Here is a 71,588-nt window from a genome sequence, read left to right as displayed (position 1 = left end):
TGATTTGAGATCTTCGAGTTCCCCTTCGAGTTTGGCGTTTCTTTCCTTTTGGTCCAGGGAAGAACTACGCGATTTTGCTAGGAAATCCCCACAGACGGCGCCAAATTGTTCGCTCAAAAGTTATCATATACCTTATGAGTGTAAACAATATAAATAAATCACGGGAAAATCATAGCAAACCGTAATAATCCATTAGACCAAATGAAAGATGCGCAAATAAGTACTCAGCGTTAGGAAGAGAGACATTAAAAGCTTTTATTGATAGTATTGCTTTGGTCTGCCTCTCCATGAAGAGGTTCAGAGCCTTACAATGATGTTCCACTTTCCCATAATATGTGTATCGTTGTCTCTTTCTCTCTCTCTCTTGAATAGTAAAGAAGAAGAAGCCCCCCTTTCTAGGGTTTCCTCTCTTGGTATTTATAGCCGTGAGCTTCGTGAGCTGGCAATAAGTGGCCGTGACCACGTTGGGGTTTCGCCTTTATGATGACGGACGGGCCGTGGCCTTGTTGATCGAATCAGATAAGGGTTGAATACCGTTAATTCTGAGTGGTCGTACCACTAATCAATCATGAATTAACTTAAGACGGGATTAATTATCGTGGGGTCGGATTCTGACCCATACATTAAACAATACTATATTTATGCTTAATTGAGTCTATTTTATGTGTCGGTACGTTGAAGACGAAATTGGGGGCAAAGTAAAGATTTTATGTGTATTTTATACACTACAAGAATGAATATGATTATTTAATTAGGGGATAAAAGAAATCAAAAGAAGACAAAAGAAATCAAAAGAAGACAAAATAAACAAATTGAAAAGAAAGGAAAAGAAAGAGACAAAAACGTGAAAGAGAGAGACAAGAAACAAGGATGAAAGCTGAAGAAAATGTTAGGCTACAGAAATTGAAAACGAAGCAGCAGTGTCTGGCGAGGCGAAGCAATTTTTTTGAGCACGCGACGCGCAGCCTGACGCGAGGTGCGTGGCGACGCATGTTCCGGGTTTCAAGCCTATTTTATCCCCTATTTAACACCAATTTTGAGAGGGGAGACCGACATTAGTCCGGGAAGTCGACCTAAGGAGGCAAGGACACACTAGGAACAAGGTAGAGAATTCTTCTACGAGTTTTCACTTCCCTCTCCCTATTTTCATTATTGGTTATGAATTCTAGTATTGTAGTTATGCGTACAACTTATCTCGCCTGCTGCATAGTATGTCTTTTAATTTTGCAGTATAGTAGGTTTCATGGGAGGTGCAGCTATCGTAATTGGTCTTCAACAATTAAAGGGTCTCATAGGAATCTAATTATTTTACTCAAAAACTGATGAGGCTTGACCGGAAAAATACCCCCCAACGACTCTTCCCTTTCTTGCTTCATCTATTTTTTTTTTCTCGAAGAACGGCAACAACCAAATATTTCCAGCAACTATTTTCTTCCACTCCAATTCTGACAGAATCCTTTGTTAACGAGTTAAACCTTCGGCCGATGACGAATATGAGGATTGACCACTCATTATCGTATTATTTTCTGATGGAAGCATGCCTGATGCCGTATTAGTCTTCATCAGCAACTAGAATAACTTTTGAAAGGGTAAATAGCTTTTCATCAAATTCTTAGAAATATCACTAGAAATTCCATGATGTTTGGCTCAAAAATTATCGATATACTTTGCAAGCTCAAGAACAATCAAAAGTAGGAAAGGGTAAATCGTAATCAAATATAATAGACCTAGAGATGAAAAATGAAGTTGTTGTTGTAGATCTAATAGTGTAAAATGATAATATGAACTCAAGAGAAAATATTCGTTAGAGATAGAGATAGAGAGAGAGTAGGAGAAAATGAGAGAGTTGTATTATTCCAGAATCAACCCCCTCCTTTACAATGTGAAGGTCTCCCTTATATAGTAGGAGACCTCCCTCGAAGTAATCAAAAAGATACAAAAATAGGTAACGTTTTCCTAGTGAAGACATTGAGTCTTAAACGATGTCGCTTTTGTCTCCACGTCCAAGTCGTACCCTTACGTTAGTTGACGTATACTCACTGGGCGTACCCATTGGCATAGAGACGTTGACGGTCAAATTTGACCCTATACACATGGCCCTTTTGAAAACCCAAATCCTTATATCTTCCGGAACTTACTTTATTATGGTGAGACTATGGAGAGTGGTTGATGTAGTGCAAAAACCTAATTTTGCTGAGAGAAACTGAACTTTTATTTTGGGAGCTCAAATTCAACTAAATTAAAAAAGGGTCGAGTTATGGGTACCTGGTGATAGGGTGGGTATGTTCTAATAGTAAGACGGTAGGGGTTCTTTTGAGCCAATCGTATAACGGAGGGTAATTATAAACAATTTTCAATAATAGAAGGGAAGGGTATATAAGACCCTTTTCCGTATTTGAGAAGTAACAAAACACTTTACAATAGTCTCGCGTGCTGTTGAATCAAAGCGCTATCCGCAACAAACTCTACAAACCAAAATGAGTACTATGCTCATCTCCCAAAACATCCATATTTACTATACTACTAGTATCTTTTACTAGCTTCCGACTGGTTAATGTGAAGTTTCCTAACAAGACAAACGAGGTCACATGAACAAATATTTTGATAAACCCGATTCTCATTGATGATATAATCTATAATAATGACATAGTATTAATTACACTATCAAAGGGAAATGCATAGACTCGGAACAGGGGAAAAGAATGTACACTAAAACGACCAGAACACAGATATTGCTGCTGGTTGTTTAGAAGAAAGCAATTTCAAACCAAATACCTTTCTGGAGTACAAAGGCAAACTCTGTGGGAACCGCGCTTGGCATGGCGGACGCTTGCTAAGCAAGGCCATTGGGCCAAAGGTCTCTGAAATACCATTCATCTTAGATAGCTCTATATATAGAATGGCAGCAGAGAACAGCACATGAGAACACGTAAACGAACAGGAAAATTTTCTCACGGAGGACTTTCACTTCTCTAAACACTCACTTCTATGCACCTTTACGAAGCTAACTTTTCCGAGAGCCTCTAACAGTTGGACTAGTCACCATCCTTGAACTCATACTTGCAGTTCTTAGAAGCCTACGAAATTCTGACAAGCTTATCTTCCCATCTTTGTCGATATCTGCTTCTTCTAGAAGTGGGTCTATGGAGCCCTTTAGGCCGGTATGCTGCGTGAACATAACCATCATGTAAGTAAATGTCAGATATGTCACAATTTGGGGCTAGCATATCCCAACAGAATATGCAAACTATCAATATGGAGGATCCACACTTTCAAAGATCAATGAAAGATTTATGTGCTTAATAAGTACAGTATAACCATGTAGCTTAGCAACTCTTATTTCTTTTCTTCTCGCCTTTTTCTTTTGGAAGAAGCATGTAAATACCACATTGTTAATCACTTGAAGTAGAAAATATGACATACTAACCATTCTAAGTTCTTCAGGAGTTATGAATCCATCTCTATCAACATCAAATTTCTCAAAAGCAGCTTGCGATCTTTCCTGCCATTTTGTAGAATTATGCTCCTCCAACTGATGGACATGTAGAGTGGCTGCGACAAACTCTGGGAAATCAACTAGCCCATCTGTGTTGCTATCAATCTGCCAATCAATGAATAAAATGCTTCAGGATTCTGAACTGTAGAAGAAACCATGTAGTTGGAAATGCAGAAATTTATATGCAGAAAATAAGAGCATGGACAATTGTTGAGTAACCCCTCAGATATCACATGGATTCATGAGCCGGAATCACAGTACTGCTATGTGACATCAATAAGAGCATTAACAATTTTTTTTCTTTATATCATTTTTTATGGCTGTTTGTGCATTTGTCCGATCCTTTCCCATCTCTTTTCAGAGAAGTAGGTACTAAATTGGTTGGTAACATATTCCAGCTTGAAGCCACATCAGGTATTACATAGCAATAACTTAACATTCATCACATGTCCTATTGCAGTGCTATACATCATTCTTAGATAAATGAGTTTACCGCTTGAAGAATCTCAAGAACCCGTGACTCTTTCATCTTCCAGGGAAGATCCTTAGCAAGGGCCTGCATTAGAATTGAATGTCATATGCCATAACATAGATGACAAAAGGAAAATAAACGTACACAATGCTTAGCAGAAAGACAGAAATCTAAGTGCTCGTGATTTTAGCCAGGTACTTAGAGAACTGTACAGGAAGAAACTAACTAGACCATGAAAGATTGGAAATACCTGTCTCATTTCTTCAAGGCTAATGACACCATTTTTATCCACGTCAATTGCAGAAAACTGATCCCGGACACCTGCCAGCTCCTCCTCATCAACTGTACTAGCCAATGCCTGCCAGGTAATGAAATTTCATGAAGTTAATATTTTGTACATTTTATTTTGACTTAGCCACAAAAAGGTCTAAGAAAATAAGAAGCTATGAGTTTACCCGTAAAGCAAACTGTTTTAATCGACTATACTTGACAAATTGTCGCATGTTTGATAAGACGGAAATGTCCAGTGGAATCTCAGATGCATCACCTCCTTCGCGGACCCATGGATGCGCTGAAATGTTTGAGCATATCAGTTTGAAACACGTAGTTTGTTGTATCAACAACTTAAGGCGATGAACACCAGTAACATCTAATTGAATAAAAAAACCTGTGAAAATAAGTATATCTGAAAGTTGTTCAATAAGTTATCAAACATGGAAGCTATTTAGCCAAACGTGACAGCTATAATGGACATCCAACACCGAACATTGCTGATGAAGAAGTAGGTTACTCAAAACTGACAAAATCAGTGTATGAATCTTTGGACCTTGAGCTACTTCTCTGATGAATCATGCTTTGTCATAGTAAAACTTAAATAGCACTAAAAAGTTGTACTAGATCAGAATACTATCACTTACATAGGGCCTGGGCAGCAGTAAGTCTAGCGCGAGGATCCTTCACCAGTAATTTCTTAACAAAATCTTTAGCACTGTTGCTTATAGTTGGCCACGGCTTGCGACAAAAATCAGGCTTGTTTCTTAGTACCTTAGCGTAGTAGAACCACAGTTAGGAACAACAGTAAATCAGGTAAAGCACAATTTACTAAACATGAGAAAGAACAAGTTAAACCTCTCAAAGGAATAAATAACACTTTTGAATAAGATTGTCTTTAAGGAGATAACAACCAAGCCAAATTAAACTTATTCAAAGAAATATCAATAGCTTCCGTGGACTCAAAAGAGAACAAGAAATTTCAGATTCTAGAAATTCTGGTACTCGCTATATATTGCAAAGCAGGATACTCAAGAACTAAACTAAATAAACCAATAAACTAACACCAGACACACTGCAAAATGCGAAAGAAATTCTGAAATTTCAAATGAAAAATTAGCTAATAAAAAAGAGACTGGAAATTTTAATCTTCCAAAGAAAGGCAGTAAAACATGAAACGTACTATGAAAAGGTCAACAAACAATGGTAAACATGCTGCTTCTACAGAATATACAGCTCATTTCTACTAAAGCGTAGAGATCATAATTCATTTCCAGAACTTAGCAAGAAAAGACACCCTTTGAAATGTTAACCAACCACAGAGATATCAGAATAAAAATGTTAGCAGCTCACCTCCTTGAATATGCCATCCTCTGTTTTATCCCAGAAGGGCCGACGGCCACAGAGCAAAATGTATGTAATAACACCAATGCTCCACACATCTGATTCAGGTCCTGATCTACGCTTTAATACCTCTGGCGCTACGTAATATGCACTGCCAACAATATCTTGGAACTTCTTCCCTGCATTTATTGATTTTCAGTTACAAGTTTTTACTATCTGAGGAAAAACGATAATACGCTACACCATTGATGACTATAACAGATTTATGAAGAAGATTACAGACCATAGCATTAATGAGCTTTTTTTTTTCTTTTTAATAAGCAAAATGAGTTTACATCAAAATTTACCACCAAGTAGATTTACGGACATCCAGTTACCTGGTCTTATGAAGTCTGAAAGACCAAAATCTGTGGCCTTCAATGGTGAATCCTCCTTTGGAGATTTAAAGAGAAAATTCTACAAGAAAGAAACATGTGTAAGAAAAGCAACATGTAGCAAGCACAAACAAGCCAACATAACTTCTTGCAGACCTCAGGTTTCATATCACGATGCACCAAACCATGTAAATGACATTGAGCGGCAACTTTTAGCATCTGGCGTACAACTATTGCTGCATCTTTCTCGGCATAACGGCTGTCCTTTCTGATAAAAGTAAATTATCGGTAGCTCATATAAGTATTCTTCTTAGCCAGATATAAAATATAGAGCAGGCACTACCACCCATGATTAACTAAACCTGGTTCATGCTACTTACTTGGCCAAAATACGGTCCAAGAGTTCTCCACCCTCACATAACCTAGAGGAAACAAATTTGAAATCTATTAACTCACCAGTGGATAGCGTGATCAATTATAGAGAAAGGAATTAGGACCCAAGGAATCAAAACAGAGGTCTAATAACAAAACTTACTCCATTACTATGTAGACATAGTTATCATCCTCAAATGCATTATTGAATTGAACCACATTCTCATGACCGGATAAGGCCTTCAATATCTTGACTTCTCGTTTTACATCCTCAACTGCAATCGTAGGAACCATCTGCAGTAATTCAGGAGTTATGGTATAGTTGAACTATAGTAGATTAGAACAACATGAAGTTCAAGGCAAGGTAACTGAATATGCAATTGTACTAAAACTTAACAAGTATCCAGAAAAGAAACATCAGCCCCATCATCACAGAAGGGTGATCACATCTTAACTGGTGTGAAGAGATTATAGGAGACAAAGCTGGAAGAACCTTTCACCAAATGAAAATTCCATAAAAGTCAACAAAGAAAAACATAGTTGTATCAGGCATTAATAACCAAGATTTTGTGCAGTCAGTCACAGACAAGTCCATACCAAAAGAAGCTACTGGTGCCTATTGACTAGAAACCAGCTCTTTTTAAACCAGGTCAAGGAAGCCATTTTCCGTCAAGTTGTACATAATACTAACTGCAGCATCATTCATGGAAGGCAAAGGTGCAGCGCAATAGATGTTTCTCAGCATTGTCAAACTCAGAACCACAACCACCATTATTAATCAAACAACTAACATACACCTATAGGTTTCGAGATATATGTCTATTTGCAGGCGCAGCTTTATCCTCTAACCATGAATAACAATTAACAACAGCTTAAGTTGGTATTTCAAAATTTGGCAGAAGATACTCTTCTGCACAAAAGCTAAGCAAAAAAAAAAGAAAAAAACAAGAAAAGATGCTAAAGCTTTTTACATTAGTGATTGATAGATATTCTGGTCTATGAACGTAAACCATTTTGAGCATCTCTGTTAGAATGCACAATAGAACTCAACTATCAGTCCATCAAGACATTTGAAAAAGAGATTCAAAAGAAAGTCTTGAACCCATAATTAGGATTTAACAGAAACGTCTCACAACTCTGACAAAAATTTCAGACGATATCCCAATTTGATGCACCGCATAATTCCACAATAACTTAAAATTCCAATAAAGTCGGAGACAAAAATCAGATTTTTGGTATAGAAGAGGACGGGCAAAATGGAGACAAAATAAAAAGGGGAGAACCTTGTTCTTCTCAATTCTCTTGACAGCGACGCGATCTCCATTAGACTTGTGGGTGGCAACGTAGGTGTAACCAAATTGGCCATGACCCAACAACTTGCCAATGGTAAACCTCTTATCAAAATCTTTATCATACCCAAAATCTGTTCTCTTCCCACAAGGAATAACCCCACTCTTCTGTCTCCTCCCATTCTTGTGCTTCTTAACATTTTGCTGAGAATTCCTAGGTTGTTGTTTTTGATGTTGGCTTCTGTGGTTATCTTTAACTTTCTGTTTATTGCAATGAGACCCTTCTTGTTTTGTTGATGTAATTGTGGATGTAGAAGGTGGATTGGCTGTGTTCCTCCGGACATTCACGGTGGTGGTGGTGGTGGTGGTGGAGGGGGTGTTGCTGTTAGAACCACTAACTTTTGAGCTGGAAAAACAGTTATTACCCATATTTAGGATATGAATATAAAACCTCAATGTTTTTGGAGAAAAACCCAAATCATCAGACAAAATGGAGAAAGATTATGGATATAAGGAGAGAATTATATGGGGGGGAGAATGTGAATGTGAGACAATAATAAAGAGATTTAAAAGGAAAGATATTAGAAGGAGAAAGGAGGAAAAAGGGAAGAAGGAGAGAGGAGGTGAAGATGGACCATGGTTCTCATGGTCAAAACAGAGACTTTTTGAAGAAGAACCATAAGCCCCACTTATTTTCAGTTTTATGGAGGGAGAAAAAAACTGATAATTTTACCCTTTTATATTCTTTTTTGTCCTTTTGATTTTCTGTATTTTCATTTCTATATTATGGCCTCTCTCAGATTAAGAAAATAGACATGAGGTTTTTGGTTTTTTCCTTCTGGAAATAATTAGGAGTCTGTACGAGGACTGCTAAAATCGGCAAGTTCAGACTGTGGATGTCGGGCTGAATAACATGGGAATATAGTAAGTACGTACAAATTTTACAATCACATACAAATTCACAATTTTGAATATTAATAAATGTGCTTCATTTAGATACATCTTTTAAATATAATAAGTCTAGCTGTCCATTTAGATACAAATTATCACAAATTTAGATTAAGTTCATAATGGATGTGCTGAAAAAAATCCAAATACAATGTTAGATGTGTGTGAATAAGTCTCACACGAAACGTTTTTTTTTTAAAAATAAATTAATTAATTACTCCCTCCGTTTCATATTAGATGAGGTACTTTCCTTTTCGGTCTGTTCCAAAACAAATGACATATTTTTAAATTTGAAAATAATTCAACTTTAAACTCTTTCATTTTACCCATTTACCCTTAATGAGAAACTTTTATAGCCACACAAATGTCATGACCCCAGAAACGTTTTACCCCTTAAAATTTAAGACCACAAGTTTCAAAAGTCTTCTTTTTTCTTAAACTTCGTGTCGAGTCAAACTACCTCATCTAATATGAAACAGAGGGAGTATAAGGTATTGGATAATCTTAATGCATGATATGTATCACACTATGTTAAGAATATTTTTGGGTCATTTTAACATAAAAATTGGTATTAAAAATAATAATTTGGCAAGATGAGTATGGAAATGGTGAAGTGACGCGTAAGGTCTTGTTTATTGTCCCTTATCTATAGTTTCAAAACGCATACACAATGTCTTTGGGTGACACGGTTAATCTCCAAAGCATTAAATTGTAAACATTCTCAAAGGTTGGCATTTAGACTGTTGAATGCTACAAACAAAAAAGGAATTTTTTTCTTATCTATACCATATATGAAATCTTATTACTAAAAATGTGCATAATTTCTAAATTACCCGTCCAGTCCATATTATTTCTACAGTTTTTGTACCAATCATTAAAAGCTAATTAATAGCAGTTGTATCTTCCTATTTATGCGAGCTAAATTTTAGGAGAAGAATATTCTGAACAGATTTGGCGTGAATATTCTGAACAGATTTAGGAGAAGAATATTGAAACAGAAAGGAGATTTCTGTTTTTCATCTTCATCTGTTCTTCCATATATTTTCCACCATTGATAGCCATTAAAAAGCTTGAAAGCTTTGAATTCAAATTTGGGTTCTCAAAAATCATTATTTGTTTGGATTGAGTGTTGTTGTAAATAATTCGGAATATGTTTAGGAGTTTATATCTCAATTTTGAGGGGTTTTGGTGAAGATTAGACTTGGTTTTGACTGAATTTCAGATTGAAACTCGAATAAGAAGAAGAAGAAGACATATTTCCAGAAATTGTAGATAAATTGTAGTTAAATTGTAGAATTGTAGATAAATTGTAGATAATTGTAGATAAATTGTAGATTGGGAAGACTAAAACTTCTACAAATCTTCTACAATTATGTCAAAAATGCCAATTATGCTACAATTGAAATGGGGATTGGGATATTAAAATTCAATGCATTCATTTTGTAGATATCTTGTAGATAAATTGTAGATTATTTGTATTCTGATTGTAGATGCATTGTTTTCTGTTTTCACAAATCCAAAACGACTAAAGCTTCTACAAAATCTTCTGCAAATAACAGTCTACACTTTATCTACAATTTTTCTAATTTTTCTACAATTTATCTACAATTTCTGGAAATATGTCTTCTTCTTCTTCGAGTTTCTATCGACTGTGTTAACCAGTAACCTTCAGCCACTGCCCAAAAAAAAAAAACACAAAAAAAGAGGTCAATGAAAATAACGATACATTAATGTTTTGTACGTGTAAATAGAGAATTGGTAAATAAGAACTAATCTGAAGATACGGTCGCTAAGTTAAGATTTTTGGGGAAGTAAATGAGAACTGAAGATTATTGATGCTACTGTCCATCTCCAAAAGGGGGGGGGGGGGGGGTTGGGGGAGAGACGGGTAAAGATAAATGTGGGAAGATACGGTCCTAAATTAGCGCCTAATATAAATGCACCTTTAATTATATCCCTAATTTGAATTATGGTATATAAATGGTAATTTGGTATGCTGAAATGTAATTAACACAAACCTTAAACATTGAGGGTAATAAAGTTTCTTATATGGCATAGGAAGGTAAAAATCCCAACAAAAAATTAACCACCACTAAAATGACTTGGGCCTCATCCATTTGACAGAAACTACAAGCATTTTTCGCATGTAAAACTCCTCTAACAAGATACATAGGGAGTGGAACAATTTATTTGTCTCAACACTTTTTTTAGACATTTGACTCCATTTGTGCTACTAACTAATTAATATTATTTATACATATATGTTGTTATCTTTACAAATTAACTACTCCGATTCGTCTAACTATTCATTCTTTTATATGGGGGGTTAATGTGGATGGATTATTTTATTAATTTCTCTCATTTTTCATAAGATTACACTATGCGTAGGTGTTGATTGTTGAATTTCATTAACGCAAGAAAGCTCTTAATGTAGTATCAAAGGGTTCTAAAAATATTTTAGGTCCTAGCATCCCTGATAGTTCCCTCAATGAACTCATAAATAGATTTTCTCCGTTAAATAAATAATAATGGGCATTATTAGTTGAGCGTAGCCATCAAATTACGTATATCTGAACATTTCAAAATGATATGCAAAAAGAAGTTTGCCCAACTAATGAAATTAAAGTGTTTAGTGTATTAGTCGACTAAACTATTTCAAACAAAAACACCATCTGTGTCATGGTGGGTAAACTAAAAACTCAAAACAAAAATGTGTAAATATAGTACTGTGGTGGGATTGTTGGAAAGCCTCTATCTTTAACCAAAATTTTTGGATTAGAACCTTGAGAATAAAAAACATTTAGATAAGAAATATCTATAGCTAATGTACCTACCATACAACACGTAAATCCGGATTAGTTTATTTAAAACTAAATCTGGATTAGCCAGGTCAAGAAATTTCAAATTCCGAATAATTTTTATAAAATTGTATGTAAGCTCAATCCTAGAGACTATCGACAAGAGGACGATAAAGAATATTGTAAGGTGATGAAATGTTAGCGATAAATGGGTGATTGAAGTGGTTTAACAACCACTTTGATTAATAGAAAAGGATATGTCCAGGGGTGTTCATAAAAATCCGAAAAACCGAACCAAACTGACTATAGGAGTAGCTATTTCAAATTTATTATTACACCTATATATATGTATATTTTTATGCAAAGTTTCAAAAAATTTATAGTAAATGTTAATAGTTTGCACGTTTAGTATAGTTCTTTACCTTTACATTCTAATTTGATTGGTATTTTTCTTTTGTTAAGCAAAAGAATTTATTTCGTGTTAAAAATAATACATTTTTAATTGAGTCCTTAAATTATTCATCACTATTTAATTCAATTATCATCAATATATCTTGGTAAATAATAGATTTCTCAAAGGGCAATTGATTTGATAGTGTTACGTTGAAATTGTGGTCGCCGGAATATGTGTTTGGTAGTATATGTCTTATATTTAAGAAAAAGCCGACAAATAACCGAAAAAACCAAAAAACCGACAAAACCCGACATAAACCGAATGGAGAAAAACCGACTTAGTTGATTTGGTTTGGTTCTAATATTTGAAAAACCGACTTACTTGGTTTGGTTTCTTTTTAGGTAAAAACCGATCCAAACCGAACCATGAACGCCCCTACATATGTCACTTACTAAACCAGAAAATTAAACAATTCTGGGATGGGATTCTTCTCTCTTATTCATCAAATTCTCAAGTTAGCTCTCTATTGTCGCCTAGTCGTCCAACATGCTAAAGAATTGAGAATTGTTTATTTAGGACTGGACGAGCATAATTGGGCTCTTTTAGGGTTGAATCAACAGAAATTTTCATAAAACACTATCTTTTAGTAGTAATTAGTCATTTATAGATACCATTTGCTATATTACGGATTATAGATACCTTTTCTGTGGTTATAAGATGTATTTGATGTATTTAAGCTATTGTATTCATGAATACAATAGCAAAAATAGGCGTGAATCAGGGAAGTCCAGCTAATCAGTTGTTGTATTCGACTGTATTCGACTGTATTCATGGCGTAAAACATGGGATTACAGCTGGACATATTATTGTATTCGACTGTATTCATGACGTGAAACAGGGGATTACACTGTTTTTAAACGGTAAGTGAATCAATTAACATAATAGACTCCTAATATAACTCAACAAACTCAATTATAACACACAAATTTTGTATTTCCTGTTATAAAAAAGGTTCTCAACCGAAAAATACCCAAAAAACATAGCAATCTTCAGAGAAATTATATAATACATCTGAATACATAAATTATATTAATTAAAAAAAATATATGAATACATTCATGGCATATAGCGAGACAGTGAATACAATGAAAATACATAGAATACAGCGGGATACATTGAAATACAATGAAAAAAAGACAGTGAATACAATGAAATACATGAAATACAGAAAACCACAATAAATACAATGAAATACATGAAAATACATTGAAATATATTAACAGAAAATCAAGTTGCTCAACCCCAAAATCCGTCGTCTTTGTTCAAGAACAAACCTTAATTTCCGGGGAATCCGCCGTCGAGCAAAAACCCTGAATCACTAGGGCTGCAACTCTAACAATAACGTTCCTTTTCACCTTCTTTTCCCTTTTAGCCTCTCCTTTATTCCACAGTTCATTGGCGACTTAAGAAATAACTCTATGAAGGAAATTTCCTCCACCAGCCATGGCTGAGATTGCACCAACTATCAACAATTAAGAAAGTGAAGCAATAAATAAACAACTACAATTTTTTATTAAGAAAAATCGAAAAGGTGAGCAAACGGAACGGACGAGATTGATGAAACCCTAACTTCCTCATTGCTTAAACCAAGTGGGTCGTATTCTCCTTTTCCTGCTCTTGATTTTCCTATTGCAAAATTAGCACTAGCAGCCCAATTGATTTTAATCGCTTTAGGGAATGGGAGTGGAGGGGGGGGGGGGGGGGGAGAGAATGACATGTATCAAAGTAGAGAGAGAAAGAAAATAGTGTAACTGAATAGCGTATTTAGTGGCTTAGGGGTAGGAGGTAACCAAAATTAGATATTTTGCTGTAAACATTAAAAGGTATCTATAGAATATAATTTTTTTAAATGGTATTTACTTAAAATAAATAAGACGTTAACCTTTGCTATAGGAGGTAAAAATTCCTTGAATCAATAATATTAATATTGACTATTGATTATGGACCCAGCGTGATCTCTTCTCTTGTTTTCATTCTTTTTATTTATGGATACGCTCATAAGAACATTATGATATACTGACAAAACTAAGAAAAAGGAATCAAAGGCAACAAAAATAAAAATAACTTCGAACGAGAAAAGCAAACTAGCACATAAAAGATTTGTCCAAGTTGCAGAATAGCATAAATGATGTGTCTAATTAGTTTAGTTGCAGAAGAAAAATCAACATTCTAGTGGATTCTAAGGTGGAAACATAGTTAGTAGCATCAGTGTAGTGGAAATTAGATTACTAGTAAATAAAATTCTACTACATTATATTGACTAAACGCCAAAAGAGTAGCCATCAAAAGGAATAGACAGATTCAAATTATAGTCACAGTCCATAACCAAAATGAGGGGTCTGCCCAATCCCACTTGCCCAAATCATTCAATCTTCCACTTGCTTTCTGGTTAATTATTAGATTGAGAGTGTAATTAAAGTTGAGATCGAGTCATCTATCAAAGTCCATGTCTTTACCACAAGTATTGACCTAGTCTTTTAGACAGGTTCAAATTTCTATCTATATATTTGCTGCAAGTACAAGTCATCTCCTTAAAACCTTTCTGTAGATATCGAAATCTTAATGGATCGAGCTAAATCCTAAATTCAAGATACTACAAGACCTCTTGAAATTCTAGGAGTCTGTCAGTGTTGCTTAGAGGCTACTCTATCAAAACCCTAGGTCACTCTTATAAAAAGGGTTACATAATCCTTTAAAAAATATCTCAAAAATATGGAGATCATCTCAGCAATTCCATAAACTCTCGGAATATGCACAAAGAGATCAAGAAGTGGCCGGATAATTCTTGATAATCAAATACTTCAAGAAGATCCACAACATACTTCATGGATATCAAATAAATCCATGAAAGCCCGCACCATCCTACGTTCGAGAAACACGCTGTTCTAGCCCTCGAATCACGGAGATAATCAGGAGAGAAGAATCAAGGGGATAAACAGAATTGTACCCGCGTCTTTTTATGAATAAAATTATGTTTCTTCATATTTATATTGTGGTTGCAATTTATTTTTGTATCACATATAATTTGTTGCAAACACTTTCAAAGTTGAATAATACTAGTAATTGCTACTTCATCCGTTTCAATTTAGGTGAACCTGTTTGACACTACTAGAATTCCGGAAAAAAGCGACCAAAAAATTGCGACCAACGTTGGTCTGTCAAGGAAAGCGACCAACGTTGGTCGCCAAGATGGAGAAAATAACTAAATAATTATTCTAAATAAACTAGCGACCAAGTTTGGTCGCCACTTGGTCGCTACTTTGGTCAAAATATTGACCGGACTGGTCAGACTTGCTTGGTCAAAGAAATACTCAAATTAGTGACCAACATTGGTCGTAAAAGTGGGACCCACTTATTAAATTTTATTAATTATATTTTTAATTTAAAAAATTATAAAATATAAATAAATAAAATTTAAAATTAGTGACCAAAGTTGGTCGCTTCCTAAAGGAGAAGCAGATAGAGACCAACTTTGGTCGACAAACTGGGACTCAGTTATAAAAATTTAATAATTATTTTATTATTTAAAAAAAATATAAAATATAAATAAATATAATTCTACATTATCGACCAACGTTGGTCGCTTTACATATAGAGACCAACTTTGGTCGCTAATCTGGGACCCAGTTCTAACGTTTAATAATTATATTATTATTTTAAATATTACATAAAATACAAAATAAATCTGATTTAAAAATTTAGCGACCAACTTTGGTCGCTAATGTTAATTCCCGGGCAATTAGCGACCAAAGTTGTTCTCTTTCAGGTCAATATTGGTCAAAATTAAAAATAACTTTTGTATTTACTATCTAAATAATATAAATGTAAGTCGTTAGCACTTTTGTAATACAAGGGATGAATAGACTAAAATATACTCTAACATGCTATATATGCAATTAATGGAAGAATAGACTAAATTATACTCTAACATGCTATATATATATATATATATATATATATATATATATATATATATATATATGATGCGCTCGGAACACAGGGCCGGGTTCATTTAGGTATTTATACACTTGTAAATTGAATTAAAATCCTAAATTTGCACTATATATATATGTGTGTGTGTGTGTGTGTGTGTGTGTGTGTGTATTATATATACCAAGTGTATAGTATATATATGTAGATATAGTATAGTGTATTATATACTTAGTATATATAATACACTATACTATATCTACATATATATAGCTTAAAATGAATTAAAATCCTAAATTTATACTGCATGTGTACATAATTTTAAATTGAACTAAAAATTAATTTATTTTTATTTTATATATAGCGACCAACTTTGGTCGCCATTTTGGTCAAACAGTCAAAAATTTGCGACCAACTTTGGTCGCTATTTGGTCAAAAGTCAAAACTTATTTGGCTACCAAAATAGCGACCATAGTTGGTCGCTATTTTTAATTCCAGTTAAAAACCGGGTTTCCCCTCCCATTCTTTCAAAAATTTTCCCAAAATCTTTCTTCTCTCTCTCACACTCAAACCCCTTTACCCCCCCCCCCCACCGGCCATCGGCGACCACTGACGGCAGCAGCACCACCTCCGGCGACCTCCACTCCCAAGGTTAGTTTCTCTCTCTTTTCTTTATTTTTCCCGAAAAATAGTGATTTTGATTAATACCTCCATGTTAGGGTTCAAAGTTATATATTATTTGTTCAACCATGTTTAGTTCAAAGTTAATTTCTCCATGTTAGGGTTTAATTTCTCCATGTTAGGGTTCAATTTCTCCATGTTATATATTATTTGCAATTTTTAGGGTTCTTATTAATACTTTTAGGGTTCAACTAAATTAACTATTTTGGTAGACTAATTTATATATGGGGTTAAATTTTAATTTATGAAGCAACAACAAGAATCATGGAGAAAGAACATTAAAAATGCTAAATTTAAGCCTTCAAAGGACATGAAACATTTAAATTAGGATATGAATTGGCCTTCAAAGGCCTTTAGCGAAATGTTATACAAATAGAAATAAAAGGTTATATTAAAGAATTTTAGGATATGAATTGGACTTTTAGTTAACTAAAAAAAGATTAGAATATGAATTAACTAAATTAATTTTCTCTTGTTTTATTTGTATAGATGGAACATCGTACTTGGATGTACAATAGAAATTATCCTAATCGACAGGGATTGATGGAGGATTTTGTAGAAGGGGTGGATGACTTTATTAGACATGCAATGTCACTTCCACCATAGCTAACTGAAGGAGTAATTAGGTGCCCTTGTGTTAGGTATGACTGTATGAAGTTTGGACAACCGGGGGAAGTTAAGCATCATCTTTATAGAAGGGGGTTTATAGAAAATTACTTTGTGTGGACTAATCATGGAGAAATCGATGGTAGCCGTGGGACATTTCATAACATGATTGTGGGTGAAAGTAGTAGGTCGGTGGAGAATACAAATCGCTATTCTAGAATTCATGATATGGTTGCGGATGCTTTTGGGATGCACTTAGGGGGTGAGCCCAATGAAAATGTTGAACAAACTCCTAATGATGACGCAAAACGTTTTTATGAAGCTTTAGAGGAAGCTAGTTGTCCACTACGTAACGGAAGTCCGCACTCTGAGTTGTCTGTTGCAGTTAGATTACTAAGTATGAAATCTGATTGGAATATTTCTCAAGGAGCCATGGACTCTTTCATTGACCTTATGCGTGAACTAGTTAACCCTGATATCGAATTACCTTGTGATTTCTACAAGGCAAAGAGATTAGTTTCTAAGTTAGGACTTTCGTCAATGAGAATTGATTGTTGTGAAGATGGTTGCATGTTATATTATAAAGATGATGCAGCTTTGGACAGTTGTAAATTTTGCGAAAAGCCTCGTTTCAAGAGGCTTTCCAGTGGGAATATGGTCGCTATCAAGTCGATGCATTATTTACCTCTTATACCTAGGTTAAAGAGGTTATATGCGTCGATGAGTTCTGCTCCTCATATGAGATGGCACTTTGAAAATAGAAGACCACCTGGTGTTATGTGTCATCCTTCAGATGGAGAAGCTTGGAAGCACTTTGATAGGACATATCCAGATTTTGCTAGTGAACCAAGGAATGTTCGATTAGGTCTGTGTGCGGATGGCTTCACGCCTTTTTCTGTATCTGCGACACCATATTCATGTTGGCCTGTCTTTATTACACCTTATAATCTACCACCCGAGTTGTGCATGACTAGTTCATATATATTCTTAAATTATATTATCCCCGGTCCACGTAATCCGAAAAGTTTGATTGATGTATATTTGCAACCTTTGATTGATGAGCTAAAACAATTGTGGTACGATGGTGTTGAAACATATGACATATCAACCAAGCAGAATTTCCATTTGCGTGCTAATTTAATGTGGACAATTAACGATTTTCCTGCATATGGAATGTTGTCTGGGTGGATGACTGCTGGGAAGCTAGCTTGTCCTTACTGCATGGAAAATAGTAAAGCGTTCACTTTTAAATATGGCCGAAAGCAATCATGGTTTGATTGTCATCGTCAATTCTTGCCTCCTGATCATGAGTTTAGAAGGATGAAAAATGCATTCAAAAAGAATAAAATGGAATATGACTTTCCACCTCCGATACTTTCAGGTGAGGAAATTTGGGAGAGGGTACAGAACTTCAGTAAAGTTACTGAAGCTCCACCTTATAGATTCCCCGGATACGGTGTTACTCATAATTGGACGAAACAGAGTATATTTTGGGAGTTGCCGTATTGGAAGGATAATCTTCTCCGTCACAACCTTGATGTCATGCATATTGAGAAGAACTATTTTGGCAATTTTTTCAACACAGTGATGGATGTTAAAGGCAAGACAAAGGATAACCCGAAGGCTAGAATGGACTTACAAGAATATTGCAGGCGGCCTAAATTATACTTGCAGACAGCAAACAATGGTAAGGTGTTCAAGCCCAAAGCAAGTTACACATTCACTTTGGAGGAAAGACGGTAAATTTGTGATTGGGTAACGAAATTGAAGATGCCTGAGGGTTATGCGTCGAATTTTGGGAATAAAGTTGATATGGAGGTAGGGAAGTTGAGCCATTTGAAAAGTCATGACTGTCATGTTTTCATGGAGACCTTAGTGCCTATTGCATTTTGTGGTTTGCCTGAACGAATCTGGAAACCCATCACAGAGATTAGTTTGTTTTTCAAAGACTTGTGTTCTTCCACATTAAGGGAAGAAAACCTACTCCGGATGGATCAGAACATTCGTGTAACTTCTACTAAGATGGAAAAGATATTTCCATGTACGTACGACATACAGTCCACCTGTCTCACTACCACGTGGATCGCATCCATCAGCATCTCATGGATCGCATCGATCTATGTCACATCCACATGGATCACAGCTATCCGTGTCACAGCCACTCGGGTCACGGCTATCAGTGTCACATCCACTTGCAGCCCATACAGCTATGTCGCAGTCCCAGGGCTCGCAGCCATCTTCATCTGGGACTCCATCTATTGCAGGCCTTCGCCTGCGAGATACTAGCTCTGACGCCCCTACACCTTCCACACATGCCTCCGATGTACATGCTTCGGACGGTGATGCTAATGATGACGAGGAGGTGCATTATGATGAATATGGCAGGATCATCATAGTCCCTGAGGGTGATGGGTAAGAGTTATTTGTTATTTTTACTTTTATTGTTTTGTACATTTTTACTAAGATATTAATGTATTTTTTTTTATTAAATTGCAGGTTCATCCCTAGTAATATTACTACAAGAATAATCACCAAAGCCACCAAAAAGCTTTATGATGGTCCTTATGCGACTTGGAGTGAATTCCCATTCTCGCTGAAGGAGCAAATCTTCAATCAATTTAAGGTATAAATGTTCTTTTAAGCAGTATAATTATTTATATTTATGATATTTCCATCTAAAATAGAATATAGCTTAGCTTATATATATATATATATATATATATATATATATATATATATATATATATATATCGAATTTAGCTAATATATAACGAATATAGCTTTTATATATATTCGATAAAAGCTTAGTGCGTTAATACATAATTAATCAAAAGTTAAGTGCATTAATACTTAGCTTTTATTAGCTAATATATATATATATATATATATATATATATATATATATATATATATATATATATATATATATATATAAGCTAATGCACTAATATACTATATTATAAGCAGTTAATGCACTTAACTTTTGAATAATTATTAGCTAATAAAAGCTAAGTATAATATATCGAATATAGCTTTTATGATATTTCCATCTAAATATGATATTTTCATATAATACTTAACTTTTGAAATACAGAGCAAGTGTGTATGGGAACACCGCTATAGCGCGGATGTGGCTGCAAATTTCCATCTAAAAGCTCGAAAGCGGTTGTCCCATTGTTTCTCCAAAGCTAGAAAGTTGAACCAGAAGCCTGGCTGGTTGCTTCAGAATTTATGGGAGGATTTGCAAAGGCAATGGCTTACCGCAGAGTTCTTACAGAAGAGCGAAAAAGGAAAGAAAGCTCGGGCATCTGAGAAGGGAGGATCCTTGCACACTGGAGGTGCGATCAGCCTAGGGACGATAAAAAGAAGAATGGTACGTAATTGCTTAATTTATTTTAATTTTCAAAGTATATCTATTCTGTTTATTAACTAAAATTTATGAGTTTTCAGGAAAAGAAGTTGGGGCATCCGATGAACCAAGATGAGCTATTCAAGGAGACTCATATTGTAAAGAAGAAGAAAGAGACGGATCAAGAAAGGTGGGTCGAGGGCCGAGCCTCGACTGTACATGTAAGTTTTCACTTTTCATTAAGAATTTTGATTTACTTTTATATAAATTTTGAAATACTAATTCAATGTAATTTTTCTTATAGGGTCGCTTCACAGCTGTAGTGGAGCAATTCATACGCAGTCAGCCACCTAATGAGTCGGGCGAGCCAATCCAACTATCGGACAAGGATGCTGAGAGAATGTGGACGCAGGCTGCTGGCGGTCAAAAATGGGGGAAGGTATACGGGCTTCCTAATAAGAAATTTCATCGCTATAAGTGTGGAATGCAAAGAATAGGGACTTCCTCGCAAGCCGAGCAACTTGATGGGGAGAGCCTCTCCTCTATGCGGGAGACTGTGGCAAAGCTCACATCCGAGCTAGAAGCCGCCAAGGAAAGAGAAAAGCTTAGAGATGCTCAGTACATTGGCATGCAAGAGCAGATCAAATCTCTCCTAGCTTCTGGCAGTTTTCCGATTCCCCGGTCTCATGAGTCATCGCCAGAGGCTCGCCTTCCCCGTGCTCGTTCCTCCCGTCCTCCCCGTGATCGTTCTTCCCATCCTCGACAAATACACCCTTCTGGATACCGTCTTGGTGATGAAAGTTCATCAGACGGTGATGATAATGATGTACAGAACAATGCTTGACTTTTATACACTTTAAACTAGACAAATACAATCGGTTTTCGAATGGTTTTGTAATAACAGTTAACTTAGTTTGGTTAGCTTAAAGTATAAAGTTCTATTGAACTTTATACTTTGTTGGTTATAATGTTGTTGTTGTTGTTTTTGTTGTTTATTGTTGTTGTTGTTGCTTTTTATTGTTGTTGTTGTTGTTGGCAGAAAATGCCTGTTTAGGAATTTTGGTAAGCTGGCAGGTGGTGTAGCTGCCAAAACAGGCAGTTTCTGCCAAAAATATACCAAGAAAAGCGACCAACTTTGGTCGCAAGTTGGTCGCTTTTCCCTTAAAAAAAATAATTTTCTGGGGAATAGCGACCAAGGTTGGTCGCTATTTAACCCAGATTTCTCAAAAGCGAGCAACTTTGGTCGCTATTTCATTAAAAAAAACAACAATTTCTGGAAATATAGCGACCAAAGTTGGTTGCTACATATTTAAAAAAAAATTAATTCTTGAAGTTAGCGACCAACTTTGGTCGCTTATTTTTAAAAAAAAATTAAAAAAATTTATAGTAAAGCGACCAACTTTGGTCTCTATTTTTCAGATTTTAAAATATAATATTTTCTTTACAAACCAAAGTTGGTCGCTTTTTTATGATTAATAATAAAAAAANTGCTGAAAGAATGTGGACGCAGGCTGCTGGCGGTCCAAAATGGGGGAAGGTATACGAGCTTCCTAATAAGAAATTCCATCGCTATAAGTGTGGAATGCAAGGAATAGGGACTTCCTCGCAAGCCGAGCAACTTGATGGGGAGAGCCTCTCCTCTATGCGGGAGACTGTGGCAAAGCTCACATCCGAGCTAGAAGCCGCCAAGGAAAGAGAAAAGCTTAGAGATGCTCAGTACATTGGCATGCAAGAGCAGATCAAATCTCTCCTAGCTTCTGGCAGTTTTCCGATTCCCCGGTCTCGTGAGTCATCGCCAGAGGCTCGCCTTCCCCGTGCTCGTTCCTCCCGTCCTCCCCGTGATCGTTCTTCCCATCCTCGACAAATACACCCTTCTGGATACCGTCTTGGTGATGAAAGTTCATCAGACGGTGATGATAATGATGTACAGAACAATCCTTGACTTTTATACACTTTGAACTAGACAAATACAATCGGTTTTCGAATGGTTTTGTAATAACAGTTAACTTAGTTTGGTTAGCTTAAAGTATAAAGTTCTATTGAACTTTATACTTTGTTGGTTATAATGTTGTTGTTGTGTTGTTGTTGTTGTTGTTGTTGTGTTGTTGTTGTTGTTTATTGTTGTTGCTTTTTATTGTTGTTGTTATTTATTGTTGTTGTTGTTGTTGGCATAAAATGCCTGTTTAGGAATTTTGGTAAGTTGGCAGGTGGTGTAGCTGCCAAAACAGGCAGTTTCTGCCAAAAATATACCAAGAAAAGCGACCAACTTTGGTCGCTAGTTGGTCGCTTTTCCCTTAAAGAAAACAATTTTCTGGGAAATAGCGACCAAGGTTGGTCGCTATTTAACCCATATTTCACAAAAGCGACCAACTTTGGTCGCTATCCCATTAAAAAAATAACAATTTCTGGAAATATAGCGACCAAAGTTGGTCGCTTATAATTAAAAAAAAATTAATTCTTGAAGTTAGCGGCCAACTTTGGTCGCTTATTTTAAAAAAAATTAAAAAAATTTATAGTAAAGCGACCAACTTTGATCTCTATTTTTCAGATTTTAAAATATAATATTTTTTTTATAGACCAAAGTTGGTCGCTTTTTCATGATTAATAATAAATAAAATAAAACGTAATTTACAGGTGGAGACCAACTTTGGTCGCAAAATTTATAATATTAAAATACTGTAGCGACCAAAGTTGGTCGCTATTTTCTTTACCCGAAAAATTTGGTCCTTTTACCTGAGAGACCAAAGTTGGTCGCTAATTAGCGACCAACTTTGGTCCTTAAGGTAAAGGGACCAGCTTAATATCGACCAGGCCTGTTTGGTCGCTTTTTGGTCGCTTTTTGGCCAATAAGCGACCAACTTTGGTCGCTTTTCGTGGTCGCTAAAACCCGAATTTCTAGTAGTGGAGAGATACTGAGGACATGCATAGCCCTCGGGTTTCAATGGAACAGTTGAAAATTTTGGGTGAGGCGTGGCTGCCTTTGCATGGATCGAATTCTACTCAGTCACCTCCAACTGTGAATGGAGGCAACAACCAAACAAAGGCGACATCTACTGGGACTCCAATTACTGAGATGATTGATGCTGATAAGGTGAATCGGATGAAGGTAACAGAGCAGATAGGTACAAATAAGCCAATCACGGAGCAGGAAGCTCAAATTCACAAACAATTGGATGCGGAGCTGCAGAAGAACAAAAAGGAATAGGTGAACCTATTTGCTAGGAGTAATTTAGCGGCCAGAGTATGAATCTCAAATTTGTCACACGTATGATAAAGGATGGAGAAAAAGAAGTTGAATTAGATAGTGATGAAGTAGATCGAGAAACGGCAAAATGGAAACACGCAATTGTGTTATACGTTATTGGAGACTCTCCCTCAATTGGAGCTCTGGGTCGTTTCATCACTGCTTAGTGGAATTTTGTTAGCAAGCCTAAAATCTACTTCCATAATAATGGATATTTTGTGGTTAAATACAATAGCGTGGAAGATAGGGATGTTGTGTTGATGTCAGAGCCATATATTGTCAATGCATGGTCAACCAATTTTGATTTTGGTACAGAGGTGCTCCAGACAATTCCTATATGGTTTAAGTTACCAAACTTGCCGTTAAATTGCTGGTGTATGGACTCACTTAGTAGAATTGGGAGTGGATTAGGAGTCCCCGTCTATGCAGATGAATGCGACTAAAGTCAAAAGGATTTCTTATGCAAGGCTGTTAGTTGAGATGGATGTCACAAAGGACATGCCTAAAGTAATTAAAGTCATGGATCCGGTGGGGAAAGTCTTTGAACAACAAATTGCGTATGACTGGATCCCTGCCTACAATCTGGCCATGTTTGCAGAATAGCAAAAGCCCATACCTATGGCCAAACAACAGCAACAAAAACCAAGGATGAAATAGAGAAAAAGAACAGAACAAGAAAAGGTGGAAGCAAATACAAAGAAGCAGCCTAATAGCACGCTAAATGTGCAATCACAGCAGGAGGTACAGAGCATAAGGCCAATTCATGAGGATGGCAAAATGATAGACTGGGAGCAAGCCAAAAGAAAATCAGCAGCGAACGGTGGACAGTCCAAGATAAGGGAGACAACAGACATTAATGTAGTTAATGGTTTTAATCCATTAACTATTGCAATAGCTGGTGAACCAATGGACAACATTACTGAAGAGAATGGGCAATGTAATTACCAAGGTGATACTGGGGATCCACAACTCAAACAATTAACTAAATAAAGATCACATGGAATGTGAGGGGTGTAAATAAAGTATACAAGCAAAAAGAAGTAAAGAAGTTTATCATAAATAATGATGTTGGTTTGATAACAATATTGGAAAATAGAGTTAAAGAGGAGAATGCCAGTGGAGTAATCAACAAGATAGCAACTAATTGGAGATGGTGTGCAAACTACTCATATAGTAATAAAGGGGAGAATCTGGATTGTGTGTGATTTAAATAGAGTGGAGTTTGAAGCAGTTGCTATGAGTGCTCAAGCCATTCATGGTATAGTTATGATCCCTCAGGTACAAATAAATTTTACTTTATATGCGATCTATGGAATGCATACAATTGAAACAAGAAAGCCCCTATGGAAAGAACTAAAAAGCGTCAATAACTCTATACAAGGGCCATGGCTAGCTATTGGTGACTTTAATGCAATAACTGATATGGATGATCGACAGTTCGGGAATCAATCCAGGAAAATAAGGTCAGATATTTTAATGATTTCATACAATCAAATGGCATGGCTGAACTACGTGCAGTGGGACGAAGATATACATGGTCAAATGGACAGATATATAGCAGGATAGACAGGGCTTTAGTCAATGCTGATTGGTTGCTAACAGTAGCTGTAACAGAAGTAGTGAAGCTGAATCCTGGTGTTTCTGATCATACACCACTAAGCATACAATTCAAGGACGCCGTAAAGAGGAATCCCAAACCTTTCAAGTTTCTGAACTACTTAGCGGACCACAAAGATTTTCCTAAGTGTGGTGGTAAATGTATGGGGCAAGCAAATAGGTGCAAAACACATGGAGGATATATGGTGGAAGCTCAAAGTGCTGAAGACAGATATGAAACAATTAAATCAAAGAGAGTTCAAGAATGTGAAGGAGAAAATAAATCTGTATCGACAAAAGCTGCATGACACTCAAACACAAATGGGGAACCACAACCGCCCTAATGTGCTATTTGCAGAAGAAAAAGAATTGAAGCAAGATTTAGAGAAGTGGAGTCTAGTGGAAGAGAGTATAATAAAAGAGAACTCAAGAACTAAATGGTTGGAATTATGAGACGCCAACACTACCTATTTCTTTGCCAACCTAAAGAATATGCAAGTTCAAAACAGGATCAAAAGCCTTATTAATGACACAGGAGAAATCCTACAACAATCAGATGGCATAGTGGAGGAGGTGACCAGTTTCCACAAAAAAACTGCTAGGTAGTGCTGCTGATCAACTACCAGCAGTGAATCTTGAAATCATGAAGCGTGGAAATGGACTAACAAGACAACAACAACTACATCTGATAGCCCAGGTCACTCAAGAAGAAGTGTATCAAGCTCTTATGAGTATATATGATCAAAAAGCTCCAGGTTGTGATGGATTCAATGCTCTTTTTTTCAAAAGAGCCTGGTTTGTGATTGGAAAAGATGTGACAGATGCAGTGATTCACTTCTTTACTAATGGGGATATACACAGAGCTATTAATTGCACTACAATTACTCTGATTCCAAAAGTCAATAATCCATCAAAGGTATCTGAATTCAGACCTATATCATGTTGTACTATGCTGCATAAATTGATATCCAAAATTCTCACTAGACGAATGCAAGGTGTTATGGATAGTCTAGTAGATAAGAGCCAATCTGCATTTATTCCAGGAAGGTTAATTACTGATAACATCATACTGAGTCATGAACTTGTGAAGAGTTATGGAAGGAAAGGCATCACTCCTAGAAGTATGCTGAAAATTGATATGACGAAAGCCTACGACTCAGTGGAATGGCCATATATTGAGCAAATTCTTAACTGTCTCTAGTTCCCAACAAAATTTGTCAAATGGATTATGTGCTGCATAAAGACCGTCTCCTACTCAGTTCTTATTAATGGTGATCCGGTGGCACCATTTCAAGCCAAAAAAGGATTGAGACAAGGGGATCCCCTATCCCCTTTCTTATTTGTGCTAGTTATGGAATATTTCAGTAGCAGTTTAAAGGGGCTCAATTAGGAACCAAGTTTTAAATTTCATCCAATATGTAAGAAGCTACAAATTATACAATTGGGATTTGCTGATGACCTCTTACTATTCTACAAGAGGAGATCTTGAATCTGTCAACCTGCTAGTCTAATACTTCCATCATTTCTTGCGGGTGTCTGGTTAGGTTGCTAATGTAGATAAAAGCTCAGTATACTTTGGAGGGGTGAAGTAGGAGGTCCAACAAACTATCTTACATGCTCTACAATTCACAAATGATAGAGATACCTTTTAGATACTTAGGGATTCCCCTGAGTACTAAAAGACTATCAATTATTCAGTGCAACCCCCTTATTGATAAAATGCTAGCCAGAATCAAATCATGGACTACAAGATACCTATCATATGCAGGCAGATTACAACTTGTAAAATTTATGCTCTTCTTTATACAAGTATTCTGGTCGCAAGTGTTTGTCCTACCTAAAAAGGTAACCCAACTGGTGGAATCTACATGCATGAGCTTCTTATGGACTGGTGGCAATGAGATAACAAAGAAGACACTTATAGCATGGGATAGACTATGTCTACCTAGGTCTGCAGGAGGTTTAAATATCCTGGATATATATGTGTGGAACTTAGCTGCTATTGGGAAATTATTATGGAATGTATGCAGGAAAAAGGACAGCTTGTGGGTCAAATGGATTCACTCTTACTACACAAAAAGAGGCACTGTATGGGAAACAAAAGCTACCCAAGCTTCATGGATGGTTCAGAAAATTATCAAAGCAAAGGCAGTGTTTGAGCAAATAGGATGGACTGAGGAAGAAGTAGCACCTATGAACAACTACTCAATAAATAAAGTATATGGACTTATTCGTGGAGAATACCAGAAAAAACCATGGAGGAGATTGATATGTAACAATGATGGACTACCCAAATGGTTGTTTATTCTGTTCCTGGCACTACATAGGAGACTCCAAACAAAAGAAAGGATTGTTTGCTGGGCTAATATAGATGGCATGGAATGTGTTTTATGCTTGAAGGAGAATGAAGATATTGATCACCTATTGTTTGAATATGAATAGGCCAAACAAGTGTAGTCCAAGCTGTTGTTATGGCAAGGAAGCAAGAGGAATGTGGGCAATTGGCAACATGAAGTCACATGGGCGATGGAACATGCAAAAAAAAAAACTGCAGAACAAGAAATATATTGGATGACACTAGCTGGGGGAGTATACCATCTGTGGCAAGAAAGGATTGCAAGAATTTTCAAGACTCAACCAAGAACTGCGGACCAAGTGACAAGGCAAGTGATAAGAGAAATACATCAAAGAGCACGTAAAATACATACGCTAGATAAACACATGCAGCTACTTAATTTTTATCCATAGAGGCTGGCTATAGAACATAAATGGTTGTAGAGCTGATGTTTAGTAAGTTTGGGACCTAATGTCCAAACTGCTGGTTTTGGCTTTCGATGCTATAAATATTTTTTCGAGTGGTAATATAAATAGATAGTTACCAGAATATATATATATATATATATATATATTCGGCTATTATTTTGAGCGGCTATACAATGTCATTTTCTTCTTTCCGTCTCTCTGTGAACATACACTAATGCACTTCAACAGCGTTGTGCATGTGTGACATTAGAGATGGACTATATACAGGTTAATTAACGACCAAAGGATTTATAAACAATGTTCCAATTTCCAAAGTACTCAAGTCAAGTCAGGGGCGTACGCAGGATTTTTCATAAGCGGTGTCGATATTTCGAAGAGTAGAACAAATGAAAAAATAAAGAAAATCGTCTTTAAAAAAATATAATTCAAATTATATTAATAAAGCATAATTCAAAACTACAATTCACCTCAAAAAATTCTCATTCTTGAAAATGTATTCATAATAATCTACGATACACTTATCTTAGACATTTTTTTGTGAGTTATGCCACCATAGCGATTTTAGGTTTCAAGCTTTAGTTGGTACCTTTTTCTAAAAGAGGTCAGGAGTTCAATTTTTTTTGACTTGTGTTTTTTAAAATGATAAATTTGAAATTCCAAAATGTAAGAGAATATCGTGGTTCGAACTATAATCTGAAGGAGGGTTTTGACGCGTTCAACCACTACGCTAAGCCACATTAGTTGTCAAGCTCTGTCTATTTATTTATACATAGAAGTTTACCGTTTTCTTGCATATTTTATAATATATTAGTAAGTAGTAAAAAAATTGACCAAGCGGTGTCGGATGACATCGCTTGAACTAAGGTAGCTACGCCCCTGAGTCAAGTACTAAATTTGTATCTGTAATCAGACACCCCAATTAATAGAGACTTCCCTCGGGTATTATTTCAACAAAGTTTAAATTATATATACTGACAGTAAGGAATTTCTATACTATCAGTGTATTTTAACTTATTATGATAAGTTACTCACTATTTTTATTAGGTAATATATTAATGCTTATTTAGAGATTAACCCATAATTATCGTATAAATAATCTGATTGTGCAAAATATATTTTTACATGTAGAACTGATAAACTCATTCCAGGAGATAAGAGGTATTTACGCATGTATCTAAGCAAGAGAGAAATCATAAAGAATTTCGACAAAGCTGTAGTGAACCGGCCATTCAAATCTGCTACATATAGTTTTGCTATGTAAATTTACATACATAAAAATATGAGTATGTCCATCCTGTAACAGTATGAGAATTTTCGCCCAAGTTATATTTATTCTCCATGATTGACTCCATCTTACAGTAAAAATGGACTTATCATAAAAGATGGTCATCATAATATAATTTAATATGGCCATGGAATATATGAGTCCACCAAAAGTGGCCTGCTCTCTGTGTTAACGTGCAAAAGCGAAAAAGCAAAGACTGCATGGGCAATTAAATAATACTCCCTACGTCCAATTTATGCTATGACACCATACGAATTTAAAAAAGAAAAAAAGCTTTTTAAAATTAAAAGAAAAATAAAAAAATTAATAAAATTAAATTGTTTCTAAATACTGAAAGCGTCACTCTTTTAGGAAAACAAATAATGTATCAAAAAATGGGACATAGACGGTAGAATCAGGGGCGGGTGGAACTTAGAGGTACCGAGTTCATCTAACCCGGTACTTTCGACGCGGAACATTAGCTATAATTGAGTTCAATGCTTAAGAACCTTAAAAATTGAACTCGTTAAGTTGAATTCGGATCGAAATAACAAGGCATCATGCGAAAGTTAACAAAGCAAACATTGAACGACGATAAATCAGAGTACAAAAAAAAGTATACTAAAAGCGGCATAATTCTTTAATGTGATTTGGTCAAAAGAGTAAAAGCTTATTGAGAGAATAAATTATCCACTTTGAACAAGTCTCTGTTAAGGACTACGTACATTGTGGATATTATGCTATTGTATAAGAAGGAGATAAAGATCACAATCTTTTACTCCAAGAAAGGGATCGGTCAAATATCGAAAATATTTATATTTTTCTTTTAGAAAAAGTAAAATCACATGATAAATATTATGTCCTTCCTTCAATTAAAGAAAAATTTAAATATAATAAGTAAATCAGGACAAACAATCCCGAATTGGCCTCTGAGTAGAATTGTACTGGTATATTTTATCTTTCATGAGCTTACAAAAGGAGACCCGACAGAACGATCTAAAATCAAAGAATCCACAAATCTCCATCAACTTTGGAGAATTTTCAGAAAATGGAGGGTGTAGAGCACAAAACAGTGTCGGTAAATGGAATAAACATGCATTATGCTGAAATAGGTCAAGGTCCTTTAGTCCTCTTCATTCATGGCTTCCCAGAATGCTGGTATTCATTTAGGCACCAAATGTCATTCATGGCCAAACACGGATACCGCGCCGTAGCTCCGGATTTACGCGGCTACGGCGACACCACCGGAGTACCTAAAGATGATCCTAGCAATTTCACAACCCTAAGTATTGTTGGTGATGTAGTGGAGCTGTTGAATTCCATTGCACCACAAGAGGAGAAGGTGTTTGTTGTAGGGCATGATTGGGGTGCTGTTGTTTCTTGGGCTCTTTGTTTGTATAGGCCTGATAAGGTTAAGGGTTTTTTCTGTATGAGTGTTCCTTTCAATCCTAGAAATCCTATGAAGAAACCACTTGAGACTTTGCGTGCAGTTTATGGAGATGATTACTATGTTGTTAGATTCCAGGTACTCTTAAATCTTAATTTGCTCTCTCAGCTGATCTCCCTTTTAGTTGATTTTAATTGGATCGACTATATGAATTATCCGTATCAATCAAATAGATTTAACATGGTTAGATTAGCTAGTATGGTGCATAAAGCATCTCGTACTCATGCAGGCTTCCATGGAAGGGTCGTGGCCCTAGGATTGTGATGTAGACATCCTATTCTAATGCAAGCATTACTCGCTGCTTCCACGACTCGAACTCATGACTTAAAGATTAATTAGTCTTATTGGGAGCATCAATTTAGTGTAACCATCTGTTTTAGTATAACTTGGAGCATGGGCGTATCTAGAGTATAGTATGGGTTATCGGGAACCCAGTAACTTTTGTGTAGATCCTATATTTTTATTAAAATATTTACTAAATATCTATGAATATCTAACGGTGAACCCTGTTATTATGGTATATTAGTTTGAGATTGCGACAGGAACCCGTAAACTTCAAATTCTAGATCCGCCTCTGCTTTGGAGCAGGGCCAGCTCTAATGTACCTCCAAGTAAGGCTCTTGCCTTAGGCCCCCAAATTTTGGGGGCCCCATTTTTTAGAAATAATAGATTTATAGGTATTTAAACAAATAATATTTAGCACTTTTCGTATAAAAGTAAAGTTTTTCTATAACAGTTGCGTCAAAGAAAAGAAGATTTCAAGATTATAGTAATTGATAAAATCTTACCTAATATTAACAATGTCTCAAGATAGATTAAATTTGTTGGTTATATTATCAATTGAAAAGGAATTATTAGAGGAAATCGATATAAAAAAATTATTAACAATTTTTTTAAAAAAATTAGGCCTCACATTAAACTTTAGCTTTAGGCCATACATATGTTTGAGCCGCCCCTGGTTTGGAGTCTCGAGATTTACATATATAGGGTTCCAAGAAATAAAAGATAAAAATAACAAAAAATAGGAAAGTCACCACACTATGATCCTTTCGAATCTAATTTCAAGGATTTTCGATTTTATTACCTATTTTCTTAGTAGCAAAACAGGAAAAAAAAAATTGGTCCAACAAAAATGTTCTTAGATTATTGAGAAAGAAACGATGCAGCTACACTTTTATTAAGTTGTTCATTTGTACCAAATTATGTGATGCATTTTACTTTTTAGTCGGTTTAAAAAAGAATACACCAACAATAACAAACCCAAGAATAATATCAGGAGTGGAATTTGGGGAGATAGTGTGTACGCAGACCTGACCCCCTACCCTGAGGGTAGAGAGGCTGTTTCCGATAGACCCTTGGTTCAAGGAATGTTTCACAAAGAATGAAATCTTATAATTTGAGAAATTTACTTAATGAGATGATATATATCCACAAAAATATATGTGATTTATTTTTTACCACAAATTCAAAAAGTTTGATTTTAAACTACGTATCTAATAGGAATAGTAATATGTCAATAAGTTTTAAAGTTGAATCAGATTAGTATTGATTATGCATCTGCCTTTAGTAATTGATATTTTCTTACCCATGCAGTTAAATCTAGTTGTATTAATATGTTACAATTTTTAAGTTGTTACAATAGCCACAGTTCCACAAGTTTGAATGCCAATAGTTGTTAAAAAGCAAGATTCGTTTCAATAAAGTAAAGCTCCTTGTACGTACGTGTTAGTTTGGAGATGTTCTGTTATGGAATAAATCTCCTTGGATGACGATATGTATTTGTCTTTGTACAACAACAAAAAGTTACACTCCAGGTATATTCCATCTAGTAATATATAGCTTTTCTTTTGATCCAATAATATATAGCTTGATCCCCACCCCCACAATATTCTATCACGGGAAGAATGCTCAATTAGTTGGAGATTATTTTTATATTTTTTTACTGTCGAGAACATTCATTAAAATTAAGGAATAGTAACTTTACATTCTTCAATTCGATTGATGCAGGAGGCTGGAGTAATAGAAGGTGAATTTGAGGAAATGGGTGTGAAGAATGTTTTAAAGAATTTTTTCACATATAGGGAACCAGCTCCTCTTTACTTAAAAAAAGGAAAACCATTTGGAGATAATCCTCAAGTTGAGCTGCCTTGTTGGTTATCTGAGGAACAACTTCATTTCTATGCTACCAAATATGAACAAACTGGCTTCACTGGACCACTCAATTTTTACCGAGCAATAGATCGGTAACCCAACTTAATAATGCACTTTCACTATATTTCATTTCCAAGCAAGTTGGATTGGCCAGATGAATATGAATGGCAATGCATGTCGCTCCATTAACATATATATATATTTGGATGTGAATTTGAATATTGCAGAAATTGGGAGCTTACAGGAGCATGGACAGGGGCTAAAATCCAAGTACCAGTGAAGTTCATTGTGGGTGACCTTGACCTTACGTATGATGCTCCTGGCATTAAAGATTATTTACACAAAGGTGGTTTCAAAAAACAAGTGCCTTTGTTAGAGGAAGTTGTGGTTTTACAAGGAGTCGGACATTTTATCCACGAAGAAAAACCAAAAGAAATTAATGACCATATTTACAACTTTATTCGCAAGATTTCATCCTCTAATCAGTCCAACTTCTGTGCTATTCTATAGAGTTTCTCTTCTCTCTTTTTTTTTTTCTCCATTTCTTGAGGTGGTATTAAATGTGTTTGTTTGCTAAGTTTGTAATGTGTGCCTGCGATGAGTGATGAGCTTTATTTTGTTGTTCATTATTGATGATGGAGTTTTCTTGCACTCTTCTTGCAACTAATTAAGATTACGCTTGATTAATTTCTGATAATTCCAATTCTTATAATTCTTGAGAGTTAAACATTGAGTTTCTTATTTTTTGATGAAAATTTTATGTGGATGGCCACTGTACCACTTGTGAGTAATCTCTATCAAATTACAGTCTAACCTCTCTGTCACGACCCAAAACCAATGGGCCGCGACAGGCACCCAGTACCTTACTTAACCGAGTTCTTATTACATCATTATATACACGTGACAAACGGGCCTAATAGGCCAACAAGATCATTTATAAACTCAAAACATAGGCCGTACAATCTTTCACGTACACGACATATGTCTACAAGCCTCTAAGAGTACATAAATGTCATAAAGGTCGGGACAGGCCCAGCCATACTAATCAGTATACATGTCCTAATCATACTGACCACATAAGCAACTCCGGAGCAAATGGAGCGCGCCAACACCTTCCGTTGAGCTAATAGCCTACTTGGAGGACTCTCAACCTGCTATCAGGACCTGCGGGCATGAAAACGCAGGGTCCCCAGGCAAAAGGGACGTCAGTACAAATAATGTACCGAGTATGTAAGGAATAAAAATCAGTAAACAATAGACATGAGAGAAACATGGAGTAAAAGACTCAACATGTATAAATGTCCTACCATGCATAGGTATATGCGTTCATAACATCATCAAGCATTTGAGGGCATCTCATCATATCATCTCGGCTACTGTGGGCAAATGCTGATTAGGTGGTGGTGCATATGTAACGCTGTAACCTTTTCCCATATAACGCCATCTGGTCATGGGTCAATGTACATGTATAAATGCATGAAATGAATAAGAAATACGTTAATAAGATTTCTCGGAATGTCATAAAAATAATATGCCTTTCGGATAAACTTTATCGAATACGTATTTTTCTGAGACCCATGAACATAAAATATAATAATAATTCACATGGGGAATCAAGAATATAGACACCCCTAGTATTTCTGTGAATAGAGTTATTTATGAAAGTTGCGTATTTTGTTCATTTCATTTGTATTATTTGGATCATGCTAAAAAGAAAGAAGGGATAGTCTTAACATACCTGAACCGATTCTCTTGACAATCCCTTCAACACCGTTGATTACGACAATGCGTAACGAAGTAGCTAGGGAAAAATCTGTATGATGTTCTTGAGAAAGATTGCACCGTATTCTCTTAAAATTGCAAATCTCGTTGTTATTACACAGTATAACTTCGTAGAAAATTCTGTTGAAGCAAAATCACGTTGCAGATTATCTCACTTTGTAAAGGATTCATGTGAAATCTTGTTTAAGAATTCCATCCATACTTAGCAAGCCAATCTATATAATCCCACTTTAAATCCACTTTAAATCTTAGCATTTGTTACTACAGGAAAGGAAATAAATAGAAGCCATACTATTTTTGCCTTCTTGATATTTTTCAACCAAATGAGATAAAGTTACACATCTCTTTAAATGATCGTGTCCTTCAAAGATCAATCTGATAATTGCGTATATAAGATTTTACTTAACTAGCCCTAAAGGAAAATGCCACCACTTTCTTAAGGTCATGAAAAGATGGCAATTTGCTGCCAAATTTTCACGCTCCCACGTGGATGTTTGTCCCCTAGTCATTATCCAAAATTCACACTTAATTATTTTATCTATAGATTTCTAATTAATCTCCCACTAAAATTTATTAATTATTCGATTATCCACATAATTAGGAATTATCTTAAATTACTTAAAATACTATTCACTTTTAACAAATTTTGTACACCTTACTATTATGGTCATATAGTACCTTGTATGGTACTAGTCCATAAATATCGGGTATTTTAGCTCGGGTGGTATTTTATCCCAAAATGTCAAACTTCGACGAAATTCATTTTCTTCCATTTGCTTACCCTCTCTCACCTTCACGAATTTACTCATCACTTGTTTGAAATAGCAAAATGCTTATAATCTCAAAATAATCTCATTCTCGAACTTACGTCGATTAGCTTACGATAAAATTTTAACATACGAAAACGTGGGATGTACCATCTCATTTCCGAGCTTCTATCAATTTACTTATGGCGTACTTTCACGTACGAAAATATGGGGTGTAACACTCTCTATAACATCCTTATTTGTTCTGATATTTTTTTGCTGTAATAGTGAAGTGTTGTTATAAATAACACATATTATAACACAACATAAAAAATCAGTTCTAAAGAAAACTTGATTGTTATAGTGAAACGTTGTTATAGAGGATGACTGTTATAGAGAGATTCGACTGTACTGGTCTCGTGGTATAAAAGAAAGGGAAAAGTAAAATATTAGCAATGAGTCATTATCTCCAATCCGTTATATATCCTTCATTTTCTGCTATAAAACGTCAGAATTTTCTAGTTAATAGTAACATTTTAGTTGTAAGTCTTATTATGCGTTTTCTCAAAAGTGATAAAAACCATGGTTAACTTATTTTTCCATTTAAGTAATATGGACTCGCATGGAAAAGCCAAGTGGAGAAGAAACCTATTTTCTTAGTAGAACAAAAGGCGGAGAGATTTCTGAAACTTCTCACGAGATTAACCATAATTTGCGAAAGAACAACATTGTGACATGTAGCCATATAACCAAAACGAACAACACCTCTTACGTGAAGAAACAAGTTAAGCCCAATGGTGTACTCTTTGCTTGTATAAGTATATATCTACTCTTTTCTAAGCCGCTTTTCCTCATTTCACTCGCTCTTTTCACGAACTTGTACACTTTAAAAAGCAGCTAAACTCTAAGCGAGATCGTCAAAACACAAGTACAATTTCAAGGACAGGGATAGAAAGAGCGAGATGAAGGAAATGAAGGAGATTCAACACAAGACATTGAGAGTGAATGGAATAAACATGCACATAGCTGAAATGGGCCAAGGCCCATTAGTCCTATTCCTTCACGGCTTCCCGGAACTATGGTACTCATGGCGCCACCAAATGCCGTTCATGGCAGCCCACGGCTACCGGGCAGTGGCCCCCGACCTACGCGGGTTCGGGGATACCACTGGAGCACCCAATGATGACTTCACCAAGTTCACCACCCACCATGTTGTTGGTGACATTGTGGAACTTCTTAATATCATTTCCCCTGACCAAGAGAAAGTGTTTGTAGTGGGCCATGATTGGGGAGCTATGATTACTTGGGCTTTGTGTTTGTATAGGCCCGATAAGGTCAAGGCCCTTGTTAACATGAGTGTTCCTTTCACTCCACGAAACCCAATTATTAGGCCCATTGCTCGTCTACGTGCTACTTATGGAGATGAGTACTATATTATCAGATTCCAGGTTTATTTATTTATTTTTCCTCTCTTTCTTCTCTCAATTAATACTCCATCTAAATGAATTGAAGACTCGATTTACTATCGATAGCCAAGTAGATCAACTTTTAAGGTTAAGTCAAACTTGTACTAATTTGTCTTTATGAAATAATGTTACATGGTTAAGAAATAGGATGTATAATAATAATAATACTATAAGTGCGGGAAAATATATATCAAAATTTTGTGAAATTCAAGTTTGTTTGACTATTGAAGAGTAAAAGTAAAACAATAATTTAAGGGTAGATTGCAGCTTATAATAAAGGTAATGATACTGTTAAACAATCCTCATCCCACTAGAGGATTATGTGCAATATACATTTTTTTTTATAATTGAAGTTCAAGTTGAAGGCGGTGAATATTATTGTTTGTATAAATATACAGAGTTCTAAAGTTCGAGTATAAAGCCATAATTCCCTGGCAATATTAACAAAGCTGATGTTAGCGTGACTTAATATTTCTACTTCCATATGGTATGATGGAAATTGCTCTAGCGTTACTAGTTCTCATAGTGTGATGAATTGTTTAATAATTTAAATTATGAAGGAGCCTGGGGAAATAGAAGAAGAATTTGCTCAAATAGGGACCAAGACAGTGTTGGAGAAGCTATTGACTAACCGAAATCCTGAACCACTGATGTTGCCTAAAGGAAAGCCATTTGATCAAAGTCCAGTCAAATTACCCCCTTGGCTGACTGAAAAAGAAGTTGATTACTATGCTACCAAATATGAGCAGACTGGCTTCACTGGTGGATTGAATTATTACAGAGCACTAGATCTGTGAGCTTCTACACTAATCCCTCTTTCATTTTTTTTCCTTCATATAATCACACTACTATATTATAGCTCTGGTCGAAAGACTACTCAACTAATAAATCTTGATTCAAAAGTATAGAGGGTTATGACTAGCTACTTAGCTCAAAATTGATTGTATTCTTGAAATGCAGAAACTGGGAACTGACAGCACCATGGACTGGGGCTAAAGTAAAAGTACCAGTGAAGTTCATAGTGGGAGATTTGGACATAACTTATAATGCAGCAGGAGTCAAGGACTATATACACAAGGGTGGGTTAAAGAAAGATGTACCCTTTCTAGAAGATGTGGTTATCTTGAAAGGAGTAGCTCATTTTCTTCAACAAGAAAAACCTGATGAAGTTAACAAGCACATACATGACTTCTTGCAGGGCTTTTCTTCCTCTGATTAAAGGTTCTGCACTTCGAAATTTCTTTGGAGCTCCATAACAAGTTAGATAAACCAGAAAATGGAATTGTATAAGGCTAAAATAATTCTTGTACCTACTTTATCACTTACCAAATATCATAAAACCTTAAAAAAATTGGTTTCCATTCAGAATTTCCTTTCTTTTCAGCCAGGACTTGAAGGGTAGGAATAGAAAGTAACAATATAGATATTACTTTTGAGTAATATAAACACTAAAGCAAAGACCCTAAACTTGAGAGTTGAGAGTGAAGGAAGAGAGAATCAGAAAACTATATTGTTGATTAAGCCTGATATAATCATGTCCTCTTATACAACTAGCAGCGACGGTACTAATAAACCATAATCAAAATGAACTGAATACTATGTAGTAAAAATTTCTAATGGCAATTACCTAAGAGATTTATCACCTAAAAAAGGGTACAAAGAAGCATTCAACTGAAAAACAAAGTCGAGCATCATGCTATTTCAACTTGTAATTTTTTGGGAAAACATACAAGTAGCTCTAAATGTTTAATGTTAGTGTTTTTATTATTGTACAACATATCCGGGATGTCTTAAAAGGAAAAAGAAAGAATTGTCCACAAAGAAGTGGTTCAAGTATACAACAAAGAAAAAAGAAGCTAACTTTTGGTGAATCATTGTCGTTTTGCTCCTGGGCGTCTTTCAACATCAAAGTGAACATCCAGGAGACCAGTTATGCCGGCATCAATCTTTTGGCCTACCTTAACAGGACCAACTCCTTTGGGAGTCCCTACAGAAAATCAGTAATGGACACATTGAATGAATAACTGTAACAAGAGTTGTATTACTTGAACAAGAACGTTTAAAGTTCTCAATAAACTGGGTGAGTGACACACTTGCTGAAATTTAAAAAAAAAATCACCAGTAGGTGACATACTTGCTGAATTATAGAAAAAAGTAATGAGGGTTACCCAATCGTTTCAGGACAATTTGCAGCATTTTTTTTTAGAATAAGACTAGTGTAAACCGGATGATGTTCCTTCTCTTGTCCAGTGATATACAAGTATTGAGCCTTCATGTAAATTAACAAAAACTGCCAATGGAGGGAAACTAAAAGAGATCCAAGAACGTAGCAGGCCATCAAAAAAATGTTTCACTTTCAAAACCACAAGCATGTAAATCAAGAAAAATTCAAGCACAAAAAGGAAGAACCTTAATGACCTCAGTTTATCATAACAGGCCTAACAATTGCAAAAGTTTACAGGACTTTATAAATAGAAAAAAATGCAATGCAAGTTTCGAAAAGAAAAAATAACTTTCATGAAAGGCCATTTATCAATTGAATAAAGAAGCAGCATGAGTCGTCCTACCAGTTAAAATAACATCTCCCTGAAGAAGAGTCATGATCGAACTTATGTGGCTAATCAAAAATGGGATCTTGAATATCATATCACTTGTCGAGCCTTTTTGCCGAATTTCTCCATCAACCTGCAGAGTAGCAGATGATGATCAGCTGCAATTGTGAAGACCAACATTAAGCAGACGAAAAGAAATATTATTACCTTCAGCCACAATTCTATATCATGGGGATCTGGCACCATTGACTTAGGTAACTGCAGGAAACAAAAGGGAAGATGATTATTAATTATTCTCAAAATGATATATAACACCATCTAACATTAGGGGGAAAACAAAGGGAAAATGAAAACAAACATATGACATTGCCAAACTTCTTACAACTGAGCTGATAGGAGTGAATGTGTCTTGGCCCTTAGCAACAGTCCATGGCAGGCCTGCAGACTGTCAATTTGTATTGGTAAAAATTGGTATTGTCATCCTCAAGAATGACAATGAAGGACCAATAGTAATGATTAAAGACCAACAATAAATAAGACAAATGAGCATGGATATTCGAAATGTATGACGTAAAAGAATTCAAACCTTTGCAGTAGCTTGGATCTCCCTCGCAGTCATATCCAAAGCAAGTGCATAACCTGAAACAAAGAATTTTCAACCAGTGAGTAGAGTCCCCACATATTTATTGGGACAAACAATCTAATGCAGACTCAGAAGAAAGCAGATGGATTTTTTTTTTTTTTTTTGAGAAGGAAAAGAAGAGGGTCTGAAGAAAGCAGATGGATGAGTATGTTTAAATTTAGAAACAGAAAGAAGGGGAAAAAATCCCGCAAATAAATCAACCTGGTTTTGTTGTTCCACTGCTTCCGTTTTTAAACAAATAGAGGGCATCCCATGAATCGATGGGCATATCTTAACAAGTTCGTTGAATAACTCTAATCAATTTCCAGCAAAAATAGATAAAAATTGAAAAGACAAGTGAGCCTTGGCCAGATAGACACCCAGTATTCACCTAAGCGAAGGAACAACAGCGTAGCACTGTTCAGGTAGAATCCAACAACAACCCAGTGGAATCCCACAAGTGGGATCTAGGGAGGGTAGTGTATACGCAGACCTTACCCCTACTCCGGAGGAGTCGAGAGGCTGTTTTCGATATACCCTCGGCTTAAATATATTGCCCAAGAGGTGGTTGTGTTGACCAGTAGCCACACAGCTTAGCGGATGTTAGCAACAATTGCAAAGTGTCTTGGCAAGCCTCAACTTGATTTTGTGCTCAAATAGAGATAAACTGTCAAAAAAGCAGCCAATGCAAGTGCGCTGCAACTTTCTATGGCGTGGGGTGGAATGTGAAAAATATTCCAACACAACAGGAACAAGGAAAAAGAAGAAAGCAAACGAAATTGAATCCAGATAAGTTACTTCTAATCGATTAAGTTAGGCATGGGGACCCCCGGATCCCCATAGTCTTTCATGATAACTAATCAAGTTGATGGGTTCGCTCAGCAGGGGTTATGCCGTCGAGTGCGGTCACATAACCCTCCACAAAAAAAATAGCCTTCTTGGGTCTTCAGCCAAGAGAAACAAGGCTTAGGTAAGGAGGTTGACGGTAATGCACTTTTACATTATAACATTAACATTAGTAGATTTATGATAAGAGGTTTTAACTGGTTCACTGTGGCCTTTCACCAATACTGAGGTGGCAAGAGACAAAATGGAGACTACTACAAGGAAGAGGAAATCTCACGAGACAAAATGGAGACTACTACTACAAGGAAGAGGAATTCTTTTTTTCTCCCTTTTTTCTCTACCTCTTTAGAACCTCTCTATACACACAATATCAGGAGTGCCTACTGTGCTGTAAGGTTCACTGCTCGAATATCTTCTATTTATCGTCTTAAACCAGTGAACAGTGCAAAACTACTCTGAGGCCTGAGCCATGCAATTGATGGGTCAGAGGGCGAAACACATTATCTGAGAACCAGTTTTATCTTAAGGATTGGAATATTTATGCCGAAAAAATCTATCAGTGGAAGAAAAACACATCATTCCACAACACCAATTCAGTTCACTGCTTCTCAAGTCTTTTGCTATAATATAAATTAAGATGCACGTCAAAAAGAGCTCATAGCAGTAACTTTCTCCAATATGTGGTGCTTTAGTAGCTTAGAGAATAGAGACCATGCAATGTACAAAACGAGAATCACGATAGAAGATCAACTTCATATTGTAACCTAAAGAACAGCATTGGCTGTCAAAAACTGCAGCACAGATCAACAAACTATACAGGGTCTTTCTTTTTTCAATCGACTAAAATAACAATCACACATGCATTTTATGAAACAAGATTAGAGAAATATGGAATTCAACTCAAAGTTATCAACTTTAGGAATCAAAACACAAAATCGAGCATACAAGTTTTGCCAATTGTTGATAGAATACCTCCAACATAGTCCATAGCAGTGGCTTCAGGTACATCCCTAGCTCTTTGGCTTATGACAACTGCCAACTCCACCTCGTGATCCAGTGATTCCAATGGATGAGGAACTTCGATTGTCCCTCCGTTCATCAGATACGAGGATGTGGGCTTCATAAACAACACTGGCTCCTTCAAAAGTTAAATCACAATTACACATAGATAAACCTAGTACGATGATCGATTGCGCTCAATCAGCTTCGAGAAAAGCATCAATCACAGATCAGAGTTCACACACACACACACACATAGAGAGAGAGAGACCTTAGGTACGGCGTTACCGAGTTCTTTGGCGTGAGCGGCGTAGTTACGACCGACGGCGATGATTTTACTGCCGATGGTGAGAAGATTTTCATGTGCCGCCGTCGTGGCGGTTGCCATGTTCCTCGATGCAAATGATTTTCCGATTGCTCTAGCAGCGCCACCGCACACTAGGTTTCGAGTCGCATACATTGTAAATATATGAGTGTGTCAGTGTGTGTGTGTGTGTGTCTCAAAAGGCAGCTGCCAATTCTGCCCGAAATGGAAAGAGAGACCAACAGTGTCGTGATGATTAAGAGAATTTCTCCTTTGCTTCATCTTCTTTTCCTTTTTCTTTTAATTATACAAAATTTGGTTTCGTGGAACTGTCCTTAAAGCGCTATGTACGACTGTTAAAGCATACGTGCTTTTAGAGAAGAAAAACTCTCTGTGTGAGAGAATTTAGTCCCTTATGTTTGAGGTAATTCAGGGTAACTCATTAAAACATTTGATTCTTCGAGAATTCGAGTTCTTTTTTCCTTTTATTAGACCTACTCTAAAAATAAGGTCTAATTTTTGACAGTTTTGACTAAAAACTCAGTGAGAATTCAGCGGTAACTCATTAAAAATTTTGATTCTTATTTCTTCTTCATCCAAAAAAGGAAAAAAACTATACTAATTAAAAGATCTCTTTCAAATGGTTTCTCATAATTAAAAAATGGTAATAAAATACGAATTGCTATAACAATAATAATTATTTAACAAACTCAAAGTTTTTATTTATCATGTTGTTTTCTGGTCAGTTTGTTTGCTCGTCTTAGTAATGTTTTCTCTTGTTTCACTGCTAATCCAAACTAATTAAACTCTTGTTTCTTTAGTGTACTTCCTCCAATTGAATTTAAGGCAAACGCCTATGAAAGATTGATAAAATTCAAGAAGAGGTAGTTTGAATTTATCCATAGTAAATGGTATTTTTGATTAATGAATATCAGCTTGCTCTCCAATCCCTACAAAATATGCTCCTTTCCTCATTTCATGTTCAATCTGTCAATATACAAGTAACTAGCTTCATTTCCTGCAAAATATTAGTATTAACAAGGCTGATTATACGAAGTATCTACTGTTATAATAATATAGAAGTCGAAGTAGTCTTTCAAAGAAGAGCTTTATCATCTTAATAAACTTCAGTCTCTTCCAGTTGGGCTGAAAGTTGTTTATCTTTTGCAGAAAGTGCAGAATTTATCCCAGAAGGAGAAATCATTTCAAGCTGATCGCTTGAAGACTTGGTAGAAATATCGGTAGATTTAGGAGAGCTTCCAATTCCAAGCTGTAGGCATGACCTGTATGTAGTTTGCATCACTAAATTTTTCACGACGTAGAAAGAGAGGGCATAAGAACAATGCTACTTCAAAACAAATAGCTTTCAGGTACAAGAGACACGGCTGAAATAAACTTCCTGCATATTTGAAATGCAACTAACTAGTTTGCTTTTGCTGAGAAACAACTCTGCACCGGTAGCATGTGTTACAGCACACCGAGACCTATATTTTTCTTGTTTGCTACAATGTATCCTCTATCATCCTTCTTACCACAATAAAAAATATTCCTACAACTCAGAAAGCCTCAGTTTTTGTGAGCACTATCAGTGTTGAACTTGTTTACAAGTGACAAGATTCAAAACTTTCTAAAGTTTACAAAATGGTGTGGTACCTTTCCATGTTCAGAAAGGATCTTAACTTCTGATTTCAGTTTTTCAAAAAATTCAAATTAGAGCCATTTCATTACTATAAACCTACCGCGGATGGAACTTGGAGAGCTGGAGATCAGACAAGAAGGAATTTGAACAGCATCCTCTGAATCCAGTCATCTTATCAGATAAATCCTCGGTTAACTGTACAGTACACAAAAGAACATATCATAAAAGATTTTACTCGAGTACTACCCATTGAGTTGAGTATGGTATGCATCTAAAAGAACAATAGAGGTGTCGCATTGAGAAAAAACATCAATCCAAGAGGCCAGGAAAAGATAAAATTCTGGCAAGTAGAGAACACATATCTTGATTTAATCCACACTTACAGTTCCTTCTTGGGAATTCTGGACCTTGGAGAGCTCAAAATCCTGGGGTGCGTGCCTCTTCTTTTCATTAAAGAGAACAAATGCACATTTGCATATGAAGAATAGAAGTATCACACCAAGAGCGAGCACCAGAATGAATTCAGTAATAATTGCTGATCCAAAAGCTGCAAGTCAGATGCAGCATTATTATCACCATAATAACTAATACCGTAATACATCTGTCAATGCTTCACTTATTCCAAAATGAAAATTCAGAAAATTTGCATTGATTCTATGATAATTCTATGCTTCACTTATAGAATCAATGCAATCTTCAAAAAGTTATCATGCATCTCCCTTTCCACGAAGTGCAGTTTGAATGAGCCAATAAATAAATATATATATAGAGCAATTTCTTTGATAGTCGCATTTGAGGCCTGTAACTGCATACTTTAACATTTCAAAAATTAGCTGAGATCTGCAGGAGCTAGAAAAAGCACCATTTCCAGCTAGGGATTTTATAAAAAGCAGGGCAACTGGAACAAAAAAAATTTGAAGTATTTGGCATGTGAAAATGGGGTTTGTCATTAGGTAAGGGCCTGATGCATGAAGCATTCTGCATTTACATAGGGTCCGGGGAAGGGCTGCACCCAAGGGGGTGTGATGTAGGCAGCCTACCCTGATGCAAGCATCAGTGGCTGATTTCATCGAACCCCTGACCTACAGGTCACTCAGATTTGTCATTAGGTAAGATAAAAATTTAAAAAGTGGGACCTGTGGCATTAGGCATGCACCATTAAGTTAGGAAAAAGAATACGAAGAAAGAAGTTTGAATCAACAAATCTTGCACATTTCTGATGCATCTTACCATGTGCAAATAATGAACTCAGAGGCCTTTCTCTCATGAGACTGACAGAAGCCTCAACAATATGAGGCATTGACATCATTCCAGTGCAGTCTGGGTAGCACCCATAGTTCCCCATATCATTCACTGTCACAGTAAGAATAGCATGATGTTTATCACCCTGCAAAGAAACTCACATAGTTATGCAGACAAAACATGAAAAGGAAACAGGATAAATAGGAAGCAAAAAATGATTCAGCGAATTCTGCAATACAATGAAGCAGTGCAGAAACACGTCCATTTGCGAATATATTCTAACATCACCAAGGACTATTTTCAACAGATGTCAGTAAGCACCAATATAAATTTCAAATTATGCTTATAAGACCTTAGTATTTTTCATAAAATCTTTTAAAGCCAGCAAAGAATTCACGACAGATGGGAAAAAAGAGTAAATGTGCCATAAAGACTGTATTGCAGTTTGACTCTCAGATCACTCCCGATCCATTGTGGCACTGTCTGTGCCATTGTCTTTTCCACTTCTCAAGTATTGCTATATATACACCATTAGTTAACCTCCTGATTCCCTGTATTTAATTGGTGTAGCGATAGAAGAAAAAAAACAAATGAACTGGAAGGCCAAAAGATAAATTATGAGTGAAGTGAAAGAAAACATTCTTGCTCGAATTATTCTTGTTTTTCACATCTTCCAATATTGTTTCTTGATCTTTTTTTCTGTTCTCCAGCTTATCGATAAGTTGGTATTTGCTAACTTATTCATATCTTTCTCTGGAGTCTTAGGTATTTTAAGTAAGATTTAATAGCCTTAACTAACTTAATTTGGTTGATTTCAGATGTTTGAGCTTAAATGAAATAGTTGACGAAGGATTGGATCAAAAAGGATGAAAAGAGATGGAATTTGGAGCAAAATATTGAAGAGTGGAGAACAATGGCTCCACGAAGGTCAATCGTGGAGCCAAAACTAGGGGTGCAAAAGTGTATGAAAAATGGCTTAGGTCAGGAAAATTTGGAGCAAAGTCTGCCCAACTCCACGATCTTGAACGTCTCCACGAACTACTCCACGATCTTGAAGGGCATCTGGAGCAAAGAATTATGCAAAGTTCTGCCCAGCTCCACGATCTGAGTTATGGAGCCATTTCAGCCCACGAACCAAGCCACGAATATCAGCATCTCCACGAACAAAGCTATGAGGACACCTAAAGCAGCCAAACGTGGAGATGATCATCAATCGGCTCCGCGATTGGACGCCATAGGGGCACTTTTGCCAGATATTGCAAACAATTATAAATAGCAATCTAGGTCATTTTTAGTGTATCTTTGATCCCTTTGAATGTGGCAGAGCAGCTTTTGGAGTTTCCCTTAAGAGTTGTTTACTTCGAAAATACGAGTAACAATTAAATTTGATTTGGAGCGTGATTAGATTCAATACAAAATTAATAATCAAGAAATATGAAGTAGAAGTGAAAGAAATAAGTGAATCAAACCAATATAACTCTGCAGCAGTGAACTCGAGCTTAGTAACCTCGAGGTGGGTTTAGAGCAGTAAGAACAATTAAGCAAGAAAAGTAAAGTAAGAGCAGTAGAGCTAAAGGATAATTCTGATGAACACTAGGCAAAAAGTAGAGAGTATATTCTTTGCTCAATGATTAGATGATGCTACAAATGATTGGGGTCCCCTTTATATAATAGGGGAATCCTTATATTTGTATTTATAGTAAGGAATATTCTTAGTACAGTTGTCTAACCGCCTGGTACGGAATAGTACAATCCTATTCCGGGATTTGTGCTGTGATCTTGGGGACGTGGCAGGAATCTAGCCCATTCTGTTACAAGTCCATAATGGTACTATTCCAGGATCGAGCATACTCGACCTCAGTATGTATCATACTCTGTCTTCGAACTCGGGTCTGGTCACTCGGGCTCGAACTCGACCTTGTCTGAACTCGGACTTTGGGCGACCTTTCAAGCATATAGATCGAAGGCATACGATCTCAACCGTATACAGATAGTCCCCGTGTTTCTTAGAGTAAAATGATAAGAAACGATTTGAACCTCGTTTTTCCGGAGTCTTTAGTGATGACGTCATTTCCGTGACGTATGCGCTCGAAGTGACTGAAACGTCCCGTCGGTTCGCTTCCCAAAAATATTAAATGTACACCAGTGCTGGTCGGCCATCAGCGCCGCCGAACCGTCGTCACCTCTCTATAAATATGGGGCTACTTCTTCAAACGATGGACTTTACTCTTTCATCACTTTCGCTCTGATTCTTCTTCATTTCTTTCCCTAATCATCTGCTTCCACCGTCCCTTTGAGCGCCGGAAAACGCCAAGTCCCCTTAAACACCACTTTTTTGCTACAGTCTGTATTCTTCAGCTTAAAATCATGGCTGAAACTTCCAAAACGGTCCCCAAAAAAGATAAAGCGTCGTCTTCTTCTGCCTCCCAGTCGGCCAAACCGGTGGTGCCGCCGACTCTTGAAAAAATCACTCCCGGCCCTTACGTAATTAAGAAGGACTTCAGTATTGAAAATTCCCCTGATGTTCCGGACCGATGCGAGCATGCATCTCGATATCTTAGTTTGATATCGGAGAAGAACCTCGAAGCAATGAAGAGGGACTGCGGCTGGGGAGACGAGGTCCTGATTCAGATCCTGAGCCCCGAGGAAAGCATTACTATCCACGTGGAGGGGTTTTTAAGTGTTTACACTTACCCCTTCACACTGGGTCCCCTTGATCCGGTGGTGATCGACTTCTGCAAAACATACAAGATTACCCTCGGCCAGATTCACCCTTCCTTTTAGCGCATTGTGATCATGCTGCGCTATTTTTCCGAGAAGGCCGAGGGGTTGGAATTCACCCTCAACCACCCGATTCGATTGTATCGGCCCCAGCTGTTTCGAGGGCTTATCAAGCTGCAACATCGAACAACGAAAGCCTTCTTTGCCAGTAATGACGAAGCCAAAGATCGAGGCTGGATGAGCCGGTTCGTCAAAGTAAGGACTTCGAATGTCATCCCCAGGGATAAAATGCCGTTCCCGGAGAGATGGAACTTTAGTCGTAAGTGGAGTTCTTCTTCCTAATATTTATTCATATTCAGCTTTTATGTCCACAATGCCTTCACCCTTTCTGTAGCCACTACCTGGGAACGGCATTTTATCCTTCACTATCCTTCTAATTCACAAACTATTAACCAATTCAAAAATGGCACTGAAAGAGTGTCAAGGGCAATCAAAAGTAATCTCAGATGGCATTGCAACATCAGAACTAATCTTAACGCTCTACCTCCGTCTACTGAATACCTGCTGTCTTATGAAAAGGATAGTAAGTTTATGATCTGATTAGATGCTATATACATAGTTGTTGCACCTATTATAGTCTAGGTGCTGTCCAAAAGCCAGGAGCAGCTACTTGGCTGGACTGGGAGGATACTATCAGATTATCAGGGAATAATCTGTCAATAATACAGCAAAGGGTATAAGCCCAAAACTAGAAAAAAATGATACTAGTATTAATTTAGTATCTCTAGAACACACCTGATATAGCAATTGCTCCAACACACCGTTGCAGTCTTCTAGTCTACCCCGAAATCTAATGCCTTTGGCTTTAACCATAAAATGTTCTGAGATGGTTACAAATGTCTGAAGAGGCTGCCACTGATAGCTGGTTTTCAGTTTTAATTCAGTCGTGCTAACTAGATCAGCAGGAAGATTTGTTGAAAGGAATCCAGAACTGACTTCCATGGAGAACATAACCAAGAAACGAGACTTATTCCCTGAAAATAAATTTAACTATCAACAGTTTAATAATTTTTAAGTGGCACTCAACTACGTTTCAAATGTAAAAATATTATATCCCTCTCCCATATCCCAAAAGCATCAGCTTTTGTAAATGACAGAGGACTTGCATAATAGAATCTAGTTTCAGCAGAGCTACCAGAAAAGTGAAGAGGCAAAAGCCACAGCTGCCAGATATGGGAGGTTACTGTCCAGAAAGGAGGTAGCCTTTTTTTTCAATAGTACGTGAAATGAAATTTTTGATCAAAGCCTCACCATTTTGATTAAATAAACTACAAATCACTTGGCGATATCCAATATTCTTACATAAAACTCAGCAGTGCAGAATTAGCATCCTTCACTATCCTTTTAATTCACAAACTATTAACCAATTCAAAAATGGCACTGAATATCTCCTATTCTAGTATTAGCCATGTATTGCACTCCCATTGGATTGAATGGTTTAAACTAACGTACCAGGATAATGCAGTAGATCTGGATCTCCAACAAAAACAGCAGACTTATCCCTCTCTCCGGTAAAAATAAGTTCTTCTTCACTCCCTTGATCCAAAATAACAAAAGGAGGGAGATTAATGAATGGAGGATCATTGATAGGGTCCACCAATATCGGAATATCTAACTTGTTCTTCCCATTTTTGTTCATGGTAGAGACTTGAATTGTATCAGTTCCGTAAAAGTTCTCATTTCTGATTCAAAGAAAGACATGAGACTTGTTAACACAACATGCTTAACCCTATTGAAAAGTTATTAGTCATTCTCCGCATTTTACTAGATGTCTGCATTCATGTCAACGAGAGAGGGCAGGTCCCCTTTTTTTCCAATTCTGGGGAGGAGGTGTCTACAATAGAAAGCCTAGTTTAACGTGTAAATACATTTAAAAGACAACGACCATGAAATAAGAGGAAATTAGGTAGTTCTGTTCGAACAAGAAAGGAAGAGGAAGAGCTGATAAATGTTGATACAATCAAACAGTTCATTATGATTGTCAAAAGTTATTGGTCCCTGTTACAGAGACTTCTCGCAATTCTGAAGGACAAACAGATAGCCGTCTATTCAAAATGTGCAATCTAAGTTAGTCTGACAGTACAAGAAAAGCAGGTAGAAGTATCCTCCTCCTGATAGTGTAAGGAAGAGAACTTTTGCCAAGTTCATCTGGAAGCGATTGACTTTCAACCTGTTTTGAATACTGATAGAGCAAGAATAGTCTACCTGCATAGCTCTATCAATAACTGGTGCATTATAATGAAAAACTAGCACAATATAATTGACAGTCTCTCAAAAGTCATTCTCAAAGTAGCACTTTGTAAATAAAATCCCCAAACACATACTTCTATTTTCACCTACCATGTTGCTTTAGTAGTGAGAAGTGCTTCTATTTTTCCTTTCGAAAAACAAACATCATTTTTACTAGAATAGGATTTACCATCTAATATGCTCATTCAGTTAATTCCTAAACTGGATATTATTTTTCTCATCCATCATTCTACTGGATTTTACATGTAGTTCCAATATCTTCTACAAAGAGCCTACTGTGCAATCTTTGGAACTTTTGGAGAAGTTAATGTTCATAGGAATTAATACTGTTCCAGCAGATTTTTTTAGCGTAAACAAATGTAAATAACTAAAATGAGTAATGCATAAACAAGTATGAGGTAACGAGGAGTGACTACTACCTAGAATAGAGAAGGGTTATGTGAGAGTGGGTGGCCTAAGTGTTGGGGGAACAGTGAAAAAAGAATGAAGTGCTATACATTACATACTTTAGTTCTTTTTCTCTTTGATTGACCTGGTCGGTGATCAGACGTGTTATTTTAGGATTGTTTCGAAAGAAGACTTAATTTGGGAATAATTTTTTGAAATGGAGTTAGTTTGGCATAAGCCCCACTCGCAAAAGCTACAGATAGACACGGATGACTTTCCGATTATCCAGAAAAGGACACATTTTTAGAAGCAAATAAAAACCATCTTACTAGCTTCCAAAGAGAAACAGATTCAGCAGATAAGTAAATGGTAAGAATTTATGTGCAGATAGCCATACCCAAAGTACTGTACCGACTGAATGGCAAAATTGATTTCTCCTAGAGAACCTGTTAAAGTTAATTCAGTAGTCTCCCCAACCTCGTTGGATATAGTAGCAATACTCCAGGTTGGCTGCCAAAATTGCATTAACATAGGAGACAGAAAAACAGTCCCAGACTCTGCACTAAGAGTAATGCTGATATTCTCAGTTGGATCTGAATAGATAATCTCTAGTCCAGAGAAACCACTGCAAAGTTAGCAGACCAGATTAAAAACGCTTAGACACCAAAGCAACACAAAATCATAACTAGAAGTTTACCCGAATCTCGGACTAATTACATCTTCAGTTGCCAGCAATTGACTTGGAACAGAAACAAACTGAGGAGGGATGCTTAGGACAGATATATCCACAACACCAGATGCAATGTTCCTATTTACATCACATATTGTATAAGAGAAAGAATCCTTCCCATAGAATCCTTTGAAGGGTGTATATCTGAAGAGATGCCTATACTGAAGAGTTGATCCATGACCTGGCTGTGCATAGAAATTTTCTTGAAGTAACTTTTCACCAAGGCAAAGGAAAAAGAAAAAGATAATAAAATATATAGCCTAACTCTCTGTGCTAGGAAAAGAACGTGATCGGCTGCATTTCAATTTGCATAAAGAATAAAAGGCTAGATGGACTATTTGATATCCTATGTAAGAGAACAAGTCTAAACACATATCTGTACGCCTACTGTATTCATAGTAGACAATAACCATCAAGTTTCTCTTGTCTCTAACTTTTAGTTACAAAACAAAAAGTATAAATTCTTTTCATTTGTTAGTCGCAGTAGTCCAAATACTACCTTTGAAAACTCAAAAATTGTAATGTTATGGCCAGCAAAATAGTCATTTTCCAGAGCGTCAAAAGCAATTGAATCATCCTCCCAGACCCAGACTGAATCATTCTGTACTCTAGGAAAATACTCACCTAAAAGGCAAAAGAAATCCTTAGGTCAGATGAATGCACAGGAAATGTCAGGTCATGAAAAGCAAGTAAATTACCATTTCAATGACCATGTAGTTGAACTGTTGAAGTATTAAAGTAGCAATTCTGCATTATAACATGTTTTATTTTACTTTACCCTGAAAGAATTTCATTTTAAGTTTCAAAGAAAAGAACTCACTAGTGTATACATTCACACCAAAGGGGCATGGCAAGAAACGTATTCCATCAAACGAGGCACACAACTCATAGGTGCCAACATCTTTTGCCATGTAGCTGCCATTATACGTGCCATCCTTATTGTCAATAAAAGTCCATGTTGAAAAACCTGATCTGTTAACTGAACCGATCTCCAAGTTCAACTTTGACTGTTGTAAGAGGACTGGATTAGAATATGAATCCATGAGTCGTACTGTGATTTCATTCTTTGTCAGCTTCGGTACTTTTGGACTGAATTTCACAGGTCCAGAAAGAGATATATTAACTTTGCCTGCACCAAAGCAATGAAACAGCAGAGAAACTTGAGAATCAGATGATCCATGCAACACCATCGTCAACGAAGTTAGACAAGTTAATGTACGGTATACACAAATTAATGTTCGGCTGGATGGATATTGTGTTGCGAAATATGGATTTTCTCAAAGAATTCAAAAGCTGTAAAGTTGGGACTATTTCTAGCCAAAAGGAAAAAAGATTCTGATATAAGCAACATCTCTTCGTATTAACAAGAACGCGCTTCTTTACTTGTTTAACTTCCACAACAAATTAGCTATTTCATGAATATGCATACAGATTAAGAGCATAAACATGTACCTGGACTTACTGCCTTTTTGAATGGGTGACCACCATTTAATGGAATATTTCCACAAAATACACGAATTTCATAGATTCCACTCCTCTCTGGTATATAATTAACATCAAAGGCACTAAACTTCATGTTTCTTGGCTGCGCCCAAAGATAATATCAATTCCATCTATTCTAAAGCCTAAAGTAAAGGAAACTACTAAGAATTCTTACATCAAGGTTTGTATCAGCCAGTGGAGTAACAGCAAGTTCCACATCATTATGTGCACCGCAGTTCAAATCCATACCACATAAAGTTCCTATTATAGAGGCAAACAATAAAATAAAAAAATGTCAAGTAAGCGTATCATATTTACCAAAAAATGAATTCTTAGTTTTTTACCATTGACCATCTTCATTGGATGTATGGTTGCTGGTGCATGATAGGAATCAAATTCATTCAGGATTTGTACTTGTAGGCTTTCTAACTCAACAAGTGAAGGATATAGATAAGCATCCTTCAAGAAGACAGAGAACCTTGCAGCTTCACCAGCAACAGAGTCATTTAGACCCGATCCATTAACAATACTATTCATTCCATCACAATAACCTATAAATTTGAAATTGTAGATCAGAAGCTAAGTACTGGAAATGTACTAACTCTGATGCGTAGCTTCATATGCTGAAGGAATATCAAGATGGCAATGTATCAGAAGGTAACTAGAACGCCACAAGCTACTTATTGCATTAACAAGAAGTTACAAGTTCAATCTGGTAAGCTGGAAGAGATAGGAAACTTTTCCCATTTCAAAGTATTCTTACCCTAATTTGAGAATTATTCTCAAGTTTACCTGCTAGCAGAACCTCCGACGTGATTTCTTTTCAGAGAGAAGCTTCTTTGAGTCTAAAATCTAATCATACGTGAGCTGCTAAAGCGCTAACCATGTGACACAGAAGCAAGCAACTGAAAGAAATAGCTCCACAGATACTTAGCTAAACACAATAAAAAGAATGCATACAGAAACCAACAATTCAGAGCAACTTGCTGATATGTGAGAGACAAAATCAGCGTAAAGGACAAATACCAAGAAATGTAAGCGGCAGCAAATGTAATTATCCTAAATCACCTATATACACTGTAAAATGGAACGGCATAGTTGAGATGGAATTATTCATCTCTTTATGATATATCATAAGCTTGAAGTCCCCTGGTTCCGTGAGGCTGAAGGAAAACAACTGAATACCCAGGCCAACCTGCCTGAATTGCAGATCTGTCACAGGAATAATCAAATTCGTTTCATTTTCAATAACTTCAACATCAAATTCATACGCCCCTGGAACAAGATTTCCATATTGATCACGCTGGTGAATAAAACCTTCCATCAGAGAAACTATTTGGAAATACTTTGTTTCAATTTCCCACTGCAACAAACATTTTGTAACATCCAGAGATCCTGCAAGTTGAACCTAGGATTTGGTCATTCTCCAAGAGAAACATACACTAGAGCAAAGGACAACAAAAGTATCCACCAAAAACATGTAAAATATAGAGTGAAATAAGTTTTTGTTAGCATGACTAAGATTTAAAATCTAACCAAAGAAAAAAGAAGAAGAATCACTTATAACTTTAACAATGTGCCAGCATTCTCTGATAAGATGAGAAATTTCAAATAGACCTTGAATAGGATGGAGATGAGCTTCAGGTCATATTAGTTTTAACCAGATGATCAGTATGGACTTTCTCCAAGATTGTTGCCAGAACTATAGAAAAAATAGTATTAGCCTTAAGCTTACATGAATCACCTGGGTACACTATGAACATTAGAGGACAGCCCCTCAATGTTTGGTTGTCTCCTTCTACATGAAGTAAAAGATTTCCAGCTGCAGCTACAACAAACTCTATTTCGAGATAACCAGTTATATCCCATCCTTTATTGGTGAAATTGAGCATAGTTGCGATGGAACCATTGAAAGTTGATATAGACAATGTAAAATTGTAATAATTTAGCCCTTCACTTGCTGAAGAGATATTATTCCCAAATGCATCTTTAGGAAGAACCATAACTGAAGCTTTCGTCCCTGCGACAAACTCACTCACTCCATTCTTCCATGACACTACGCTTGCAGATGGATAGATGTTACCTTCATATATACAACATAATTAGGTAAGGAACATATGATTGAAATCTGCTGACTTTAACAGAAAATTTACAGCGCTTGGCTTAGACATATTTGTCATTAACTTCATTAGACCAATATGCAAGTGAAGCATATCAAATTAATCCAACAAAGAAAAACTGCTCTACCGGATGCTTATACACACCACCACCAACAACAACAACAACAACAACAATATCTAATCCTGAGTCCCAAAAAATTTTGGGTCGGTTATAAAATCCTCACTGACCATGTTACTCATATAAACTTATCTCAGGCCAATAATATACAAAATAAAAATAAAAAGTACTAGAAGTTCTTTATATTTTCTACTGACATACAAATCTCCTAAAGGCTAAACAACTCGTATAAAAACATAGGACGTAAAGTAAAAGTGCTTATACACACCAATAGAGGATATGTCTAATTAACCGAATTTATGTAATATAGTCAACAATGATATTTCAATAACAGGAATTAGTGAAAAATGGAACCTGGGTTGGCTTGAAAATGAAGGGAAGAATCAAAGACATTGAAGTGATCATCAGTAATCAGCACATTGAACAACCCAGTCATAATAGGAACGAAAGAAATCCTCCAATCCCCAAAATTCCAGCCAAAATTAGACGAAACCCCAGAAACGTAAGAGCTGTTTCCCGTCTTATCATTAACACTGATGTTGGGATTGAAAGAGTGCTTGAATTTGGCAGGATCAAAATTTCCAATAACTTTGACCATTATGGTTGCCACAGCCCCAGCCACAAATGTATCATTGTTGTCCACCCAACTAAATGCAAAACTCGGAACTGCTGCTACATCTTCTGCCAAATGAAAAAAAAAAAAAAACTCAGACGAGTGTGAAATTACTTATATAAACAGTTGAATTTTGTCATTGAGGAGTATGAATTACCTGATAATGAGAGTTGATGAGTAAAAGGGGGAAAAAGAGAGATGAAGAACACTAAAAAGATGGTGTAGAGGAGAAATTGGTTCGCCATGGATGAAACTGAACTGATTAGAAAGAGAGCGGGAGAATTTTGAACGGGTTACAGGAGAAGTTGGTTTTCTTATACATGAATGCTTCGTGCGGTGTGGGTAGTTTCTTTCTAGGAAATTTGCACTTTTGTTCCTAAAATACTGACAAATTAACCATTGAAATGTACACTTTGATCCTTTTACTTGAGAATTTACAAATTGAAACTGACGAATAATTAGTTCTAAAATAAATTTAAATATATTATTTTTTTAATAATCGTAGTGTTCGGGTCAGCTTGTGCTCGCCTTACCTGTCACATTTGACATACCAGATAACTCTGTCCACCAAAAGTCATATTTTGTATGTAAAGGGATCAAAACGCACATGTATTTGAGAAAAAAATAGTTAAAGCTAATCTTTTGCAATTTAAATGAAAAAAAATAGTCCTTTAAAAGCTTGTGTTTAAGGGTGGCATGTGGGCCATTTAGGACCGGGATCAGCCCCGGACCGCAAGCCTATATGGGCAGTGGGCCTAAACGGTCCTAACCGTTTGGGACCGTGACCGGGGGAGGTGGGCTGGGGTAGTGGGCCAGTCTTGTGCTTCAAGCCCGCGAGACCGGGATCGTTTGGGACCGGGACCAGCTTGGAAGTGGGTCGGTTCAACCGGTCCTAAAAGGGCCCAACGGCTCCAAATTTAAATAAAAAACTGCCCGTTAGGGCTTTAAAATCTAGCGTCGTTGAAGTATTCAAGTCTTCAACGATAATTAATTTTCAACAAGTTGTTCGTCAATTCGGTAAACTCGTTCCAACTCTTAAGTTTTCATATTATAGTTTTATTTTGTTTTATTTACTTTGTATTGTTTGATTAATTAAGATGAATTTTTCGTTAAAAAAATGTTTAGTAAAAATAAGAAAAAATCCAAGAGTGGTGAATCTAGTGGCCTGTCACGACCCGGATTTCTCACCCTCGGGAGTCGTGATAGCGCCTACTATTATGAGTTAGGCAAGCCGACTACTCGATAAATTTACCTCTTTTTTTTTCCTTTTTATCCTTTAGCAATTATGAGCAATAATTTAAATACAGCGGAAATTATAACAAGCGGAAGAACACAATAAAAATACTGAGTATATCCAACACAACCGTTTAAGCAAGTCTACCCAGAACTGGAGTCACAGCTTAACAGACCGTCTAAGAATACTACAAACAAGGTCCGAATGAAATACAAAGACTATCTCTGAAGAAATAAAAACAGCAAGAGATAAGATAGGAGGAGACGCCTGGGCCCGCGGACGTCTGCAGGACTACCTCGGGTCGCATGTGTGGACTAAAGACAGCACCCTCACTGCGGTCCAAACGCTCCGGTATCGGTATCTGCACACAGTGCAGAGTGTAGTATCAGCACAACCGACCCCATGTGCTGGTAAGTGCCCACCCTAATCTCGGCGAAGTAGTGACGAGGCTAGGACCAGACTACCAAATAAACATGTGCAGTTAAATCATATACAGCGGAAATAGAAATAGATAATTACAACTAAAGTTGGGCGGGGGAAATATGCTACGGGGAGTAATAGACAACGACATCACAACTGTAGAGAAACATAAGAAATGTCCTAAAACAATTACCAGCAAAATAAGGAAATAGAAGAACAAGTACACACATAATACCGTTGCAGGCGTGCAACCCGTTCCCATTTCATATGATACCGTTGCAGGCGTGCAACCCGCTCCCATTTCTTATATTACCGTTGCAAGCATGCAACCTGCTCCCATTTCACATATCACTGTTGCAGGCGTGCAACCCGTTCCCATTTCATCTATTACCGTTGCAGGCGTGCAACCTGCTCCCGTTTCATATATTACCATTGCAGGCGTGCAACCCGCTCCTATCTCATATATTACCGTTGCAGGCGTGCAACCCGTTCCCATTTATTTTATCAACACCAATTAAAGAATCCCGGCAAGGGTACAATAATATTAAAACAAACATCCAGGAAAGGGAACAGTAAAGATAATAACATCCCGGCAAGGGAACAGTAATGATAATAATATTCCGGCAAGGGAACAGTAATGATAATAACATCCCGACAAGAAAACAATAATGATAATAACATCCCGGCAAGGGAACAGTAGTAAAAATTCTCATATGAAGCGCAATGAACCACAACGGAGTCATAACAATTACAATACAAGACTCACGGGCATGCTTGACACCGACGTATAGATACTCGTCACCATGCATATACGTCGTACTCCACAGTTAACACGTAGCAAATAAGACTCGACTCTTAATCCCTCAAGCTAAGGTTAGACCAAATACTTACCTCGAACTTCAACGGCCAACTCAAGCCTCAAACACCGCTTTTCCTTTTGAATTTGGATCCAAATCAATTGTATCTAGACATAATCGACTTAATAACATCAATAAACGCTAAACAATCCAATTCCAATGCCTAATTATAGATTTCCTATCATTCTTCCCAAAAAGCCAAAAAAATCGACCATGGGCCCGCTTGGTCAAAATACGAGGTTCGGACCAAACCCGATCACCCATTCACCCACGAGCCCGAATACGTAATTAATTCCAAAATCCGACCCCAAAACGAGGTCTAAATACCAATTATACAAAAAGCCCTAACTCTACCCAATTCCCTAATTTTCTACCCTTAAGCACATGATTTAGGCCTAGAAATCTAATGGGTGTTAATGGAAATTGAAGAAAATGAGTCTAAGATTACATACCTATGAATTTGTGGTGAAGTTCCCTTTCAAAAATTGCCCAATTTGGAGTTTGGAAGAAGAAGTTATGAAATTTTTGTTAAGTCCCGTTTTTGCTTCTGTTTTAAAATCACTGGACAGGACTTCATCGCGTTCGCGATAGGCTTGTCGCGTTCGCGATGAGTTAGGCTGTGATGACCCGGACGGTCGTCTTAAGAATTAACGCCCTGATCCCCTATTAACTGCTTTCCCCAAGTCTATTTCTTCTAAATTGAATTGACGGGATGTTCGGTTTTGAGTTTCGGAGAGTTTTGGGACACTTAGTCCCTAAATGAGAGCTTAAGTGGTGGAAAGTTGCCCGTAGTCAGGACAGTGTAAAGACGGCCTCGGAATGGAAATCCGATGGTTCCGTTAGCTTTGTTAGGTGATTCCGAGGTTGGGAGCGTGTTCAGAATGCATTTTGGAAGTCCGTAGCTCATTTAGGCTTGAAATGCCGAAGTTTGAATTTTTGAAGTTTCCGGTCCGATAGTGAGTTTTTGATCCAAGGGTCGGAATGGAATTCTGGAAGTTGCAGTAGCTCCGTCATGTCGTTTGGGATGTGTGTGCCAAATTTCAGGTCATTCGGACGTGTTTGGTTAGGTTTTTGATCGAAAGCGTGTTTTGATGAAATTTGAAGTTCTTAGGCTCAAATCCTTGATTAATTCGAGTTTCCGGCGTTGTTTTAGGTGGTTTAAAGATTGGTACAAGTTTGAATGATGTTATGGAATATGTCCGTAGGTTTGGTTGAGGTCCCGGGGGCCTCGGGTGTGTTTCGGATGCTCAACGGAGCATTTCGGAGTTGTAAAAATTGCAGAAATTCCTTCAGCTGTTGCAGACCAAAAATCCTTCTTCGCGTTCGCGACTTCCCTCTCGCGTTCGCGTACCTTTGGCTTCCTTCTTCTACGCGTTCGCTTCCTCCTCCACGCGTTCGCGTAGAGTAATTCTGGAAGAGGACCAGTTTCCTCATCGTGTTCGCGTATAGTCCTTCGCGTTCGCGAAGCTTCACGCCTTCCTTCATCGCGTTCGTGTTCCGTCAGTCGCGTTCGCGTAGCTTCGTGGTCCCAGGCCATTGCGTTCGCGCTCTCCCCCTCGCGATCGCGAAGGGCATTTTTGGCAACTTCTATTTTTCTTCTCCGCGAACGCGAGATCACCTCCGCGTTCGCGATGCATTAAAAGTCTGAACAGTTATAAACATTTGAAAACCGAGGGTTAGCCATTTTTATCAAAACACAAGCTTGGGAGCTCGGATTTGGGAGAAATTTCGAAGGTTTTTTGAGGGCAACTACTGGGTAACGATTCTCTACTCCCTTATTCTTAAAACCCACTAATCTAACCACGAATTCCTCCTTAATTTCGGATTTTTGAATGAAAAATGGGTAAAACTTCATAGACAAAACTATTGAATTTTGAGTGGGTGTTTGACCTCCGATTTGGGAGATTTTTATATTGTTAGACTCGTGTGAGTACGAGGGTTCTGAAAATGTAAAAATTATCCGGTTCCGAGACATTGGCCTGAGGGCCGTTTAGGTCATTTTACCTAATTTCGCATCTTAGCTTTGAATTAAATAGTAGAATCAGTTGCTTGAGATGTTATTTACGATATGTAATTGAATTGAATAGATTTGGGCCATTTGGAGTCGGATACTCGTGGCAAAAGTGTGATTTCGAGTTGATTTTGGAGCCGGTTCGAGGTAAGTGGCTTGTCTAACCTTGTGTGGGGGACCTTCCCCTTAGGATATGATATTTGGTAATTGAATGCCTTGTACGTGAGGTGACGAGCGCGTACTTGAGCTAATTGTTGAAAATCCGGCTTTACTTTAAATATTTATACTGAGTTTCTTTCTTATTTGCTTTATTTTACTTGCAATTATAGCATGTGTTAGTTTAGAGAAGCATGTTTAGTCGACTTACCTGCCTACTTGCTTAAATATGCTTTGTTTGTATTTCGTGAAGTATGTAGGGCTGGAATTTACTGTTACTTGTTATGAGTTGAGAATTTATTCCGATACTCTTGAGCTGTTATTGTGTGTTTAAATTTGGGACTACGGGACAGCATCCAGGGAGATCCCCTGCACGTGTTTACGATCTGGACTGAGGTGCGGGATACCAAGAGATCCCTGGCACATTTATATATATTGAGGATACCAAGAGATCCTCGGGATACCAAGAGATCCCTGGCATACTATTGAGGATACCAAGAGATCCCTGGCACATTTTTATATATTGAGGATACCAAAAGATCCTCGGAATACCAAGAGATCCCCGGGCATACTATTGAGGATACCAAGAGACCCTCGGGATACCAAGAGATCCCTAGTGTATATATTGAGGATACCAAGAGATCCTCGGGATACCAAGAGATCCCTAGTGTATATGGTGAGGATACCAAGAGATCCTCGGGATACCAAGAGATCCCCGGTTATCATCCTTGTTGTGAGCGATATCTCCTTGTGATTGCCTTATTTCTGTTTTTCTGTTAATGTATCCTTATTATCCTGTTTAGATTCTTGCTGTAGACTATCATTATACTGTTTCTTTATCCTGTCGTTTATTATTTATTTATCTCAGTAGGGCCCTGACCTTCCTCGTCACTACCCGACCGAGGTTAGGCCTGGCACTTACTGAGTACCGCTGTGGTGTACTCATGCCCTTTCTACGCATGTTTTTTTCATATGAAGATCCAAGTACCTCCACCCAGGCGTATCACTCTCGAGGCGGAGAGATCTAGCTGAGACTTCGAGGTACTTCTGCCGCGTCCGCAGACCAGGAGTCTCTATCTTATTCCAGCTTTAGCAGATAGTCTTTCCTTTCTTTTAGTTGTTTAGACATTCTGGAGTTAGAGCAGTGTATTACTCTTCTATTAGCCTGTGTTTCCTGTGAGTTTTCGGGTTTTGGGGTGATATTGTAGACTTCCGCATTATGGAGTTATATATGTCGGGCGGCATTCATATACAGTTCCGTTTAGTTGTTCAGTTTTAATTAATTATTCCGCAAGTTATGTTGTTTTTCCGCATTGTTAGGCTTCCCTAGTCGTAGGGGACTAGGTGCCATCACGACATGTTCACGGAGGGCGAACTGGGGTCGTGACATAGGCCTAGGTGACCTTCCCGTTCGTGACCTTAGGCTCGCGTTCGTGGAGCTTTGACTCCTCGAGCCTTCGCGTTCGCGGGCCAGTGGCCGCGTTCACGTAGAACAAGTGAGAACTCCACCCCCCAGGCCAATTGCCTTACGCGTTCGCGAGTGCCTCGACGCGTTCGCGAAGGGTACTCCCACCTCAGCCTCGCGTTCGCGTCTCAGGCTTCGCATTCGCGAAGAAGAAAACTGGCACCTGAGGAATTTGCCTTACGCGTTCGCGAGTGGGACCACGCGAACGCGAAGAACAAAACCCCTGTGCATGAACAGCAAAAACCTGCAACTTTCATAAGTTCAAAAACCTCCCGAGACCTATCCAAAACTCACCCGAGCCCTCGAGGATCCAGACCAAATATCTACACTACCTCAAAAATATCCTACGGACTTACTCGTGCGTTCAAATCACCGCAATAACATTAACAACTATGAATTTAGCACCAAAATTATGAAATCACATAAGAACTTTAAATTTTTCATTTTTCTCAAATGCGGTCCGATTCACATCATTTCCAGTCCGTTTCTTACCAAATTTCACAAACTCATCTTAAATCATATATAAGACATGTACCGGGCTCCAGAACCAAAATACGGGCCCGATACCATCAAGTTTTAAACTTATTTCATTTCCAAAAACTCACAAATATTCCAGAAAATAATTTTCTTTAAAAATTCATTTCTCGGGCGTGGGACCTCGGAATTCGATTCCGGACATAAGCCCAAGTCCCATATTTTCCTACGGACCCTCCGGGACCGTCAAATCACGGGTCCGGGTCCGTTTACCCAAAATGTTGACCGAAGTCAACTTAAATTCAATTTTAAGTCAAAATTCATCACTTTTTACAGATTTTCACATAATGGCTTTCTGGCTATGCGCCCGGACTGTGCACACAAATCGAGGTGATGCCGAAAGAGGTTTTTAAGGCCTCGGAACGTAGAATTATTTCTAAAACAAGTGATGACAAGGTCATCACATTCTCCACCTCTAAAATGACCGTTCGTCCTCGAACGGACATAAGAAGGAAGTACCTGAGTCGGGGAAAAGATGGGGATAGCAGCTCCGCATATCGGACTCGGACTCCCAGGTCGATGCCTCAGCAGGCTGACCTCTCCACTGAACACGAACAAAAGGAAAACTCTTCGATCTAACTGACGAACCTGCCGGTCTAGAATAGCTACCTGCTCCTCCTCATAAGACAAGTCCTTGTCCAATTGGACAGTGCTGAAATCTAACACGTGGGATGGATCGCCGTGATATTTCTGAAGCATGGACACATGAAACACTGGATGCACGACTGATAAGCTCGGCGGCAATGCAAGTTTGTAAGCCATCTCCCCCACTCGATCAAGAATCTCAAACGGGCTAATGAATCTAGGGCTAAGCTTGCCCTTCTTCCCAAATCTCATCACGCCCTTCATAGGCGACACTCAAAGCAATACCCGCTCACCAACCATGAAAGACAAATCTCGAACCTTGCGATCGGCGTAGCTCTTTTGCCTAGACTGAGCTGTACGAAGCCTATCCTGAATAATCCTGACCTTGTCCAAGGCATCCTGAACCAGATCCGTACCCAACAATCGAGCCTCCCCCGGATCGAACCATCCAACCGGCAACCGCCACCGCCACCATACAAAGCCTCATAAGGAGCTATCTGAATACTCGACTGGTAGCTATTGTTGTAGGCAAACTCTGGTAAAGGCAAAAACTGATCCCACGAGCGTCCAAAGTCAATGACACAATCTCGGAGCATATCATCCAAAATCTGAATAGTCCGCTCGGACTGCCCGTCTGTCTGAGGATGAAACGCTGTGCTCAACTCAACTCGCATGCCCAACTCTCGCTGAACTGCTCTCCAAAAATGTGAGGTAAACTGCGTACCTCAGTCTGAAATGATAGACACGGGCACACCATGAAGGCGAACAATCTCCCGGATATAAATCTCAGCTAACCTCTCGGAAGAATAGGAGACTGTCACATGAATGAAATGTGTTGACTTGGTCAACCTATCAACAATAACTCACACTGCGTCGAACTTCCTCTGAGTCCGTGGGAGTCCAACAACGAAGTCCATAGTGATACGCTCCCACTTCCACTCAAAAATCTCAATCTTCTGGAACAAACCATCAGGCCTCTGATGCTCGTACTTAACTTGCTGACAGTTCAAACACCGAGCCACACATGCAATGATATCCTTCTTCATTCTTCTCCACCAATAATGCTGCCGCAAATCCTGATACATCCTTGCGGCGCCCGGATGAATAGAGTACCGGGAGCTGTGGGCCCCCTCTAAAATCAACTCTCGAAGCCCATCCACATTAGGCACACAAACTCGACCCTGCAATCTCAAAACTCCATCATCTCCTAATGTAACCTTCTTGGCACCTCTGTGCTGCACCGTGTCTCTAAGGACACATAAATGGGGATCATCATACTGCCGATCTCGAATACGCTCCAATAAGGAAGAACGAGCGACTGTGCAAGCTAACACGCGACTGGGCTCAGAAACATCCAACCTCACAAACTGATTGGCCAAAGCCTGAACATCCAAAGCAAGCGACCTCTCACCGATTAGAATATAAGCAAGACTGCTCATACTGGCTGACTTCCTACTCAAAGCATCAGCCACCATATTGGCTCTCCCCAGATGATATAAGATGGTAATATCATAGTCTTTCAACAACTCTAACCACCTTCTCTGCCTCAAGTTTAGCTCCTTCTGCTTGAACAAATACTGCAAACTCTTGTGGTCCGTGAACACCTCACACGCCACGCCATACAGATAATGCCTCCAGATCTTCAACGCGTGAACAATGGCTGCTAACTCCAAATCATGGACCGGATAGTTCTTCTCGTGAATCTTCAACTGCCGCGAAGCATAGGCAATGGCCTTGCCATTCTGCATCAACACTGCCCCAAGTCCAATACGAGATGCATCACAATAAACTGTATATGGTCCTGAACCTGTGGGCAAAACCAACACTGATGCCGTAGTCAAAGCTGTCTTGAGCTTCTGAAAGTTCACCTCACACTCGTCTGACCACCTGAACTGGGCACCCTTCTGGGTCAACCTGGTCATCGGGGATGCAATAGACGAAAACCCCTCCACAAACCGACTATAGTAGCCTGCCAACCCCAAGAAACTCCGGATCTCTGTAGCTGATGCTGGTCTAGGCCAGTTCTTGACTGCCTCAATTTTCTTCGGGTCAACCTGAATACCCTCTGCTGATACAACATGACCCAAGAATGCAACTGAACTTAACCAGAACTCACACTTCAAAAACTTGGCATACAACTGACTATCCCTCAGAGTCTGAAGAACCACTCTAAGATGCTGCTCGTGCTCTTACCGGCTGCGAGAACAGATCAAAATATCATCAATGAAGACTATCACGAACGAATCCAAGTAAGGCCTGAACACTCGGTTCATCAAATCCATAAAAGCTGCTGGGGCATTTGTCAATCCGAATGACATCACCAAGAACTCATAATGCCCGTACCGAGTGCGGAAAGCTGTCTTAGGGACATCGGATGCCCTAAACTGGTGGTAGCCGGATCTCAAGTCAATCTTCGAAAATACCTTGGCACCCTGAAGCTGATCAAACAAATCATCAATCCTCGACAATGGATACTTATTCTTGACTGTAACCTTGTTCAATTGCCGGTAATCTATACACATTCGCATCGATCCATCCTTCTTCTTAACAAACAACACCGGCGCACCCCAAGGCGAAACACTGGGTTTAATAAAACCCTTTTCAAGCAAGTCTTGCAACTTGTCCTTCAACTCAGGCGGGGCCATACGATACGGCGAGATAGAAATGGGCTGAGTGCCCGAAGCCAAATCAATGTAGAAGTCAATATCCCTGTCGGGTGGCATACCCGGCAGGTCTGAAGGAAATACCCCAGGAAACTCACGAACAACAGGCACAAAATCAATAGGAGGAACCTCGGCGCTAGAATCACGAACATATGCTAAATAGGCCAAACACCCCTTCTCGACCATACGCCGAGCCTTCACATAAGAGATGACACTGCGGGTAGAATGACCAGGAGTCCCTATCCACTCTAAACGAGGTAAACCCGGCAAGGCTAAGGTTACAGTCTTGGCATGACAGTCCAAGATAGCATGATAAAGTGATAACCAGTCCATTCCCAGTATGACATCAAAATCAACCATGTCCAGCAGTAACAAATCTACACGAGTCTCAAGACCCCCAATCATAACTATGCACGAACGATGGACTCGATCTACCATAATAGAATCACCCACCGGTGTAGACACATAAACATGAGCACTCAAGGAATCACTAGGCATGACCAGATACGGTGCAAAATAAGATGACACATAGGAGTATGTAGACCCTGGATCAAATAGGACTGGAGCATCTCTACTACAAACTAGAACAGTACTTGTGATAACCGCATCGAAAGCCTCAGCCTCAGGCCTGGCTGGAAGAGCATAACATCGGGGTTGGACCCCACCACCCTGGACTACATCTCTAGGACGGCCTGCTACTGGCCGGCCTCCACCTCTAGCTGCCTGACCTCCACCTCTAATACCTCTACCTCCACCTCTAGCACCTCTATCCCCACCCCTAACTGGCAGAGCGGGCGGTGGAACACATGGTGCCGGAACCATAGCACGGGAACCCTACTGCTGAGAACTGCTCGGTGCTCGAGGGCAATATCTAGTAATGTGCCTTGTGTCACCACAAGTAAAATAAGCCCTCGGCTGCTGGGGCTAACGACCCTGGAAACTCTAAAGCGGCGGTGCACTGATAGGAGCTGGTGGTGCGCTGTAGGACTGCTGATCAGAATACTGCATATGAGAACCACGACCACCTGAAACGCCGTGAGAAACCTAAAGTGCTGACTGAAAAGGCCTAGGAGGATGGCCTCTACCATACGAATCCCTGCCTCCAGACGAGGCACCACTAAATCTGCCTGAATGACGAGGCCTCTTGTCCGACCCATGACCACCTCCCTGCGACAGAACCATCTCCACTCTCCTGGCCACATTGGCCGCCTCTTGGAAAAAAATCTCACTCCCAGTCTCCCTAGCCATCTGAAGTCGAATCGGCTGAATAATCCCCTCAATGAACCTCCTTACCCTCTCTCTCTCGGTGGGAAGTATGATAAGAGCATGACGAGCCAAGTCAATGAATCGGGTCTCATACTGAGTAACGGTCATAGAACCCTATTGGAGACGCTCAAACTGCCTCCGATAGGCCTCTCTCGGAGTGACAGGGAGAAACTTCTCCGGAAATAGCTGAGTAAACTGCTCCCAAGTCAAAGTTGGTGATCCGGCTGGTCTAGCCAAGCAATAATCTCTCCACCAAGTATTGGCGGATCCAGATAAGCGAAAAGTAGCAAAGTCGACCCCATTGGTCTCCACTATCCCCATGTTCCTGAGAACCTCATGACAGCTGTCTAGATAATCTTGGGGATCCTCAGAAGATGCACCGCTGAAAGTAGTAGTGAAGAGCTTGGTGAACCTGTCCAATCTCTACAAAGTATCGGCAGACATAGCTGCTCCATCACTGGTCTGGGCTACCACACCCGGCTGAACTGCTCCAACTGGCTGAGCTGCTAGAGTCTGAAATTGGGGAGCCATCTGCTCTGGAGTGCGAGTAGCAGGAGTCTGGGCTCCTCCTCCAGCCTGAGAGACGGCTGGTGCTACAGGAAGCAAGCCTGCCCGGGTGACACTCTCCATAAGGCCCACTAGACGGACCAGAGCATCCTGGAGTATCGGGGTAGCAATAAACCCCTCTGGGACCTGAGCTGGGCCCACCAGAACTGTCTGGCCGAAACCTCATCATCAAAGTCAACCTGAGGCTCCGCCACTGGTGCTGCTTCTCTGGGCTGTGCTCTGCCCCTACCTCGGCCGCTAGCACGGCCTCGACCTCGCCCTCTGCCCCTCGTGGGAGCTAATGCTGGGGGCTCGGGCTACTGGTCAGCGGATGAGGAAGCGCGCGTTCTCGGCATCTGTGAAAGAACAGAATAGAAATTCAATCAGCATTGAGAAACCAAACCGCACGACACGAAAGAATAGATGTGAAATTTTCCTAACTTTGTAGCCTCTGGGGGATAAATACAAACGTGTCCGTACCAATCCCTCAGACTCTACTAAGCTTGTCTATGAACTGTGAGACCCATGTAACCTAGAGCTCTGATACCAACTTGTCATGACCCGGATTTCTCACCCTCGGGAGTCGTGATGGCGCCTACTATTGTGAGCTAGGCAAGCCGACTACTCGATAAATTTACCTTTTTTTTAATCCTTTTTTTCCTTTAGCAATTATGAGCAATAATTTAAATACAGCGGAAATTATAACAAGCGGAAGAACACAATAAAAATACTGAGTATATCCAATACAACTGTTTAAGCAAGTCTACCCAAAACTAGAGTCACAGCTTCACAGACAGTCTAAGAATACTACAAACAAGGTATGAATAAAATACAAAGTCTATCTGAAGAAATAAAAACAACAAGAGATAAGATAGGAGGAGACGCCAAGGCCCGCGGACGTTTGCAGGACTACTTCGAGTCGCCTGTGTGGACTGAAGACAGCACCCTCACTGTGGTCCAAATGCTCCGGTATCGGTATCTGCACACAGTGCAGAGTGTAGTATCAGCACAACCGACCCCATGTGCTGGTAAGTGCCCACCCTAACCTCGGCAAAGTAGTGACGAGACTAGGACCAGACTACCAAATAAAACTGTGCAGTTAAATCATATACAGCAGAAATAGAAACAGATAATTACAACTAAATTTGGGCGGGGGAAATATGCTACGGGGAGTAATAGACAACGACATCACAACTGTAGAGAAACATAAGAAATGTCCTAAAACAATTACCAGCAAAATAAGGAAATAGAAGAACAGGTATACACATAATACCGTTGCAGGCGTGCAACCCGATCCCATTTCATATGATACCGTTGCAGGCGTGCAAGCCGTTCCTATTTCTTATATTACCGTTGCAGGTGTGCAACCCGCTCCCATTTCACATATCACTGTTGCAGGCGTGCAACCCGCTCCCATTTCATCTATTACCATTGCAGGCGTGCAACCCGCTCCCATTTCATATATTACCGTTGCAGGCGTGTAACCCGCTCCCATTTCATATATTACCGTTGTAGACGTGCAACCCGTTCCCATTTCTTTTATCAACACCAATCAAAGAATCCCGGCAAGGGTACAATAATATTAAAACAAACATCCCGGCAAGGGAACGGTAAAGATAATAACTTTCCGGCAAGGGAACAATAATGATAACAATATACCGGCAAGGGAACAGTAATGATAATAACATCCCGGCAAGGGAACATTAATGATATTAATATCCCGGCAAGGGAACAGTAGTAAAAATCCTCATATGAAGCGTAATGAACCGTAACGGAGTCATAAAAATTACAATACAAGACTCACGGACATGCTTGACACCGACGTATAGATACTCGTCACCATGCCTATACGTCGTACTCCACAGTTAACACGTAGCAAATAAGACTCGACCCCTAATCCCTCAAGCTAAGGTTAGACCAAACACTTACCTCGAACTTCCACGGCCAACTCAAGCCTCAAACACCGCTTTTCCTTTTGAATTTGGCTCCAAATCAATTGTATCTAGACATAATCGACTTAATAACATCAATAAACGCTAAACAATCCAATTCCAATGCCTAATTATAGATTTCCTATCATTCTTCCCAAAAAGCCAAAAAAATCGACCCCGGGCCCGCTTGGTCAAAATACGAGGTTCGGACCAAAATCCGATCACCCATTCACCCACGAGCCCGAATATGTAATTAACTCCAAAATCCGACCCCAAAACGAGGTCTAAATACCAATTATACAAAAAGCCCTAACTCTACCCAAATCCCTAATTTTCTACCCTCAAGCACATGATTTAGGCCTAAAAATCTAATGGATGTTAATGGAAATTGAAGAAAATGAGTATAAGCTTACATACCTATGAATTTGTGGTAAAGTTCCCTTTCAAAAATCGCCCAATTTGGAGTTTGGAAGAAGAAGTTACGAAATTTTTGTTAAGTCCCGTTTTTGCTTCTGTTTTAAAATCACTGGACAGGCCTTCATCGCGTTCGCGATAGGCCTGTCGCGTTCGCGATGAGTTAGGCCTAGGTGACCTTCGCATTCGTGACCTTAGGCTCGCGTTCGCGGAGCTTTGACTCCTCGAGCCTTCGCGTTCGCGGATCATTTTTCTCAAATACGTTCCGATTCACATCATTTCCAGTCCGTTTCTTACCAAATTTTATAGACTCATCTTAAATCACATATAAGACCTGTACCGAGCTCCGGAACCGAAATACGGGCCCGATACCATCAAGTTTTAAACTCATTTCATTTCCAAAAACACACAAATATTTCAGAAAATAATTTTCTTTAAAAATTCATTTCTCGGGCGTGGGACCTCGGAATTTGGGCATACGCCCAAGTTCCATATTTTCCTACGGACCCTTCGGGACCATTAAATCATGGGTCCGGGTCCGTTTACCCAAAATGTTGACCGGAGTCAACTTAAATTCAATTTTAAGTCAAAATTCATCATTTTTCATAGATTTTCACATAATGGCTTTCCGGCTACGCGTCTGGACTGCGCACGCAAATTGAGGTGATGCTGAAAGAGGGTTTTAAGGCCTCGGAACGCAGAATTTATTTCTAAAATAAGTGATGACCTTTCGGGTCATCACATGGCCAATCTATTCCTCCTCCGATTCCCCGGGCTCCCCTACCCAAATTCCATACCCGTCCTCCACCTGCTCCTATTCTTGATAGTGATAATACTTTATTACAATTTACTGAGAGTCAATATTTGCATAATGTTGGAGGTGGTGAACAATTAAACTATGAATAATATGAATTCTCTTTATGGTAATCCAACTATTGATGAAAATGACGATGAAGAAATAGATTTTGATGAAACGCAATCGGACGACGATACACCCACTAGTCTTGTTGCTGAAGTTAACCCAACTAACAATAATCCAAATGATGCCTCGTCTGACCCTCCTGTTACTACACCTACTTTTTCTAGGCTACACCCTCAAGATAAAGTTAAATATCTTCGTATGAAAGCTTTGACCGAGGGGACAAGTGTACCTAGTCAGGCTAACCTTAGTGCCGGGTCAAATCAATTTCAACGGGGAACTAACACTGTTACCGGTGGTATTTTATATTATGATCCAAGAAAAGATTGGGAAGAATTGACAAAAATGGTTACTGTTATGTGCTTACCCTATAGTTTTCCTTCTAACCCGTACTTTGTGCATTATATTAGAAATTTTTTTAATCTTACTTATAAAGGATGGCATCGCACAACCGTAAAGAGCAAAATTTATAAATATAAACATGAATATGAACAATATTTGCGCTATTTATTTACTCATATAATTGTCGTGTTGCTATTACTACTGATATTGGTAAAAGTGGTAATGACTGTGATTATCTTACCGTTACCAGTCATTGGATTGATGAGGATTGGATAATGCAAAAGCGCATTATTGCTTATAGAAAACTAATTCACGTCACTCAGGGCAGTTTATTTCTAGCACGGTTATGGATGTTTGTAGATATTTTTGCATTAGTGATAAAATAATATCAACTTTAATGGATAATGCTACTAGTAACACTAATGTTGTAGCCTTGCTTACCACTATACTAAATCCTGCATTTAGTAATATTTTTTCATGTTAGATGTATTTGTCATATTTACCATATAATTGTGGGTGATGGCATGAGAATTTTAAATGTTGAAATTGAAAAGGTTAAAATGGCTTTTCACTGACTTTTTTTATTCAAACCGTAGAAGTAGACTTAGAGAATATTTTAAAAGATACGATGAATTTGGCCTAAGAGAAAGAAAGGTTCCTAAACCTTGTCCATCTAGATGGAATTACATGTATGAAAGCTTAGTTGTTGCATATGAAT

General features: G+C 38.0%; 5 protein-coding genes across 8 annotated transcripts; 2 read left to right on the top strand and 3 right to left on the bottom strand.

Moving 5' to 3' along the window:
* Positions 1 to 2,584: 2,584 nt before the first annotated feature.
* On the bottom strand, positions 2,585 to 8,447 carry LOC109217842 (calcium-dependent protein kinase 28-like). The gene is made up of 12 exons (XM_019382120.1): positions 7,612 to 8,447; positions 6,492 to 6,622; positions 6,337 to 6,378; positions 6,113 to 6,224; positions 5,960 to 6,038; positions 5,592 to 5,761; positions 4,886 to 5,012; positions 4,424 to 4,539; positions 4,219 to 4,326; positions 3,990 to 4,052; positions 3,428 to 3,601; positions 2,585 to 3,166 (listed from the first exon to the last, which is right to left on the bottom strand). Exons 1-12 carry the CDS (start codon positions 8,044 to 8,046, stop codon positions 3,005 to 3,007), a joined length of 1,719 nt encoding a protein of 572 aa, XP_019237665.1. The 5' UTR covers positions 8,047 to 8,447; the 3' UTR covers positions 2,585 to 3,004.
* A 21,714-nt stretch (positions 8,448 to 30,161) lies between these two features.
* LOC109217846 (bifunctional epoxide hydrolase 2-like) lies at positions 30,162 to 33,545 on the top strand. The gene is made up of 3 exons (XM_019382129.1): positions 30,162 to 30,775; positions 32,705 to 32,940; positions 33,076 to 33,545. The coding sequence occupies exons 1-3, from the start codon at positions 30,299 to 30,301 to the stop codon at positions 33,356 to 33,358; spliced, it is 996 nt and encodes a 331-aa protein (XP_019237674.1). The 5' UTR covers positions 30,162 to 30,298; the 3' UTR covers positions 33,359 to 33,545.
* A 2,793-nt stretch (positions 33,546 to 36,338) lies between these two features.
* Positions 36,339 to 38,081, top strand: LOC109217841 (bifunctional epoxide hydrolase 2-like). Its single transcript, XM_019382119.1, has 3 exons — positions 36,339 to 36,824; positions 37,403 to 37,635; positions 37,803 to 38,081. Exons 1-3 carry the CDS (start codon positions 36,339 to 36,341, stop codon positions 38,059 to 38,061), a joined length of 978 nt encoding a protein of 325 aa, XP_019237664.1. The 3' UTR covers positions 38,062 to 38,081.
* Positions 38,082 to 38,508: 427 nt separating this feature from the next.
* Positions 38,509 to 42,453, bottom strand: LOC109217844 (acylpyruvase FAHD1, mitochondrial). 2 transcript variants are annotated; one of them, XM_019382124.1, is made up of 7 exons: positions 42,133 to 42,453; positions 41,835 to 42,000; positions 39,981 to 40,033; positions 39,753 to 39,839; positions 39,602 to 39,652; positions 39,410 to 39,527; positions 38,509 to 38,829 (listed from the first exon to the last, which is right to left on the bottom strand). In XM_019382124.1, exons 1-7 carry the CDS (start codon positions 42,319 to 42,321, stop codon positions 38,714 to 38,716), a joined length of 780 nt encoding a protein of 259 aa, XP_019237669.1. In that variant the 5' UTR covers positions 42,322 to 42,453; the 3' UTR covers positions 38,509 to 38,713. The 2 variants fall into 2 exon arrangements, with proteins under 2 accessions (XP_019237669.1, XP_019237670.1); XM_019382125.1 differs by having other exon boundaries at positions 39,777 to 39,839; positions 42,133 to 42,452.
* Positions 42,454 to 43,116: 663 nt separating this feature from the next.
* On the bottom strand, positions 43,117 to 55,894 carry LOC109217843 (protein GAMETE EXPRESSED 2). Of its 3 annotated transcripts, none has more exons than XM_019382121.1 (17): positions 55,685 to 55,894; positions 55,269 to 55,595; positions 54,421 to 54,759; positions 53,745 to 54,071; positions 53,021 to 53,227; positions 52,852 to 52,937; positions 52,647 to 52,779; positions 52,015 to 52,323; positions 51,694 to 51,818; positions 51,162 to 51,379; positions 50,862 to 51,089; positions 49,280 to 49,509; positions 48,563 to 48,801; positions 45,035 to 45,191; positions 44,188 to 44,351; positions 43,905 to 43,999; positions 43,117 to 43,448 (listed from the first exon to the last, which is right to left on the bottom strand). In XM_019382121.1, the coding sequence occupies exons 1-17, from the start codon at positions 55,770 to 55,772 to the stop codon at positions 43,283 to 43,285; spliced, it is 3,438 nt and encodes a 1,145-aa protein (XP_019237666.1). In that variant the 5' UTR covers positions 55,773 to 55,894; the 3' UTR covers positions 43,117 to 43,282. The 3 variants fall into 3 exon arrangements, with proteins under 3 accessions (XP_019237666.1, XP_019237667.1, XP_019237668.1); XM_019382122.1 differs by having other exon boundaries at positions 55,269 to 55,592; XM_019382123.1 differs by lacking the exons at positions 55,269 to 55,595; positions 55,685 to 55,894 and having other exon boundaries at positions 54,412 to 54,499.
* Between the last annotated feature and the right edge of the window lie 15,694 nt (positions 55,895 to 71,588).

Source organism: Nicotiana attenuata, unplaced genomic scaffold (assembly GCF_001879085.1).
Source record: "Nicotiana attenuata strain UT unplaced genomic scaffold, NIATTr2, whole genome shotgun sequence".
NCBI lineage: Eukaryota > Viridiplantae > Streptophyta > Magnoliopsida > Solanales > Solanaceae > Nicotiana > Nicotiana attenuata.
This window is presented reverse-complemented; position numbering and strand designations above follow the sequence as displayed.

Excerpts from the sequence above, each read along its gene's own strand:
- LOC109217842 (XM_019382120.1), bottom strand. The coding sequence starts at position 8,046 with ATGGGTAATAACTGTTTTTCCAGCTCAAAAGTTAGTGGTTCTAACAGC. Across the intron at positions 6,623-7,611 it reads AGAGAATTGAGAAGAACAAG|ATGGTTCCTACGATTGCAGT; the intron begins GTTCTCCCCTTT and ends GAATTACTGCAG. Across the intron at positions 4,327-4,423 it reads TAAAACAGTTTGCTTTACGG|GCATTGGCTAGTACAGTTGA; the intron begins GTAAACTCATAG and ends ATTACCTGGCAG.
- LOC109217846 (XM_019382129.1), top strand. The coding sequence starts at position 30,299 with ATGGAGGGTGTAGAGCACAAAACAGTGTCGGTAAATGGAATAAACATG. Across the intron at positions 30,776-32,704 it reads ACTATGTTGTTAGATTCCAG|GAGGCTGGAGTAATAGAAGG; the intron begins GTACTCTTAAAT and ends CGATTGATGCAG. Across the intron at positions 32,941-33,075 it reads TTTTACCGAGCAATAGATCG|AAATTGGGAGCTTACAGGAG; the intron begins GTAACCCAACTT and ends TGAATATTGCAG.
- LOC109217841 (XM_019382119.1), top strand. The coding sequence starts at position 36,339 with ATGAAGGAAATGAAGGAGATTCAACACAAGACATTGAGAGTGAATGGA. Across the intron at positions 36,825-37,402 it reads ACTATATTATCAGATTCCAG|GAGCCTGGGGAAATAGAAGA; the intron begins GTTTATTTATTT and ends TAAATTATGAAG. Across the intron at positions 37,636-37,802 it reads TATTACAGAGCACTAGATCT|AAACTGGGAACTGACAGCAC; the intron begins GTGAGCTTCTAC and ends CTTGAAATGCAG.
- LOC109217844 (XM_019382124.1), bottom strand. The coding sequence starts at position 42,321 with ATGTATGCGACTCGAAACCTAGTGTGCGGTGGCGCTGCTAGAGCAATC. Across the intron at positions 39,840-39,980 it reads AGATCCAAGCTACTGCAAAG|TCTGCAGGCCTGCCATGGAC; the intron begins GTTTGAATTCTT and ends ACAAATTGACAG. Across the intron at positions 39,528-39,601 it reads ATATAGAATTGTGGCTGAAG|GTTGATGGAGAAATTCGGCA; the intron begins GTAATAATATTT and ends GCTACTCTGCAG.
- LOC109217843 (XM_019382121.1), bottom strand. The coding sequence starts at position 55,772 with ATGGCGAACCAATTTCTCCTCTACACCATCTTTTTAGTGTTCTTCATC. Across the intron at positions 52,938-53,020 it reads TCCAATGAAGATGGTCAATG|GAACTTTATGTGGTATGGAT; the intron begins GTAAAAAACTAA and ends CCTCTATAATAG. Across the intron at positions 48,802-49,279 it reads AGATCTACTGCATTATCCTG|GGAATAAGTCTCGTTTCTTG; the intron begins GTACGTTAGTTT and ends ATTTATTTTCAG.